Source organism: Gopherus evgoodei, chromosome 8, assembly GCF_007399415.2.
Source record: "Gopherus evgoodei ecotype Sinaloan lineage chromosome 8, rGopEvg1_v1.p, whole genome shotgun sequence".
In the NCBI taxonomy this organism is placed as follows: Eukaryota; Metazoa; Chordata; order Testudines; family Testudinidae; genus Gopherus; species Gopherus evgoodei.
The window spans coordinates 2,071,305-2,142,716 of NC_044329.1; the positions used below are offsets into that span (position 1 = coordinate 2,071,305).

Here is a 71,412-nt window from a genome sequence, read left to right on the forward strand (position 1 = left end):
ATAAGTCCCCAACTTGAAACAGAAATTCTTACCGTTAGATCCTAAGTGTATGATCTTCCACTTTGTACTATTGAATTCCATCCCATTTCTGTTACTCCAGCCTTCAAGGTCATCCAGATCTTCCTGTGTAATGTTCTGATACCTCTGTTTTGACGATGCCTGCCAACTTTGTTTCATCAGCCAGTTTCATTAGCACACACCTACTGTGTGTGCCAAGATCATTAATAAAAATATTGAATAAGATTGGTCCCAAACTGATCCTTGAGGAACTCCACTAGTAACCTCCCTCCAGTCTGATAATTCACCTTTCAGCACAACCCATTGTCTTCCCCTCTTTAGCCAGTTCCTTATCCACTTTATATTGCTTGTACTAATCTCCATTTTCCTTAACTGAACTAATAATTTCCCATGTTGTACCATGTAAAATGGTTTACTGAAGTCCAAGTACATTAGAAATGCTGTGCTTCCCTTATCTAAAAAAACCAGTTACGTTCTCCAAGAAAGAAATCAGGTCAGTCTGGCATGATCTTTGGTAAACCCATGTTGTATTACATCCCTTTTACCATCTGCCTCTACACACTTCATTATTCTTTCCTCTCCAACTGGCTCTTTAACTTTGCATATGACTGGGGTCAGACTAACTGTTCTGTAATTGCCTGGATCATTTTTTCCTCTTTCTTAAATATAGGAACAATGTTAGTGAGTCTCCCATCATATGGGCTTAGCCCTGAATAGGTAGATTTATTACTGGACTAGCAATCTCACATGCCAGTTCTTTCAACATTCTGGGACGGACGGTATCTGGTTCTTCTGATGTGAGCGCATTAAGCTCTTTGTTTTCCTTCTACCTCAGGGTACGTCTACACTACAAGATTATTCTGATTTTACATAAATCGGTTTTGTAAAACAGATTGTATAAAGTTGAGTGCATGCGGCCACACAAAGCACAATAATTCGGTGGTGTGCGTCCATGTACCGAGGCTAGCGTCGATTTCTGGAGCGTTGCACTGTGGGTAGCTATCCCATAGCTATCCCATAGTTCCCGCAGTTGCCCCCGCCCATTGGAATTCTGGATTGAGATCCCAATGCATGATGGTGCAAAAACAATGTTGCGGGTGATTCTGGGTAAATGTCGTCACTCATTCCTTCCTCCGTGAAAGCAACGGCAGACAATCATTTAGCGCACTTTTCCCCTGGATTGCCCTGGCAGATGCCATAGCACGGCAACCATGGAGCCCGTTTTGCCTTTTGTCACAGTCACCGTATGTGTACTGGATGCTGCTGACAGGCGCGGTACTGCAGTGCTACACAGCAGCATTCATTTGCCTTTGCAAGGTTGCAGAGACAGTTACCATCCCTATTGTACCGTCTGCTGTGCCATTGTAAATTGGCGATGAGATGACGGTTATCAGTCGTTCTGTACCATCTGCTGCCGTCATGGGTGCTCCTGGCTGACCTTTGCTGAAGTCGACTAGGGGCGCAAAGACAAAAATGGGAATGACCCCCTGGGTCATTCCCTCCTTTATGTTGTATCTAAAACTAGAGTCAGTCCTGCCTAGAATATGGGGCAAGTGTACTAGAGAACCAGTGTACTAGAGAACCAGAAAGCACAGCCGCTCTGTGTCAGATCCCGCAGAAATGATAAGCCACATGCCATTCTATGGGGGGGCCCCTGCAACAACCCCACTCCTTGCTTCCCTGCTCCCCCAACCTCCTGGGCTACCATTGCAGTGTTCCCCCATTTGTGTGATGAAGTAGTAAAGAATGCAGGAATAAGAAACAGTGACTTGTTAGTGAGATAAAATGAGGGGGAGGCAGCCTCCAGCTGCTATGATAGCCCAGGCAGGACACTAAACGGTGGGGGTGGAAAGGAGCCCAGCATCCCGCTGCTATGATAGTCCAGGCAGTACAGAATCTTCTTTTACACATGAAAGGCAGGGGGCTGATGGAGCTCAGCCCCCAGTTGCTATGATGAAGACGGTTACCAGCCATTCTGTACCATCTACTGGGAATGACCGGGAGTCATTCCCATTTTTACCCAGGTGCCCCCCGCCAACCTCACCTGAGGCCAGCCAGGAGCACTCATGAGCTGACGAAAAGGATGGTTACCAGTCCTACTGCACTGTACCGTCTGCCACTAGGGAGGGAAGGGGAGAGGATGCTGCTGTTCATTGCCGCAGCACCGTGTCTACCAGCAGCATGCAGTAGACATACGCTGACATTGAAAAAAGTCAAGAAACAATTTTTTTCCCTTTTCTTTCACAGGGAGGTGAGGGGGAGTAAGTTGACAAGATATACCCTGAACCACCCCGGACAATGTGTTTGACCCTACAGGCATTGGGAGCTCTGCCAAGAATGCAAATGCTTTTCAGAGACTGCGGAGACTGTGGGATAGCTGGAGTCCTCAGTACCCTCTCCCTCCCTCCCTCCCTCCATGAGCGTCCGTTTGATTCTTTGGCTTTCCGTTACGCTTGTCACACAGCACTGTGCTGTGGCCTCTGTCTATCATAGCCTGGAGATTTTTTCAAATGCTTTGTCATTTCGTCTTCTGTAACGGAGCTGTGATAGAACAGATTTGTCTCCCCATACAGCGGTCAGATCCAGTATCTCCCATACGGTCCATGCTGGAGCTCTTTTTGGATTTGGGACTGCATCGCCACCCGTGCTGATCAGAGCTCCACGCTGAGCAAACAGGAAATGAAATTCAAAATTTCGCAGGGCTTTTCCTGTCTACCTGGTCACTGCATCCGAGTTCAGATTGCTGTCCAGAGTGGTCACAATGATGCACTGTGGGATACCGCCCAGAAGCCAATACCGTCGATTTGCAGCCACACTAACCCTAATCCAATATGGCAATACCAATTTCAGCGCTATTCCTCTCGTCGAGGAGGAGTACAGAAACCGGTTTAAAGAGCCCTTTATATCAATATAAAGGGCCTCGTTGTGTGGACGGGTACAGCGTTAAATCGGTTTAACGCTGCTAAAATCTGTATAAATGCGTAGTGTAGACCAGGCCTCAGATGTGGTTATTTCCATTTCCAGACACTCATTTCCATCAGCTGTCCTGCCTCCATGCACAGGTTCCAGATTATCATCCTCACTGAAAACCAAGGCAAAATATTCGTTTAGTTTTGGGGCCAGACCCAGATTATCTTCAATCTCCTTCCCAGCCATGCTGCAGAGCAGCCCAACCTCATCCTTCCTTATTCACTTTTTATTTATATAACCAAAAAAACCCTAATTATTTATTGTCACTTCCCTGGCAAGAGCTAATCCAGCATGACTTTTAGCACTTCTGCCTTTACTCCTAAATTTGCTAACCTCCAGGATGTCACTTTCTTGGCTGATCAGCCCCTTTTTCCATTCCCTATACGCTCTCTGCTTACTCCTAATAACCTTTTTGAGGCAGTGATTCATCCCACTGGGTCTGGAGCCTTTCCCTGCATGTTTTTTCCCCCTTGTCTGGGTTGTAAATTTCAAATCACCTTTCGATTGTTGATCTGCTAGAAGAAAGGGGCTCTTGAAAACTTTATTGCTGAGGTCTGTAGAAACCAACTAGAAACACTGTGCTCTAATGAAAGTCAGCCAAAGGCTACAGAAATGTCCCGTGCTCCGTATCAGTCAGGTGAGATTATTTACAGACCAAGGCAGAGTTAAAATATAGCAAGTCAGCACATTCTGCCAAGATAGCTTGAGAGTAAATTGCAATGAAGTTGTATAAACAAAGAGAATATTTGCATTAAGAGGCAGCTATACGGGAAAGTCCAGCAGGCACCTGGCAAGTACAGATAACTCAGACCATGGCTCACCAGCCATAGACTTGAGCTATCAAGGTCTTATTCCTTGATCCCTACCATGCCTAGAGGCCTGGCCCATGTAACACACCCCATGCCAAAGGAGCCTGAGAAATTAGAACAGTAACCATGCTAAACTACCTCGAGTGACTTGGGTCACTCTCTGGTAAACCTCACTGTGGAGGGCAGAAGGGAAGGGAATAGCTGTGGTCTCGGAGAAATCCCTTCATCCCTAAACAGGTCAGTTGCACCCTAGAGCTTGTTGAGAAGAGGTAGCGCTTCTCTTCCAGTGGATTGATGGATGGGCTCCCTCCTCCATCCTCCCCGCAGGCCATACCCCCACACAACGGTTACTACCGTGCCGAGAGCTTCAGGGTGTCACAGCGTGGCTGGCTCTTTAAGGGGAGCTGGGCTTAGCGACCTCACAGCTGAGACTGAGCAGTGAGGGATCAGGGGTGATAAAATCCAGCAAGTGGCCCAGATGGGGTGGGGAGAGCTACAGGAAGCAGGCTGGCTCCTATGGCAGGCGAACTCCCAGGCAAGTGTCTGGAGCAGGTCTGGGAGAAGAGCTGCCAGGAAGGCTCTGGGTCAGCAGGTGTGTGGGGATCAGTAATCCCTCAGTGCTTAAGGTGCCTGCAAGGGCTGCACTTCACTCTGTGTCCACTTCCTGCTGATGGTGATAACACCACTGTGACCCACAGAGCCCTGCCCAGATGCTGTGCCGGGGAAGCTCAGCCATTAAAGGCACAGCCCCATATACCACCACAGGCAAAGAGCTGACTTTTAGGCAAGTGGCCTGTACAGAGGAAACCTTCAGGGAAAGGTTGGCCCCTGCAGAAGACCCTGGCTTATGGGGAAGGGACGATTGTTGTGCTGAATTTGTATTATTTGGAGGAAATAAAGCTGAAGCCCTGAGAAACAGGGCCTGTACCAGACTCTGGGCATGGTACCAATCCCTCGTGGGCTGGGAGACAGGCCAGCAGCCAATAGGAGATTGGTGGAATGTGATGCAGTAACTCCAGTATCATTATAGGTGAAAACAGGGCCAGTGCTACCATTAAGGTGAACTAGGCGGTTGCCTAGGGCGCCAAGATTTGGGGATGCCAAAAAGTGGTGCCCCTAATATTTTTTTTTTACAGTGGTTCCTCCCCGAGTGCGCGGTCACTGCTTCACTTCTCCCACCTCCTAGGCTTGCAGTGCCAATCAGCTGTTTGGCGCCGCAAGCCTAGGAGGAGAATTAGAGCGGGGGCGGCGTGCTCGGGGAGGACGTGGAGCAGAGGTGAGCTGGGATGGGGAGAAGCTGCAGGGCTCCCCGGGGGGGGGCGCCTCAGGGCGGGGGGGGCAGGGAGCTGCTGCAGAGCTGAGGAGGAGGCACAAGGTGGAATTTTTGCCTAGGGTGTGAAACTTCCTTGCACCGGCCCTGGGTGGAAGGGAAGGACTCAGCAGAACTGTGATATTGTAAGGTTACAGTCCAGCTTCTCATACTTCTTTCTCTCATCTGTGGTTCCTGCATGTCCCCAGTCCCTGTGGGATCTGAGCATCTCCCAGATGCATGAAGTATGCACCTAGCAATATGTGTTCATCTCTCTTTCTCTCCAGAGAGCAGGGCCTGGGGGAGGGTTGATGGAAGTAGAAGTGGGTTATTCCCTTTGCTCTAAAGGCCAAAGGGCTTGAGGGTCAGCATTTTTTATTGGGCACAATCAACACTGTACTGATTTCAGAAGAAAATGGAATCCCTGCCTGAAGGAACTTGCAGCCTAGAGTAAGGAAGAAGGTTTGCCAGAGATACTGCAATTGGCGTTAATCATTCAGTATTTCTTGGGCTGTTATCGCTGCTGTGTGGGTGTTTTGTTTGCTCAAGTATCTTCTATGGAAAATATATGGTACAATAAGTTACAAAAATAATGCAACTCATTCACCTTGCATAGACTAAGGTCATTTCACCTTTCAAGTGGCTGCATATGATGTTTGCATGTCTCTCTACCTGCAATCCCCTGGGAACCGCATGGAAGTAAGACACAGAATCCCTTGAATTTATTTAATCAAGCAGAATTATAACTACAACCATCCCGTGCATGGCACTGGTATTACACGCTCTGTTGTCTGGAACCAAGGTGCCATCATTCTTCTCAATGAACTGCAAAGAGCCCAGATTCTTCTCTCTTCCTTGGAGTTATAATCCAAGACAAGGCATTCTGCTGAATTTACTGTATTGTCAAAGCAAAGAGTCACCGAAGCAATGAAGGGCCTTTGGAGCACAAGAAGAGAGGAGAATGTGTACCAACATGAGGATCTACACAGGAAATTGCTAGTGGAAAATGAGTGCAAAGACTTGTTTTCCACACTCACTATGATAATGAGCAATTTCCTCTTGTATTGGCTCAAATACATAAATAAATCTGCTCCAGCCATACCTGCCTCTTTTTGTGTATGCATCCCAGGCGAAAGAGTGAAGTAGGACAGACACAGAATCCTTCTGCTGCCCCTCTGAGCTGAGTGGCTTTCACCCTGCATGACCATCGGGGGCAAGCAAGATAGTGAATTTTTAAGTCAGAAGTGGGAGACTTTGCTCCCTTCACAGGTAGCAGGATGCAGTGCTAGCAATTACTGTGCCAGGCCCAATGGCCCAACCCAGACTCCACTGGCATTTAGTGCAGATGTGCTAGAAGAAAGGGGCTCCTGAAATTTGATAGCTAAGGTCTGTAAAGAGCAAAGGAGCAGCCTAAAGGAATTGAGGTCAGACAGAATTGTGAAATTCAGTCAAGGTCTACAGCAACGTCACGTGAACCTTATCAGAGGGGAGAGGTTATTCACCAAGGCACGGTCAAACAGTGTCCAGCGGTGCTCTGCCAGGTGTTCTGGAGATGAATTGCAATGACGTTCTACAAACAAAGGGGGATATTAGCTTTAGGACACTGCTATCAGGGAAAGCACAGTGGGTGCGCGCTCCCTACAAACTGTCCAGAGGGGCACACAGGGTGGAGTTCCCAAAGTGACTGCCAGTGGGCCTGGGGCCTTTAAGACACACCAAGTTAAACTAGCGCAGGAGACTGAGTCACACTCTGACACACTGTCATATCCTAACACGATCAGGAAGGGCTTCACTGCGGTGCCAGCTGCCCTGTCCTAGAGAGCCATGATCCTAGAATCAGAATTACCTAGGTAGGAATACGGCAGGAAACAGACTAAGACAGAACATCTCCTGAGGGCAGACCTTAGCCTCTAGTGTGTGTAGGGTGTTACATTTTCAAACAAGTTCCTTGGTTCTCGTACTTGGGAGGAGCTCCCGGTAACTATCTGCGAAGCAACCTCACTATCCACCTTCAAATTCCTTATGACAATCTTGGCATCGGGCAGGCTGCTAGTACACAGCAACCACTGCCAATGATGCTGACCAGGCTGATTCATTGTTTTCTTGTGCTTCCCTATCAAGTCTCTAGCCCCCTGGTGTTCCAGACATTACAGGAACTGGTGTTTTGTTCTCTGTTTGCACAGGGTCCTGCTCCATGAATGGGGCTCACGGGTGCTACTGCAATACACCTAATTCTAATAACATGGCTCTGTTTTCAAAGAATTCACTCGGAGACCAGGGTCTAATCCTACATCCTCAGTGATGTCTCTGCAACCTCACTGAAGGCTGAAATTTCTAAGGGCAGACAGTCTCCAGCGTTTGCAGATAAACAGATTGTGTTTCCCTCCGACAGCATCACTTTCACTGTGGCTTAGCTAAGGCTATATCAATTCACTACATGATTTTACAAAGATCAGAGAGGAGGAAAACACCCCTGGTGTCAGACCTTATTTCACATCCCTGACCAGTGCAGGATTTATCCCCATGGTGCATGAGCCTGCACTTTGTCCAGTTCAAGCTTCATTGACTCAAGCAGTGGGTCTGTGACGTCCTCCCGTTACTCCATGCCCAACAGACAGCCTGAGTGTCCACTGGCCAGGTGTTGGAGAACTTCTATTAATTTGCATTAAACAGATGGAATGAATTATAGCCACCTCATCTTTAACTATGGAAGGTGCAGCCTACTGAGACTACATGTCCCAGCATGAAGAGATCCAGACGGAGCTGAGTGGCTTGACGGCTTGGATCAAGATATAATATTGCATGCTGGGACTTGTAGTCTCTGTGGGCTGCGTCTCCATGTTAAAGGTGAGGGGCAGCCAGAAAATGAACCGTTGAATTCTGTAAGCAGCACTTATTTTTCAGAGGTTATTCCCTCAGTCACAGAGCTATGTCCTGGGTTGAAGCTTGGGTATGTGCCGTGCACTACTTTCCATCCCTGCTCATGCTGTGTACGCTATTGGTGGACCGTGTTTGCAGCGTTGGTCTAACCATGCTGGTCGCAGGGTATGAGAGGGACAAGGTAGGGTATAAAAGAAATTACCTCCCCTACCAAATCTCTTACACCATAGAGGTCATTGCTTTGACTATTGAACATGTTTAGAGAACCACTTTGGGCATGTTGGGGCTACAGGAGGAATCCCTATGGCTGGGTTATGTTAGATCCCTGCATACCGTTGAAATGGGAGCTTGGCTCGTAGCTCCTCTGTGGCTCATAGCCCATAGACGCAAGCCACAGAGGGAGCCCCCGAAATGCCCTGCTGCACTGAACTGGGACGTTTGCTTTCACAATGACAAGAGCTTGTGCGGCAGAAGACGCACAAAAGGCCGTCTCTCGAATGAGGAGAGTGCAGACCCACACCCTGGCATTGTGCTGTGACTCCTCCTCTTGGACTTTGCTGTGACAGCCGGATCGTGCCGTTTGAGGCTCCATGCCCCAGGAACAAGTTTGCATCAAGTTTTAATAGCACTGAGGGCCTGATCCTGCTAGGGACTGAGCATTCCCTGTGCAGTACAGAGCACCCTTTGGCTTGGCAAGGAATTATGATTATTTCTTCTACCATAGTCCCTAGCAGCCCATGACATATGCCAGGACCCCGTTGTGCTAGGCACATTTCACCCTACTCAGCTGACGCCCCTGGAAAACCATCCCTTCAAAGGCACGCCTGCTCTTTTATCCTACTTTTCTCTCAAACATCCACTTTATAATCAGAGCCATATGCATGAAAGCAGGACCAGCAAGAAAACGTCCTGTCACTCTGCAACCCAACAGCCCAGGAAAATGCAGCTCGCCAGACAATCACAGTAAGACACAGCTTTCCCGATACTCGCTGGCATGGTCTGTGTGCTCTCATGGGAGCACTGACGGCCTCCTGCCCCATGTGCTTCACAGCAAGGTGCAGGCTAGAGCATGAAGAAGGGACAAACTATGGCCTGGTCAGGTGGGGGAGGAGAGGGAAAGAGTGTGAAAGAGAACAAAGAGGAGAGACTGAGAGAAAAAGGAACAGGATGGAGAAAGGAAAGCAGGAGAGGGTAAAATGATAGAGAACCTCCCTTCTGAAGGAGAGGAATTGTGTGCATTTATGGGTGTTGCCAAAGATAAGAGAGTAAGGGCTGAGCTCTACTCGAGTTGATTGAGAAACGCCAATTCTTTAAAAAAATATTTCCTGCATTTTTCTCAGTTTTTCAATGTAAAACCAAAGCTGAAACCCACTTCTGGTCAAATATTTTAATTTTTAGTAAAAATGTTCAGTTCCAGATTTTTGGTCTTTGCTGAAAAACTGGAAAGTTACAATGAAACTGATGTCTTTGAAAATGTTTCATTTTGCTCAAAAAGCCATTTGTCATGGGACCAAAAAAAAAAAAAATTCCAGCCAACCTAATCCCTATTTTCTGGTCCCTTCCCTGGTCTTTATTCTGCAAATTTCCCCTTCCTCCCAGCTTTGCTTTCTGTCTTTTTCTGCTTTGAGGGGCTGGAGGAGCTGGGACCCTTCACTCCCAAACCGATGCATGTTGGACTTTTCCAGAAGCCCTTTCATTGCAAAGAAAGTGGGGGGAATTATGCAGTGGAAAAATGTCTTTAAATAATCTGAGCATTTCAGTACATTCCTACCTGACCTAGAATTAACCTTAATTAACCTACACAGGGGCAGCCTGAGACCTCCTGCTGCCCGCCCATGCAGGGCCAGCCCGAGCCACCCCGCCACCCGCCTACACAGGGCCAGCCCAAGCTGCCCGCCTGCGTGGGGCCAACCTAAGCCCCTCCGCTGCCACCCACCACTGCTATTTCTCCCTTCTCCCTTCATCATTGCCTGGCCTTTGCAGGGCCTCGGGCACTGGGGCACCTCAGTCCCTCCTGTTCTCTGCAGCAGTCGAGTCTCCTGTTGGCCGTAACGCTTTGGGTTCATGTCGGCTGTTGGGTTTAGTGTGCGGGGGCTGGGTGGCCTGTGCTGTATAGGAGTCAGACAAGCGAGCTGGTGGTTCCTTACAGCCTAAACTCTGTGATTCTACCTGCACTCCATGCCATTAGCGTCTCAGTTTGTACATTGGCTCTCCAAAGCCAACTGCTGATCAGCTGAGTACAAAGTGGGGCAGGTAATATCTTACTGGACCCAGGGCCGGTGCTTACATTTAGGTGCCTAGGCAATTGCCTAGGGCTCCAGGATTATTGGTGGGTGGCGTTCTGCCAAAGGGGGTGGCAGGTGGCTCCAGTGGAGCTGCCGCAGTCATGGCTGCTGACGGTCGGCTGCTCGCGCTGCTCCGGTGGACCTCCTGCAGGCATGACTGCGGCAGCTCTACCAGAGCCACGCGAGCAGCCGACCGTCTGCAGCCACGACTGTGGCAGCTCCATCGGAGCCGCAGGGCCAGCGCGCGGGGCGGCAAAATTGCCGTGCGCCTAGGACGCTCAAACCCCTAGCGCCAGTCCTGACTGGACCCACTTGTGCTGATGAGAGAGACATGCTTTTGAGCTCTTCTTCAGATCTGGACTTTGATGATGTCTAACATGCAGAGCTGGGGTCTTATCTCAGAAAAGATGTGAAAACAAATTGAGGCAACCTCTCCTCCTCCCCCATGCTTTACCTCCAAACCGCCAGCCCATTGGGTCAGTTTGCACCACAAACAGAGACTTCATTCTTCTCTGTGGAATAATTGCAGCTTTCCTTTCATGTTCAAGGCTACTCACTGACACCTCTTACATTCTATTTTCTTTCTCTAGGATTTTTTTTTCTGATACAGGAAAACCTGTCTCAAGCGACTAACCAAAGGACCAGCCAAAATCAATCAGCTAGTAAAAGTGAATCATTAGCTGGAAGTCAAGACCTCAGTAAATACTGGCAGGCCTGCTGTACTAGAGAGAGAACGGGAGGATTGTTTCGTGATCAGGTTGGATAGGCTGGTCTCCTGCACGGGTGCATACATATGTAGATATAAACATACACATGGTACATGATCACCATCCGTGGGGAGCGCTGAGAGATCATCGCCTCAGCTGAGCACCAATAGATTCGACACAGATTAAACCATCACCTCCCCTCCACCAGGAAGATGATGGGTGTTTTTGTGATCCTTACTCTTGCAACATGGTGCTGTTCAGGTGAGTAATTCTTTGCTGTACTGCAACAAGCCCTATGTCACAGTCAGAGTCCTGGCCAGCTTCAAAAATATTAAGGTGTCTTCAAAGTGGAACACAGTCTCATTCTTAGAAGAGCTGTTTTCTCTTCAAAAGGTGGAACTGAAAAGACTTGCCCTCCAGGGTCTAATGTCAGTACAGCCTTCAATGGGCTCACTATTTCTGCAACCTCAGCGTTGTGGGTAGAAGTAACTGCAGGTTCAGTTTCACACCTGTAATTAGTTGTGGGCACCGTGAAGGCCATTAAGGACATAAGGGCCTGATACGAGGGCCCAATCAGCTGTTAAGACATCTACTATTTATACTGAAGTACGTTTGCTGTGATATCCTGTAGCTCTCCATTTGGATCACGAAACACAGCATGCAAAAAAGAAAAGAAAATCCCAACAAAACACAGTGTTACATTAAAAACAAGACTCCTTATCCTCAGTTACCAGCATGGCACCCAAATTTCACACGGTTTGTTTAATTTAAGAATCTGTTCACAGATAGTCACCTGGTTAGAAACTGCATGGAATTATTCCACGAAAGAGATTCGCACCCTTAGAATCTGTTCCTGTCAATGGTTTGGCTTTGTTTCATGTTTCTATCTGTGATTTTCTTTCAGCTGTTGCCCTGGGCAGTGAGGTGAGTGGCAGATCTTTCTATTTATTCTCTGTCACTGTCTCCTGATCTCTGACCCAAGATAAATGGTTGGTGACCCCACTGTGGCTGAGTGAATGAAAAACACTGCAACCTGCAGCTGTTTGTACAATGGTCACCAAAGACATTGCTAGAGGATTATTGCCTTTTTATCAGATAATTTCAACAAATATTTTGTCATCCCCAGACAATTCTAGAACTGAACGATATGTTACATAAACAATGTGATGAATCTAAGCAATAGACACATAAGTTAGTGAAAGAAGTGTTCTAGGTACTTGACCAGCTCTGTAACAGTGAGAATAATTGGGTGGTTCATTGAGCTGCATAGTTACCCCAGTGCTTTATATCTGAAGGAGGAAAGCCTTGAAATTCAGATATTCTGTTTCCAAACAGTCAGACTGATGGAATTTTATTCTTATTTTTATTATTTTACCTGCTACAACCTCTGCTTAGACCTTGTGAGGTACTTAGAACAACACGTAGCCGCAACATTGGAGAAACGATGAAAAAAACACAATGAGGGACCAGATCTTCGGTAAATTGATGTCTATTGATGTTGTCAGGGACGGCTCTAGGTTTTTTGCTGCCCCAAGCAAAAAATGTTTTGGCTGCCTCCCTACCTGAGCCCTGGGCTCTCACTCCGCCACGCACCAGTTTCTTCCCCCACCTGCATGCCCTGCTGCCCCAGTCCTGGGCTCCCCCCACCAGTGCTGACTCTGCCCGCTTCCCCCTCGCCTCCAGCCGGTCCGGCACTGGCAGGATTGGGGTAAGCAGCAGGGCTCCCGGGCCACACCTCAGCCCAGGGTTCCTCCAGCCGGGGCTCCCGCCTCCAAGACTGGCCGGGACCCAGGACAGCAGAGCTGGGGGACCGCCCCAGCAGGGGGCTCAGGAGCTGGGGCAGGGTAGCCCCAGAGGGAGCGGAGCCCTGGAGAGCGGAATGTGGGCCCCACTCAGCAGCGCCCCACCCTCTATGGCCCCACTGCTGCTGCTGCTGCTTCTGGCCACCCTGCCACAGTCCCTGGGCAGCTCAGGCCACTTCACCCAGCCCCGACTGTGGCGCTGGGGGGTGGCCACCCTGCAGCACCTGCAGGCAGCTCCTTGTGCCCCACGGGACGGCTCCCAGCCCCAGTGTCCCCCCCTCGGAGCCTGCCTGGCCCAGCCGCTGGTGCGGGCGCTGCTCCTCCACAGCGTGAATCACAGCGGCCCCAGAGCACCCCTGCACATGATGCCCTGCTACTGCCAGGGCTGCCTCTAGGCTTTTGCTGCCTGAAGCAAAATAGAAAAAAAAGGTGTACGGAATTCCGCCCCTGAAAATGTGCCATCCCAAGCACGTGCTTGGTTTCTGGGTGCCTAGAGCCGGCCCTGGCTGTTGTTACAGCTACATTGATTTACACAAGCAGGGAATCTGGACTAAGGGTTGTTTTTTTTATATTGCACACATTGGAACAATAAGATTTGGTAGCATCTCTCTCTGCACACGTTGCACATGCTGAAACATTTCTAGCCTCATTGAACCCTCTGGAGAGCATATTTCAAAAATTCATTAGATTTTGAAGCTTCAGGTTAAGGCTCCATTTGTAATAACTCCTTAGTTTCAATAGGGCATGGCTGCTTCCCACAGAATGCAGGTCTGAGTGAATGATTCTTTGTCCAGCTGTGCATTCCTTCCGCCAGCATGAGAGAAATCTACCGCAGAACAGACTCATCCCATTTTTAATGGAAGAATAAGGTTAAAATATAACCCTACTTTGCCTTACAGCAGAAGCTAAAAAGGCTGGAGGCACAGAGCAGGGAGATTACTCATGGGCACTATTTCAAACTGAAACGGCTGTACCAATTCTATTGCTGGGCATTGTTGTTACAGGCGGATTGTAGTAAGTACCCCCGGGGTACTGCGGAGGATGGCAAAGTACTGACAGCCTGCCCACTCATCCTAGCTGAAGTCTGTGGCACAGATGGTATCACTTACCCCAGTGAATGTGGACTGTGTGCGCACAATTTGTAAGTAATGCGCAGAGAACCTTCCTTTTGAGTAATTAACAATGGACAGAGGGTCTGATGGCAGCCTTTAGCAATCCCATTATTTCTTCAGGCCTGTTCCTGTAAGTCTCTTACGCTCTGGCCCTATCTTTTTGTCCTGCTAGACTACCCTGAGTTTCCTCTCCTTCCCCCTATATGTGCTCAGCTGGGTGCTCATGGAAGAGCCAGACAACAGCATCCTCAGGGAGCTGTGTGGTGACAGAGCAGAGGAAAGAATGGGCCATGGTGTTATGCTAAATGATATACTATAAGAAGATGTCACATGTCCAGTAACTAAAAAAATGATACGGTGTGGTGGTGTTGTAACCGTGTCGGACCCAGGACATTAGAGAGACAAGGTGGGTGAGGTCGTGTTGTCTATTGGACCAATTTCTCTGGTGAGAGAGACAAGCTTTTGAGTTTAAGCAAAGAGCTGCTTCTTCTGCAGACCTGAAGAGCAGCTTGGTGCAGTGCGCAAGCTTGTCTCTCTCACCAACAGAAGTTGTTCCAATAAAAGACATTGCCACACCCACCTTGTCTCTAGAACTAGCCAGTGATGCTAATACTGCCCCACAGAAGGTAATAAATTAACTCAAATAGACACCTCCTGTATCCCATGCAGTGCATGTGAATTTGGTTTGTTTTACCAGCACCTTGACTGTAACGTGGAGAGTTACTTACTGAGCTCTTAACCCCAATCTCCCTCTTCCAGTGAGCATGGGACCAACGTTAGCAAAAAGCATGATGGAAAATGTCAACAGAAAATTGTGCCGGTAAGTGTAACCTGATGTACAGTAGAGGCCAGATCCTACTTCCAGTAATGTCAACAGAAAGACTCCTTTTGCCCTCAGTCAGTGCGAGATGGTTTGGGCACTAAATAGATGGACCTAAGTGGTACCTAGACTATGGTCTGTCCTTTTTCAGAGGGGTGATCTTCAACTTAAATGTACAAAATGGCCATTTTCCATCTATTACACTCTAACGTCATAAGAAAGGGCGAGAGAAGAGGAACAGGGCACGAGACAAGAAGCAGAAATATCCCAGTGCTGCAGAATTGTGCACACAATTCCTGTTCCCATAGCTGTCTCTTCTCACAGTATCAGTAAAAGCACAAAGCCACCTGACTTAGGGCTATAGGAAGAGGAGATACATGACTCCTGTATATATCAGCAGCAAAGAGTCCTGTGGCACCTTATAGACTAACAGACGTTTTGGAGCATGAGCTTTCGTGGGTGAATACCCACTTCCTCAGATGCATCCGACGAAGTGGGTATTCACCCACGAAAGCTCATGCTCCAAAATGTCTGTTAGTCTATAAGGCGCCACAGGATTCTTTGCTGCTTTTACAGATCCAGACTAACACGGCTACCCCTTTGATACTGCATATAACAGTGCATTGACTTCTTTGGATTCTGGAATTTTCCAAGATCATATATTGGGAAGGCTGGAAAATACCCCATTTTCTGATCACAGGCAAGGTGTTCAAAATACCCTTACTTCTCTCCCCGAACTCAGAAATAATTTCATAAAAATGAGTCATAAGCAGACATGTTATTTGGTTAATTTATTTGTTTGCATATTTGACTAGCTCTAAACCAATGGGAATAGTCTGGACCATCAAGAAGTAAAACTACCCAGGGCCATATATTGGAGAAGGTAAAACCCTGGGATTCAGATGCTTCATTTCTATCCAGTCAGTCTGATAAAATTCAATCTTCAGTTCACCTGTTACAATCTGTGCTTAGCCTGCGTGAGATATAGAAGGCACAACCCTGGAGAAACTATGCAAAAATAACTGAGGGGGCTTATCATCAGCTAGTGTAAATTGACCTCCATCGATATCGTAGAAGCACAAGTAATTACAGCAGCTGAGACTAGAGGGTCAGGTTTTTCATATTTTACACACAGATGGTCCCAGACTGCGCGGCTTTGCCACATGGCTCAAGGAGTTACAGTGCTGCCCAGGTTTGGCCCGGCTGCCCCTCTATCATGCTGGAGGGATGACTGGGCCAGACCAAAGCAGGACTGAGAGCCACTGAGCCAGGCCCAGAGCCACAGGACCAGAGCCACTCCTGTGGAGTGAGCGTGGGTGGGCTCGCACTCAATGCCCTTCCCCCCGTGGTCATTTTTTGGAAGGGTGGGGGGCCTCAGTTTCACATTTTGCCCCAGGCCTACAAAAACCTCTGCGCGGCCCTGCAAGTCTGAGGACCTGATTCTTTCTCCCATCCGTGCCTTCCTTCCCCTCCAGAATGAGAGAACACGAGGAAACTCCTGCAGAACGATTCCCCCATCACCGAGGGAAGAATATGTTTAAAATAGAGGCCTTGTGCGTATGATGGCTGAAGGGACAGAGGGTGAAGGCCCTGGGTGGGGGAGTCACTCTTAAGCACTATTTCACGCAACAGCGGCTGCACCTGCGCTTTTTCTGTGTTGTTTTTACAGCTCGATTGCAGTCTGTACCCCAGTATTGAAACTGAGGATGGCCAAGTCCTGACAGGCTGCCCAAGGATCCTGGCTGAGGTCTGTGGCACAGATGGCGTCACTTACCCCAATGATTGTATGCTGTGTGCCCATAACTCATAAGTACTGTACATCACCCATTCTTTCTGAGTAATTAACAATGGGCAGAGCTGCTGATCGCAGCCTTTATAAATATCCTCATTTCTCCATAGTCGTAGTTCTATAATTCCCTTATACAAGGACCCGCTCTCTGCCCATCCGCTGTACTCTGAGTTTCCTCCCCTTCAGGGCTGGTGCAAGGAAGTTTCACGCCCTAGGCGAAATCTCCACCTTGCGCCATACCCGACCCAGCTAACCCAGCCCCCCAGCTGGGAAGCCCACCACTCCCCCCGCCCAGGGAGACCCCCCTCCCGCGTGGCAGCTAACCCCGCCCGGGGAGACCTCCCCAGCTCCCCTCGGCTGCGCCTCCTCCACTGAGCACGCCGGCGCTGCTCTAATTCTCCTGCCCGCCCAGGCTTGTGGCGCTGATTGGAGGAGACTTAGAACGGGGGGCTGTGTGCTCAGCGGAGGAGGCAGAGTGGAGGTGAGCTGGGGCAGGGAGTGGTTCCCCTGTGCGCCTCCCCCCCCCGCACCAGCTCACCTCCACTCCACCTCCTCACCTGAGCTGCTTTTTAGGCGCCCCCAACCACTGGGCACCCTACGTGGCCACCTAGTTTGCCTAAATGGTTGCACCGGCCCTGCTCCCCTTGTCCCTGTCTGTGCTCAGTGGGGCTATCATGGAAGGGCAAGACCACAACCCCCAGAATTCAGTAGCGGGCTGACTGGGGCTTGGCCATTCAGGAAAGAATGGGCCAGAATATTATTCCAAACGATATACCAATAGGAGGCATCATGTGTCTGCTAACCAATAGCGTTACACCAGTCAGAGATGCAGGTACTGCCCTGTAGCCAGTGATAATCTAACGATGGCAAAGTGCTGGTAGTCTGCCACAGGATCCTGCACACAGCATGTGGCACAGATGGTGTCACTTATGCCAGTGAATGTGAGATGTGTGCCCATAGCTTGTAAGTACTGTACAGAGAGCATTTCTGCTGAGTGATTAACAAAGGGCTGAGAGCCTGAAAACAGCCTTTATAAATATCTTTCATAGCCTGTTTCTGGAGGTCTTGTAGCCCTTGGCCCTACTTCTTTGCCCATTTAGTCTTCTCCCCTGACCCTGCATTGGTTCACTGGGAAAACATGGAACAGCCAAATTACAGTGCCCAGAATGCAGCAGGGGGCTAAGTGATGATTGAACAAAGGAAAGAACGGGCCAGACTGTTCCTCCAAATGATACGATATAAAGAGACGTCACATGTCCGGTAAGGAACAGGATTATACTGGACTCGGTGTTGCTGGTTCTGCCTTGTAGAAGGAGATAAACTAATTCAATCAGATGCCTCCTGTACCCCCCACAATCTATGGGCGATGAATTCGTTCTACCACTGCCTGAGTGTAGCAGGGAGAGTTACCCACTGAGCTCCCTAATTCCAGTCTCTTTCTCTTCCAGAGAACATGGGACCAATGTCAGCAAAAAGCACGATGGAAGATGCAAACGGGAAGTTCTGCTGGTAAGCGTAACCTGATGCAAGACAAGGGACAAACCCAACTCCCAGTAATGTCAGTGGAAATACACCTCCTAACCTCATGTGAGATGGTTCAGACACAATATGCATGGGTTCAAGTGGTGCCTAGAGCTTGTAGGGATCTTCTGCAAGGGGGTGAATTCACCCTAACTATCTGAACTGGCCATTATTTATATACATCAACACACTGCCAGAAGAAAGAAAGAGGACTACAAGAGGAATGGGCTTTGAGACAAGTAGCAGAAATGACCCTCTCCTCTGGAAATATGAACAGATATCCCATTCCTATAGCAGTCTCTTCTCACAGTACCAGGTGAAGCACCAAGTGGCCAGTTTTAGGACTACAGGAAGGGGAGACACAAGTCCCCGGTATAGATCAGTGCATTCCTCTTTGGATACTGGGATTTCTAAGAAAATAAACTGGACAGGCAAAAAAGCCCCTGTGTTCTGATCAGTGTCATGGCATCCTACATGCAGGGGAATGAACAAATACAGAAATCATTTTATGAACTTGACCACTAATAATAAAAAATGATTGGACTGATTTATTTTGTGTGTCTGACCAGCTGTAAACATGGCAACAGTTTGGCCATCAGGAACCAAAACACCCCCAGTGCTATATATTTGATGGAGTAAAACCCTGGGATTCAGATACTCCATTTCTATACAGTCAGACCGATGGAATTTTTTTTTCCTGGTACAGTCAGTGCCTAGATGGTGTGAGATACACAGAGCAACAGGCAGATACCTTGTTGGAGAAACTATGAAAATATAACAACAAAACACTCCATCAATTTACACTAGCTGAGGCTCTGGCCTGAGGGTTTTTTATATTTTACAGAATGAAACAAGATTGGGTAGCATATTTCTCTCTCCCTGTTTTACATGGGCAGAAGCAATTTCTTAGCCTCATTTAACCCTCTGGAGAATGGATCATCAATGAAAACTCATTAGATTTTTGAGGCTTTGGTTTAAAGTTGCACTTCTGATTCTTGTTTAAGTTCAACAGGGCCTGGGTGTAGGGTGACCAGACAGTAAAGGTGAAAAATCGGGATGGGGATGGGGGGTTATAGGATCCTATATAAGAAAAAAACCCAAAAATCAGGACTGTCCCTGTAAAATCAGGACATCTGGTCACCCTGCCTGGGTGTGAGACTGAGTGATCCTTTCTCCCAGCTGGGCATTCCTTACTCTCCAGCATGAGAGAAAGGGATAGAACTACTCACACCATGTCCAATGGAAGAAGAAGGTTAAAGCATAGCCCTAGTTTGCCGTTCAGTAGAAGCTATAAAACCTGGAGGCTCAGAGGGGGAAGGTGACTCAAGGGCACCACTGTGATTGCTTGACATTGCTGTTCCAGGTGGATTGTAGTAAGTACCGCCGGATAATGACTGAGGATGGCAAAGTTCTGACAGCCTGCCCATTACTCCTGAAGGAGGTCTGCGGCACAGATGGCATTACTTACCCCAATGAATGTGGGCTGTGTGCCCATAACTTGTAAGTACTATGCAGAGAATATTCCTTCTGAGTAACTCACAGTGAGTGGAGCTCTGGCTAGCAGCCTTAATAAAAACCAGAATTTCTTCATAGACCTGTTTCTGCAGATCTCTTAGCCCCTGGTCCTCTTCTTTGCCTCTCCAGTCTATTCTGAGTTTTCTTCCCCACCCCCTTGCATGCATTCAGTTGGGCTATCATGGAGGACAGAGATTACCACCCCCACAGTTCGGAGGGGGGGGGGGGGCTGAGTGGTGATTGAGCAGAGGAAAGAATGGGCCAGTGTGGTATTCAAATGATATACTGTAAGGAGACGTCACATGTCTAGTATCAGAGGGGTAGCTGTGTTAGTCTGGATCTGTAAAAGCAGCAAAGAATCCTGTGGCACCTTATAGACTAACAGACATTTTGTAGCATGAGCTTTTGTGGGTGAATACCCACTTCATCAGATGCATGTAGTGGAAATTTCCAGGGGCAGGTATATATATGCAGGCAAGCTAGAGATAATGAGGTTAGTTCAATCAGGGAGGATGAGGCCCTGTTCTAGCAGTTGAGGTGTGAAAACCAAGGGAGGAGAAACTGGTTTTGTAGTTGGCAAGCCCACGAAAGCTCATGCTCCAAAATGTCTGTTAGTCTATAAGATGCCACTGGATTCTTTGCTGCTGTCAAATGTCTAGTAACAGATAGGAATATACTGGTAAGAGATGCTTATCCTGCCTTGTCACAGGTGATAAACTATCTCAGTCAGATGCCTTCTGAATTCCAGACAGTCTATGTGAGTTTGTGTCATTTTATCAGCAGCAACTGTGTAACAGGATGAGCCTAATCTCCTAACTTCAGTCTCTCCCTCTTCCAGCAAACATGGAACCAATGTTACCAAGAAACACAATGGGAAATGCAAACAGGAAACTGAAGCAGTAAGTGAAACCAGATGCAAAAGAAGGGCAAGATCCTACTTCCATGGATGGTCCCCTTAAGTTCAGTGAGAGATGGTTCAGGCACTATCCGTGTTGACCTTGTGTAGAGAAAGTAGATAAGTAGATGCCTCTGAGATGCTCATACTATATGATGCAGGTTCGGAAGCATCTCTTAGACCAGTCTGTACCCCTACGATCACCCCTTTTCCAAGACTATGATACATTTTGTACAAAGTATGAAAACTCATAATGTGCTGAACATTGTTGTCCTGCTAAATATGTTAGGCAACATTGTAAGTAAAGTTATAAGATTCTACTGTATAAGATGTGTCTCCAGTCTGGGGAAACAACCCTAAACCAGTGACAAAAGACAAACTGATGCCTCAGCCAGGTCTCAACATAATCAAACAGACCATCTCATGGTTACGTGGCCTTTCTTTGGCAGGAAAAAATTGTGAGTGAGAAATTTATTTGTTGGCAAAGGAACAGCTGGTGGTTCCCGTCCCCACAAACTTTCTGTTGCATCAACCCCAGCTGGAGATGATGCTCAAAGAAGAGGGGAAAATATAAGAATGGGGAACAAATGGCCCAAGTTACTCCTCCCTTTCTCTCTGCCCACGACATCACCAACACCTGAAGGACAAGGAAAGTAACATGGGACTGGGGGAGGAGTCCTGGTGGAAAGGACAGCCAGTAAGATTGCTGAAGCATTTTGTGAGAGAGACCTTTCACTTTGAATTCACTTAGCTTGATAAGTCAGGCATTAGTGATATTCTGCTTTTATTTTCTCATAGCCAATTCTGACTTTGATGCCTTGTTACTTGTAATCACTTAAAATCCATCTTTCTTTAGTTAAGAAACTTGTTTTATCTAAATCAGTGTGTTTGGATTGAAGTGTTTGGAAAACTCCATTTGCAACAATAGGATTTGTGCATTTCATTTTCTATTAATAAGATGACAGACTTTATATGAGCTTGTATTGTCCAGGAGGGTTGTGGGCAGTACAAGACACACATTTCTGGGGGAAAGTTTGGGACTGGAAGTTTGCTGGTGTTTCCCTGCAGTGTAATTCAAGAGTGGCTGGCCAAAGCACTCATACCATACAGCTCAGGGTAATTTACATGCTGGAAGCTGTGTGTGAGCAGGAACAGGAGTGGTTGCTTTCATAGCAAAGCAGTGTAAAAGGCATCCCAGGTTGGAGAACTGAGGAGACACAGCTCTTCATCAATCCAGATTGTACCCTGGGTAATGTCAGATTAGCATCTGATGCCTGTGGAGATGCCCCTTCACTCACAGAGGATGTGCCGTGGGTTCAGAAACGTCTCTTACACCAGGGAGAAGGACTCAGCTCCTCCTGGCAGCGAGAGGGGAACTGGGAAGTCGGTTAATCAGAACGTCAGTAGAGACAAGGGACAGGATTAGGTACTGCGAGCTCCCAGGCTCCTCTGTGTTCAGAGAATGCCCAGCCCCATGGACGAGTGGGGGTGTCGGGGCACTACTGAAATGCAGACAATAACTCTAACAGCAATACTAATGTTCTTCGTAGGGTTTTTGCAGTGAGTACGAGGAGCCTCCAGAAATATGCATCATGGAATACGACCCTGTTTGTGGCACTGATGGGAAAACATACAGCAACAAATGTGAATTTTGCAAAGCAGTCTAGTAAGTAACAGAATAAATGACCCATAAACAAAAACTAAAATACAATTGTGAGTTAATTAAAGGCCTTGCCTGTGCTCATGTCTTTACCTCCTAGAGTAGTGGTTCCCAAACTGGGGTTCATGGACCTCTGGGGGTTCATGAAATGTTACAGGGGTTTCTCAGGAAAAAAATCCCTAATGGCAGACAGAGCTGTCCCTAGGGACGCCAGGCAGCACGGTGCCAGCAGCCCGGAGCCCCCGGACTTCCAAGAGCTAAGCAGATCAAAGCATGCATCTCTATCACCCTGAGGAGATATAAATTTCAAGACTTCCTTGAAATGGAAAGGGAGGTGGATATTTTTTTCTGTTTTTTAAATTAAATAGGCAGCTAGTATTATTTTGAAAATTATTATGAAGAACAAGTTTAAACTTTGTTGTAACGTGTGTTGTTTGCCTGGACTCCTCAAGACCTGAATGCTTGTGGAGGAGGAACTCTTTGAGCTGGCTTCTTAAATCCCTTCATGCTGTTTCACATCTGATACTTCTTGGTGAAACACAGGAGCCTTGTCTTCTAACAGGTTTATTCAAAGTGATATAAGCTATGAAAGTGAGATCTTAGAAGAGCGTTGCCGTTTTCATAATGTAATAAAAATACTGTAATGATAAATAATAATTAATAATAATGTGTAATAAGCATGTCATAAAAACAAATTTTATATTTCCCAAATCACTGCTTTTATAATGTATACTCAGGTCAAGGAGAAAATCCCTGGAATTATTCATTTTTAGGAGGGGGTTCACGAGACTTGACATTTTATTGAAAGGGGTTCACAGGTCGTTAAAGTTAGGGAACCACTGTCCTAGAGGCTGGGTCAACTACCTCAGTGTAATTTTTCCTGTCAGTGGATAAGCTCTGGTTAATGTGACATACTGGGGCCTTGACAGATGCTTTGCTCTCATTAGCCATAAGGCTGCAGCACTCAGTTCTGTGTCTCTCTCTTTCCCTCTAGTAAATACCTTGGAAGTCTTTGCTTTGAGCATGATGGAGAATGCAATTCGCATGATGAGGCCAAGCAAAAACAATTAGCATTTAGTTCCCACTAGCAAATCCCTTCATGGAGCCACCTTCTCGTCTCATCTGCCAGTTTCAGGCCTCTAGGAGCATTGCTGACTCCCCACCTGTCTGTGCAATAAAGCAAAGTCAGCAGAATTCATTATCTTGGTGAATTTTTTCCCCTTTCCACGGGGGAACTCTGCTCTCCCATGTCTCACACGGACTCTCCCCAGCTTACAGGCCGGAGTTAAGGAGAACACAAAGTGCAGTAGCCAGTCACATGCATTAAGGGAGCCACAGACTGGCAATTATTCTATCACCTCCTGCCATGGCTTTTCCTACAGGATAAATCAATACACAAACCCCAGACACGTGCCGTGTAGCTGACTCCCTTCCAGACCTGTGTGTTCTCCATGGAGCAGATCATAAGACCATGAGCAAAGCCCCAGTAAAAAGCCTTTGCCTGGGAGAACACCAAGGGGTGGGGGGGGATGGGCTCCCCAACCCAGACATAGAGGCCAGGGCTACTAGCTGGGATGGGAGATATAAAGGGCTTGTGGGCATGTGGATCCATGCTGTGCGCCACACCCTACACACCAGCAAACCCTTGATCCTCCCAATACACCCCCCTGCCCCAGAGACTTACAAGTGCACTGTCCATCCATCCCTCCAGGGCACACAGGGGACTTCTGACTCCCTCTGACTGGAGTCTGAGCTACACTGATGCCCTGTGCAGCAAACCAATAACCTGCCACATTTGGCTCTTCACTTACATGGAAGCTGCCTCACTTCTGGGCTGCATTGGGGGAGCCTGACAGATCTCTGACCATGCTGGTGCTGGCTGTAAAGCAGCGCCCTGTCCCAGTGACTCGGGAGCATATGGGAATGGGGAGATGCCAGAGACAAAGAACAGGGAGGTTGGTACAAAGCGGCAGCCTGAAAGGACTTGAGCTAGCAAACAGAAGCGGCTAACAGGGGAGATTTGTGAGGGAGTTACAGGGGGAGTGGGAGAGTGGGGGGCTAGATACACGTTACATTCCTTAAACTTAAACTTAAACTTAAACTTCTTTAAACTTAAGCCCAAAACACCCCCTGATAAAAACAAAACCTCAAGAAAGGAATGAGCTGCAGGAGTAAAAAGAGAGTGCAGGCAGAAGTCCAGCAACAGAGTGGGGGCTACCCAGTTTATTGCACCCAATGCAGCATGTACGATTACCTGCCCTGTGGGCTGGTGGCTTATGTGTGCATCAAGTGAAAGGAGCCCCTGGCCCTCAGAGACTGTGCATGGGCTTTGGAGACCAGAGTGGCTGAACTGGAGGAGCAAAGGGAGACAGAGAGGTACACAGCTGAGACTTTCAAGGACATAGTAGAATGGACCCGTCCCCGGTCTGACAGTCTGTGCGCTGTTGAGAAGTTGCCTCTGAGGGAGGGAACTTCAGTTATTAAGAAGAGACAGGTAATAGTAATGGGCAATTTGATCATTAGAAACATAGCTAGCTTGGTTTGTGATGATCGGGAGAACCACATGGTGACATGCCTGCCTGGTGCGAAGGTTGTGGATCTCTCAAGACATCTAGATAGACTTATGCGTAGTGCTGGGGAGGAGCCAGTGGTCGTGGTACGGGTAGGTACCAATGACATACGGAAGGGCAGGAGAGAAATCCTAGAGGCCAAATTTAGGCTGCTAGGTAAGAGATTAAAGTCCAGGACCTCCATGGTAGCATTCTCTGAGATGCTCCCAGTTCCACACGCAGGGCCTGTTAGACAGGCAGAGCTGCAGGGTCTCAATGCGTGGATGAGACAATGGTGTAGGGAGGAGGGGTTTAGATTTATTAGGAACTGGGGAAAATTTGGGGACAGGGGGAAACTATACAGGAAGGATGGGCTCCACCTAAAGCAAAATGGAACCAGATTGCTGCCACTTAAAATTAGAAAGATCGTAGAGCAGTTTTTAAACTAAGGGCTGGGGGAAAGTGGACAGGTGAGGAGGAGCACTTGGTTTGGACAGAGACATCCCTTACGGGAAGATCTACTAATGGAGATTGTTTATGTCGTAGTAAGGAGGAGAGCACGGAAGATGATAAAATACAGGTAGGATCTGATGAGGAACAGTCTAATGAAAAAAGTCTCATTTAATTACATCATGTAAAGGGAGACAGCTAAAAAATGACAAGTTTTTAAAGTGCTTATAAACCAATGCTAGAAGTCTAAATAATAAGATGGGTGAACTAGACTGCCTCGTATTAAATGAGGATATGGATATAATAGACATCACAGAAACTTGGTGAAATGAGGATAATCAATGAATGGGACACAGTAATACCAAGGAACAAAATATATTGAAAGGACAGAACAGGTCGTGCTGGTCGGGGAGTGACACTACATGTAAAAGAAAGTGTAGAATCAAATGAAGTAAAAATCTTAAATGAACCAAACTGTATCATGGAATTCCTATGGATAGGAATTCCATGCTCGAATAATAATATAACAGTAGGAATATATAACCGACCACCTGACCAGGATGGTGATGGTGACTGTGAAATGCTCAGGGAGATTAGAGAGGCTATGAAAATAAAAAACTCAATAATAATGGGGGATTTCAACTCTTCCCCATATTGACTGGGCACATGTCACTTTAGGATGGGATGCAAAGGTAAAGTTTCTTGATGCCTTACATGACTGCTTCTTGGAGCAGCTAGTCCTGGAACCCACAAGACGAGAAGCAATTCTTGATTTAGTCCTAAGTGGAGCACAGGATCAGGTCCAAGAGGTGAATATAACTGGACCGCTTGGTAACAGTGACCATAATATAATTAAATTTGACATCCCTGTGGTGGGGAAAACACCACAGCATCCCAACACTGTAGCATTTAATTTCAGAAAAGGGAACTACACAAAAATGAGGGGGTTAGTTAAACAGAAATTAAAAGGAACAGCACCAAAAGTCAAATCCCTGCAAGCTGCATGGAAACTTTCTAAAGACACCATAATAGAGGCTCAACATAAATCTATATCTCAAATTAAAAAACATAGTTAGAAAACCAAAAAAGAGCCACCGTGGCTAAACAACAAAGTAAGAGAAGCAGTGACAGGCAAAAAGGCAACCTTCAAAAAGTGGAAGTTAAATCCTAGTGAGGAAAATAGAAAGGAGCATAAACTCTGGCAAATAAAGTGTAAAAATACAATTAGGAAGGCCAAAAAGACAGCTAGCCAAAGACTTAAAAAGTAATAGCAAACATTTTTCTAAGTACATCAGAAGTAGGAAGCCTGCTAAACAATCAGTGAGGCTACTGGATGATCGAGATGCTAAAGGAGCACTCAAGGACAATGAGGCCATTGCGGAGAAACTAAGTGAATTCTTTGCATCTGTCTTCACGGTTGAGGATGTGAGGGAGATTCCCAAACCTGAGCCATTCTTTTTAGGTGACAAATCTGAGGAACTGTCTCAGATTGAGGTGTCATTAGAGGAGGTTTTGGAACAAATTGATAAACTAAACAGTAATAAGTCACCAGGACCAGACGGTATCACCCAAGAGTTCTGAAGGAACTCAGATGTGAAATTGCAGGACTACTAACTATGGTCTGTAACTTATTATTTAAATCAGCTTCTGTACCAAATGACTGGAAGATAGCTAATGTGGTGCCAATTTTTTAAAAGGGCTCGAGAGGTGATCCTGGCAATGACAGGACTGTAAGCCTGACTTCAGTACCAGGCAAACTGGTTGAATCTATAGTAAAGAACAAAACTGTCAGAAACGTAGATGAACATAAGTCGCTGGGGAAGAGTCAACATGGTTTTTGTAAAGGGGTCACCAACTATGTGGGCAAGGGGGATCCAGTGGATATAGTGAATTTAGATTTTTAGAAAACCTTTGACAAGGTTCCTCACCAAAGGCTCTTATGCAAAGTAAGCTGTCATGGGATAGGAGGGAAGGTCCTCTCATGGATTGGTAACTGGCTAAAAGAGAGGAAACAAAGGGTAGGAATAAATGGTCAGTTTTCAAAATAGAGACAGGTAAATAGTGGTGTCCTCCAGGGGACTGTACTGGGCCCAGTCCTATTCAACATGTTCATAAATGATCTGGAAAAAGGGATAAATAGTGAGGTGGCAACATTTGCATATGATACAAAACTACTCAAGATAGTTAAGTCCCAGGCAGACTGCGAAGAGCTACAAAAGGGATCTCACAAAACTAAGTGATCGAGCAACAAAATGGCAGATGAAATTCAATGTTGATAAATGCACATTGGAAAACATAATCCCAACTATACATATAAAATGATGGTGTTTAAATTAGCTGTTACCACTCAAGAAAGAGATCTTGGGGTCATTGTGAATGGTTCTCTGAAAACATCCACTCAGTGTGCAGCGGTAGTCAAAAAAGCAAACAGAATGTTAGGAATCATTAGGAAAGGGATAGATAATAGGACAGAAAATATCATATTGCCTCTATGTAAATCCATGGTACGCCCACACCTTGAATACTGTGTGCAGATGTGGTCACCTCATCTCAAAAAAGTTACAATGGAATTGGAAAAGGTTCAGAAAAGGGCAACAAAAATGAAGAGAGATTTATAATACTTGGACTTTACAGTCTGGAAAAGAGACGGCTATGGGGAGATATGATTGAGGTCTATAAAATCATGACTGGTGTAGAGAAAGTAGATAAGGAAGTGTTGTTTACTACTTCTCATAACACAAGAACTAGGGGTCACCAAATGAAATTAATAGGCAGCAGGTTTAAACAAATAAAAGGAAGTATATCTTTACTCAACACAGAGTCAACCTGTGGAGTTCCTTGCAAGAGGATGTTGTGAAGGCCAAGACCATAACAGGGTTCAAAAAAGAACTAGATAAATTCCTGGAGGATAGGTCCATCAATGGCTGTTAGCCAGGATGGTCAGGGATGGTGTCCCTAGTCTCCATTTGCCAGAAGCTGGGAATGGGCGACAGGGGATGGATCACTTGATGATTCCCTGTTCTGTTCATTCCCTCTGGGGAACCTGGCACTGGCCACTGTCAGAAGACAGGAGACTGGGCTAGATGCACCTTTGGTCTGACCCAGTCTGGCCGCTCTTATGTTCTTAATTTTAGCACAGACTTAAATGAGTTATTAGTTTTGCACTCTCAGTTTTGTGGGTACAAAGAACTGCAGGTGCAGTTCCACACCTGTAATTAGTTGTTGGCACAATCATAGAGTCATAGGACTATAAGGGACCTCAAGAGGTCATCTAGTCCATTCCCTTGCACTCCTGGCAGGACTAAGTAGACCATCCCTGACAGGTGATTGTTTAACTTTCTCTTAAAAATTTCCAGTGATGGAGATTCCACAACCTCTTTGGGCAATTTATTCCAGTACTTAACCACCCTGACAGGAACTGGGTATCTGGGTGCTGGAGACAGGAGAACTTCTGAAGCTGTTTTCAGTTTAGTCTGCAGCTTTGGAGGACAGGGTTCGGACCTGGGTCTGTGTTTGCAGCAGGCTAGCTTGTCTGGCTTAACAAGGCAGGATTCTGAAGTCCCAAGCTGGCAGGGAAAATGGGCTCAGAAGTAGTCTCAGCACATCAGGTGGCAGTCTCAAGGGGTCTCTGTGACTGAACCCATCGCAGCCTCATTTAACTGTCTGGAGAGTGAAGAATAATGGAAAACTCATTAGATCTTGAGTTGTGATTTCAATCTAGCAAGTTTCAATAGCGTCTGGGTATCTCAGACAGAATACCAGTCTGAGGGAATGGTCCTTCCTCCCAGCGCAGCATTCCTTGCTCTCCCACAGGAGAAAAGGAGAGAGTATGCTGTGTGTCCATAACTTGTAAATTCTGTTTATAGAATATCCTAAATCTACTGATGCCCAGTCCTGTGCTTTCACTGCAAGACCCTCCTTCCTCATTAGGGCCCAGAGAAATATTCATTCTATCCCTCCTCTCTGCCAGGCAATGAACCCTCAGTTCCCCTTTCTTCAGATCCCCAGGGAGCAATTTGCACACCTAGCCCATTGTCCTTAGCAGATAGCAGTTGGAGCCTGGAGTAGTTTGCAGATAAACATTTCCTTGTCCGTCACTGAGCAGGAAGCATTCCTTAGCACTTGGGGGCAGCCCCACCACCAGCCACTGCTGCTCCCCAGCTCCAAAAACGACTGCAGAGGATGTTTTCACAATCACAGTGGCTGGTATATATGTGTGGGTGTGAGCTCGGTTGGTGTGCATTGTTAAGGTACACGCAACTCTAACAGACTGAACACTGGGCCGGCCAGCCACCTCCACATGAAAATCGCAGGTGTCTTTGTCCTCCTCACTCTGGCACTTCCGTGCTGCTTCTCAGGTGAGTTGCTTTCACTGTAGCTGGTAGAAAGTCCTGTGCGACGCTCTGAACACTGGAAATCACCACTGATAAAGGCAAAGGCTCAGTGTCACCAGGGTATTCAATTATATTATTCATTAACCATCACTGACATCCTGGCAGCCTTTGCAAGGCACAGGCCGGAAACCAAGTAGTTACCAGTCTTAATGGGCCCTGGTCCCTTGATAAGGATTGGGAAGTTAGTAGAACTGGAGAAGCGGCTCAGTCTAATGGGATCCAATTTCTTCTTAAGAGCTATTACTGCCAACCCCGGACAGATGACTCCCTGCACTGTAATGTCCCTGAGTTGTGCCCATTGACCTAGTGGTGGGGAAACTCTGGTACTTGCACTTTGAAAGGAAATTCCAGCAGCATAAGCAGCTTTCCATGATTGGAGGGGACGGAGGAAGTGGGGATGGTGCTGGCTCTGTAGGCTCCCAGGGGCATTGTGGGGTAGCACTGGGTCTGGCTGCTCCGACAGTCACTGTCCCCGATGGGGTAGGCAGAGTAAAGGAATGCCATCCCAGTTAGCGCACACTGCTCAGGAGGCCTCTCCGTGATCCAGACCTCCCTGGCAGGCTGTTTCAGGGCGAGGAAGATGAGCAAGCTGGGGAGGAGGACACTTGAAGCCAGGCTGTCAGGGGAGTTGAAGGGCCTGGGAAGCAGGACAAAGGTGCAAATATCCAAAGATCAGCAAACACCTCAAACTCCCCATGTCATTTCCACTGAGCAGGGCAAAGCATGGGGCAATTCCAATGAAAGTCTGTGGGGGGAAACTCCTGGGGCCGGATTTTGCTCTTCAGTCCCACGGTCTGTGCAGTTACCCAGCTGTCAATGAGAGCAGAGCCTGGCTCTCTGGAGGTTTCTCCCACAGGAGGGGTGACCTGCTCCTCAGATTTCTGACATGCCAATACTTTTTTGAAATGTCTTGTTTGAAATGCATTTTGTTTGCTGATCAATAAGACCTATGATATCTGCTACACTAAATCATCAAAAGTTCTTTTGCTATTCACTAATCTAGCTCCCTCCAGAGCCACTAGCACAGGAAACGTTCTGTCTGTCTGGGCATTTTATGCCACAGTCATCACAATGCTAGCTTGTCTGTCATTCCCTAATATTTCCCAAGTTAGAAAACTCAATTCAGTTATTCTGCGAACCAGTTAGCACATGATATGTAATTATCTCAGTCATTCTGCATCCTTTTATATTTCTGCTTCTGCTTTGGTTCCAGTATTGCTAGCCAAAATAGGAATCAGGTTAGTCCAGTTCTTTCTGCTCATTTCTTGTCACTTTATTCCAGGGGTTCGCAACCTTTCAGAAGTGCTGTGCCGAGTCTTCATTTTCACTCTAATTTAAGGTTTGGCACGCCAGTAATCCATGAACGTTTTTAGGAGGTCTCTTTCTACAAGTCTATAATATATAACTAAACTATTGTTGTATGTAAAGTAAATAAGGTTTTAAAAATGTTTAAGAAGCTTCATTTAAAATTAAATGAAAAAGCAGAGCCCCCCAAACTGGTGGCCAGGATCCGGGCAGTGGGAGTGCCCCTGAAAATCAGCTCGTGTGCCTCCTTCGGCACACGTGCCATTGGTTGCCTACCCCTGCTTTATTTTGATGTTTTATTATGGATAAATGGTTCCTAACAACATTGTTCCCAAGATTTAGGTGTTGGAAAAATCAATGGCAAAAGGAAAATTGCTTCAAGCCCTTATGGTTAAGAGTCAGGCATAGCAAAAACCAGAGCCACTTCAGTAATACAGCACATAGAGAGTAAACCCCTGAGATTCAGACTGTCATGCTGATTTTACTGGCTGAGGATCTGGCCCCTGGTTTCCAGACAGCCAGACTAAACAACTCCAGACATCCTTGCATGATGTGGCATAGTCTGTGGTTAGATTGTGTGAGATACAGACAGCAACATGGCAGCTAAACGGTGCTGAACAAATATTGTGCAAAGGTGTGCTTGTGCAGCATTAAAAGAGCTTTGACTTGCCCTATGTTCTTAGTGAAGTTTCCCAAGACAAGGGTAGCTTTGCCCCCTAGTGCATATGTCCAGAGCACATTTCATCACATGATTTTGCAAACCTGCGCAATATGACATATTGTGCAGCAAATGCTACAGGGTAAGGTACTGGAAAGGAAATGCATTTTGTAAAATACACACAGTTTACAAAGTAGACTGGAGTGCAGCACTTTGTAAGTCACTTGCTGACTGTGCTGTGTTATGTTATCATATTGTCTAGAAGCACTGTCAGAAATATTGGCATTGGAATATTATAGGCTGGCGATGTACGGCCATGCAATCATCGCTATTATTTCAAACCTGCTTTTATTTCCAGACATCTCAAAAGCATATGTCTTCTCTGAGGGGTGTGAGTCTCTTGCAACTTTGAAATTTTAAAATGAGGAGGGTTGAGTTTTCCAAGAGCAAATAAAGTGTTTGAAAAATTTCTTATTGGGTGAAAAATGCTTATTTTTACCTTCTGAGAACTTAAATGAGCTGTACAGGTTTCTATGAAACTTTCAAAAACTAAACAATTCCTTTCTGCTGTGAGATCGGCCATGAAAAAGTCAGTTGCCAAAGGTATTTTATTTAGAAACGTATTACACACCTGAAAATAAGGGGTTGGAGTGAAAATGATACCAAAAATGTAGACATCGTAGAATTCAGAAATGGAGGGTACTTTCACAGCCACAATTAGCTGGGATGGCTCTCCCAGTATCTACCTCACATCTTCACTTAACCCTCCAGAAGTTGCCACATAATGGTGTTGAGCTCCTAGCGCTCCAGGATGCAGATCTAATACTCAGTAATGCTCAGTATGGAATATCTCTGTCCCGACGACTGCTGTGTCCCAGATTACTTGGTGCTACTTATGGAGTGAATAGATTTAGGGTGAAAAATGTTGAAATTTTTCAATGTAATGACCCATCTGTGCAAGTCACGGGCTTCTCCTCCCCATGGCACGTATGGGCAGTGCTAACCCGTATCAACACCCGACATGGAAAATGCCCATATTCACTCCATAGATGGAAAGTGAGGGAGCAACAAACTGCGACTATGACGTAGTGCTAACTGCTGGACACAACACAGATGAATGCCCACTCCATGCTCATCCTGGAGATGTCACAGCCATTCACATGCTATGGACTAGACAAGAGACCTTAAGAGGCAACTGTAGTCACACTGTTGCTTTTCCTGTTCCAGTATTGCCATACAAAAGAAGAATGCTAAAAAAGGACGTATTTTGCAAAAGTGCTTCCCATTTTCCACCAGCTCTAATAGCAAGACACATAACTGTGGAACTTAACAGCCACATCTGGCTGTGTGAGAATTCACACAGCGCTGACACAGCTCCCAGCATGCACTGGACTCAGTGAAACACCTGGGATGGCTTCTCACAGCACGCACTCTCCTTCAGGCGACCTGAATTGCTGGTCAGGAATCTGGAGGGGACATCTTGAAGACATGATGCTGACCACAGCAAGGAATGGTTGTAAGGGAGTCTCCCATGCCTGACGATTGCTGCATTGTCCTTTCCTATCAACCCCGAAGAACGGGAGAAGACTCCTGCTGACCACCTCCCCATTCAGACTGCAGCAAACTATTGTAGATGTAGGCCCCAAGTGACTTATCCTCTATGATAGAGAGAAGAGTCCAGATGAGGAATGTAGGGGCAGGACGATTACTCCCTACAATAAAGGCCATACTCATTTTATTTGATTGCTTCTGCAGCTTGACTGCATCCAGTACAACCAAGAACCGTTTGTGTATGATGGCGAGTTACTATGCCCAGAAGTGGTTATCTTTGTCTGCGACACGGATGGTGTCACCTACTGGCATGAATGCGAGATCTGTAGGCTAATCTACACCTCCCTCCTCAGGGCCGAGCTGCAAACAGATTTTGCAGGAAGCATTTTTCTCAAAGAAGGAGAATAATGGGCTAGTTTTCCTTAGAATCACAGCCTCTCACTATCCCCTGAGATCCTCCCACATCCCTCAACACCCTTGCAGAGCCCCTCACAACACTTCACCGGGGTGCACTCTCCAAAAAGAGCCAGACTACACATCCCAGCATGTCCAGTTCAGACAGATGAGGCAGCTTTATCGGGGGGAATGAGCACCACTTAGCCAATACTAATTGCTCAGGGATGCTGGTACCAGCGGGTAGTTGGCAGCAAATATTCCCTACCAGATAGATCCCTTCCCTATTGGATGTACAGGGATTTTTGATTAAACATGTTGGTAGTTTCTGAACAATGTACTGAAGTGAACTGATCTCCTATAGCAATCAGTGGTTTTCACTAACAGCTCTCTCTTTTTCTAGAAAAGGAGTTGATGTTAACAAAGAACATGAGGGTACGTGTGGGGTAAATCCAGTTTTTATTAATTAGATAGATTTTAAGGCCAGAAGGGACCATCATGATCAACTAGTCAGACCCCTGCACATCGCAGGCCACCGAACCTGGCCCACCCACTCCTGCAATAGACCCCTAACCTCCGGCTGAGTTACTGACATCCTCAAATCTTGATTTAAAGACTTCAAGTTACTGATAATCTGCCATTTACACCAGTTTAAACCTGCAAGTGACCTGTGTCCCAAGCTGCAGAGGAAACTGAACCCTCCCCATACCCTTCCACCACCAGGGTTTCTGCCAATCTGACCTTAGGGAAAATTCCTTCCCAACCCCCAAGATGGCTCTCAGATAGATCCTAAGCATGTGGGCAAGACCCACCAGCCCAGATACCTTTGTTTCTTTCAATTTTGGCACAGAAAAGACAGAAGGATGTTCCAATCCTAGGCTTCCTTGCCATCATAATTCATCACACATAGTCCAACCTGAACTCAAATACTAGCAGCAAATTGACAACCATTCTCCCCGTAAAAGAAGCCAGTCTTCAAACGAACAATTTCCCCATCTCAGTCCCTAAAAAAACCTAATCCCCTAAATAAAAATCAAAAGTGTTCTGAGGATGGCTCTGTCTTATGCTCAGTGCTCAGGAGTGAGTGTGGGCTACCTAACGGCTATATATGTTTTTTCTTCTCAGATGTCCACGTTGGTGCCTTTCTCTCCAACTGAGGTTATAGACCCAGAAACATAGACTGGAATGGTTCTTTCAGCTCTGTGTCCATGGAAACATTGATATCACTCATTCTGGCAGAGTAGACCAGGAAATCTGTACCTCACTTTCCTCAAGATGGGAGAAAGATGATACCTGGCTGACCTGCTGACATACACAGCGTATTCACCTCCCTGCACATTTCTTCAGCTTTGAGGTCTTTCCAGTTGGTTCTAAAATTAGAGGAAATCCTTCCCAAGAAATCCCAGGGTCATCGCCTTACCATCATCCAAACTGTATCCCAAAGTGAACCTCAGTCACTGTAAAACTACTCACTCATGGTCCCATAGAGTGAGGGCTGGAGATCATTGTAATGATAGTCATTGCAAATGTTTTCACTTTTACCTCCACTAATTATCTGGGAATCATTTTCTCTGGGGTGTGATTGAAGGGTGATGAACAGCCCTATAGGAGAATTAGGTATTATTATCATTACGCATTGATTTTAAGACAGAAGGGGCCACTGTCCATGTCTGCTCTGACCTCTTCTTAGCACAAGCCATAAAAAGTCACCCAGGAAATCCTGTAGTGGAGGGAATTTCTCCTGCCTGGATTTAGTCCCCAAACGGTGGTCAGCTCACCCTGTTGGGTTGTTGTATCAGGACGCTATGCTACCCTACACCCTGCAGGCTCCGCCCACTGGCACAGGCTGCCTGGCTCTCTCAGAGACTTGCATAATGCCTGTCCCTCAGCTGCTGAATGGTTTAGACACTCAGACTAGCGCACTTGGCTTGCCTGTCTGGGTAGATGCAATCACAAGACGATATACTCCCTACCCTGAAACACTGGTGTCTTACTGGGCCGGAGTCAGCCTTGGATGAAGTGTCTTAGCCTCAAAAATAAAAATCATAAAACCCTTTGTGATTATTTTTTGGCTTCCTGTTTCATGAATGCAAGTCCTTTCCAGCGAGCTCAGGAGAGATAATGCCAGAGACTGATATTTCCAACAAAACTACAGATAAAAGGACCAAACCCAGAACAGGTTCCTCACTCTGACTCAGGCAAAACTCTCGCTGGAGCCAGTGAGTCAAAGGCTGAAGTCTTTACCCAGCAGCTAGACTCATTCTGCCCTTTCAGGGTACGTCTGCACTGCCGAGTGAGGTGCATTTGCAGTTCGGGTTGACACTCCCCTGCTGGCATGGCCAGGGGCGGTTCCAGGCACCAGCACGCCCAGTGCATGCCTGGGGCGGCAAGCCACAGGGGGTGCTCTGCCGGTCACCGCGAGGGCAGCAAGCAGGTTGCCTTCGGCAGCATGCCTGCAGAGGGTCCGCTGGTCCCGTGGCTTTGGCAGACCTCCTGCAGGCTGCCGCCGAATCCGCGGGACCGGGGACCTCCCACAGGCAAGCCACAGAAGACAGCCTGCCTGCTGTGTTTGGGGCAGCAAAATACCTACAGCAGCCCCTGGGCATGGCTAAAAGTAGCAGGATAGAATGCGGCACAGTCTTTAGCAGGGGCTGTCCCTGCCCCCCAGGACCCTAGGTACGTACCCGCATTGCTAGTAGGTGTTGAAGCCTGTCCTGCCCCACCTACACTGTCATTATTAGCAACGGGATAGACTCCTGTGGGTATGCTACCCACGCCGCAGTCACCCCTCTGATTGCCATGGGACACCCGCAGTGACCAGCAATGATAACCTGCCCACCTAGGTCAAGCGTCAGCAGCATCTCCCAGGATAATAAGAAAGATGTTTCCGATTTTCTGTTTAAAACCTCAGGGTCCCTTTAATTCACTCTCTACCCATTTGCAGGTGGGATGTAGTCTCTAAAGACGAAATAGGCTGTATTGTCTCTCGTTTGCCTACATGACCTCCTTAGTACAAAGGATCTCTTGTATGCTGTTTCTATATTTGCTTTTCAGTCTTCATGGCAGTACATGTGACATTTAATTATGGCTTATTCTGTTGCAAGAGCCCTACCCTCATCATTAGCACTTTAAGGAAGCTTATACTTGACTCATAGACTTCAAGGCTGGATGAGACCATCATAATCATCTAGTCTGAGCTCCCACACATCGCAGGCCACAGAATCTCACCCACCCACGCCTGCAGTGGGTCCACAACCTCTGGCTGATTTATTGACATCCTCAAATCGTCATTTAAGGACCTGATGTTACAGAAAATCTAGCTCAAACCAGTAAGTAACTTGTGCCCCACAGTGCAAAGGAAGGCAAAACCTCCCAGGTTCCCTGCCAATCTGATGTGGGGAAAAATGCCTTCCCAACCCCAGATATGGTGATCAGTTCAACCCTGAGCATGTGGGGGAGACCCATTAGCCAGACACCTGAGAAAGAATTCTCTGTAGTAGCCCATCTAGTGTCCCAACTCCAGCTGTTGGAAATACAGCAGAACCCCATTTATCCAATCTAATGAGACTCATGGCTAGACAGGATAATCAAAAAATTGCATAATCCAGAGAATGGGACAGCGCTAGGCTGCATCGCCATCTAGTGGCCACAAGAGAGATTGGCCACTTCTGGACCCGGAATCCTGATTGTTCAGTTAATACAGAGAGCCAGAAAATGGAGGGTTGGATAAATGGAGTTCTACTGTATTTCCTAATAGAAGTTGTGTCCTATGCCATTGTAGGCAACCTCGGTAAGCATCCCCTCCATAAACTTCTCAAATTCAGTCTTGAAACAAGACCGTTCCCCTTGGAAGGCTGTTTCAGAATTTCACTCCTCTGATTATTAGAAAATTGCATATTCTTTGGCACAGAATTCACCCCACCAAACATATGTTAAACTGTACGCATTGTTTTCAAACCCAGACTTCCAGCTGAGGTCCTATCTGACCATCTGTCAGTGAGAAACTAGCACTGCACGAAAACCCTGGAGAGGATGCGGAAGGACAGTATGGCAAGTCCCCAAACCTCCCTAAGTGTCTGTAGAATGCGTGGGTAATCTGCAGAGGTCCAGCTTCAGGCCTCTTTAAAGTCCCATGTAAACCCTATATTTGTCACCCCAAACAACTGATTCAAAAGCTGCTGCACCCTGGAATATCTTACAACATACATAATGCAGTATGCAATCTGAATACCAGTGAATGTAACAACTTAACGGCTAGGCCCATCCACATTACCAGGTTCCTCCCTGCAATTTCATAGCTTCCACTGCACACACAATGTGCTCATTGTCCAGAAAAAGCAAAGGGCTGACTGTACAGCAAGCACCTTTGTTAACAAGCTGGGTGCCACCTGTATGCTTATTGCATTCTCCTGGGCATCTCGCTGATAAGAAAATATTCTTTACAGCTCAGTACAAGCCTCAATACAAATCCGCCAGCTTCCAGAGCAAACAATGACTTTAGGGTGATGATGTCAGAGTCAAGGTTGGGGACACCCGCACATTATATATACAGTGAGCGCTGGCAGTGGAGTCTGAGAAACATCATCTTCTCGGCAGAGCACCTACAGACTTGACTCTCACGCAACCATCACCTCCACCATGAAGATAAGAGGTGTCTTTGGGCTGCTCGGTCTGGCGCTTTTCAGCTATTTTTCCGGTGAGTTAATTTTGTTGTAGGCTATGTAACGCCCTTGGGCAGATATCTCTAGCCCTCTTGAAGCCAAGCCTATGTATGGATGAAGTCAGTGATATATGCACATCCTTGAAGAGGTATCCCTGAGCTAGTGGTTTGTGCTGGGAAAAGTTCCAAGACAGTGGGGTTGGCATGGGATTTCTCCTTCGATGAAATTCATTCCTGTGCAGAGAGCTCCTACAAGATCTCTATACCACCTCAGTCCTACTTGAACCTATAGGATGTTACCAGGACTCCTGAGTCACAGCGGCGAAGTTCACATTGAATTTCATCATTAAGAAGCAACTAAAAACTCTGTTTTTATTTAAAAAACTCAAAAAATTCCAGCCATGAACATTATCTGATGTTTGCTCAGAGAAGATGTAATATTATCTGTGGCCATCAATACAGCAAAGAACAGTTGGTTTCCAGGGTTAAGATAGTGTATTTGGTTGTTTAGGATTAATGTTTCCTAATGGATGTTTATCAAAGATGCTGCTTTGTTTTTATCTTTTTTGTCTCTGCTTTTTGTTTCAGGTGTTGCCACTGAGGCAGGTCAGGTGAGTTTCAGATCTTCTTTGTCATTTTCCCCTGATCCCTAGGTCAATCACAGATAGGTACATATGGAAAAACACTAAAGAGCAATGAAAGAATAGAGGTGCCTCAAAAAGTGAAATGACACCCTTGCCGTAGAATTGAGACAATGAATCTCTGGGAGTTGGAGCCATTGTTTCCACATGGGTGCAACTGATAAACATACACAATAACTACTAATAATATAGGGTGAAATTTACCCTAGCATGGAGGGCCAATGCAAGGCCAATGTACCCCTTAAAGCCCACTTAAGCCCTAGTGCAGAGGGGTCAATTTCATCCATAAGGCATTTGTCAAGGTGCCTTGTTAATATAATATACTCCATGTGCTTTTCAGTTCAAATACAATTCCATAATAGTGGCACATGTGATCAAGTATTCCTTACATTTTGTTTTAAAAGCTACACAAAATTTCAGCCATCTGAATGTAATTAAAGGAGTTCAGTGAATAAAAGTGACTGATTCCAAGAAAATCTCTTCATTTTCTAGTTTCTAATTTTCCACCGCAGAATACATTTTACCTGAATGTTTTGGCTATGTGAGAATATTTGCTGCATGAGGGTGATAGCCATCATAGACACCTACACAAATCTATAGGTGGTGATTTTCAAAAGAGCCTAAGGAGGTTTTCTCCCAAAACCTGCAGGAGGCATAGGCAGTTCCTTAGTCACCCCCAGCTTTAACTTAGGGCTCTGGTAGGGTTTAGTCCTTCAAAACCCATGACTGGGTTTTCCCCATGGTTATGCATTCATCTATATGAGATCCAGAACCATCACCCAGACTGGGCAGATCAGCCCTTTTTTTATACAGCTCAGGTCTTTGATCCTCGCTGTCTGTAACAGGTAATCAGCAGACAATGACCCTCTCCTTGGGGCATAATTTCAGAAGGCTGTATTTTTGCATAACCAGAGTTGGGGAATTTGCATTAATGTCTCCCTGTGGCTTCCCCAGGAAATCCATTTCACTCTTATCATCCCCAAAGTCCATCCTTGTCTGACACATTTTCCATACAGTCTTTAGAACTCCCAGGTCTTACATCTGGCACATCTGCCCCCAGAGACGTTACATACAATCCTGGCCCACAACAACACAGAAACTTAATACAATAATGTCTTTGAAGGATATGGCAGGAAACTGAGATCTGAAATCCTGGCCTATATTTTGGCTCAATCTTTACTGTCTGCCGGAAGGCGACCAGTGTCAGCATAAAGACAACACAGAGAACATGCTACATGCTGAACTTGCAGCTTGGCAAAATTTTTCAACTGAAACATTTTTTGCTAAAAAATGCAGATTCAGGACACAAACATTCAATGACCTTGTGTCTGCTTTGTTGAATTTTTTATTTAAAAAAAATCAGAAAAAAATCAGAACATTTCATTCCAACATTTTTTGAGCAAAATATTTTCAGCTTGAAATGGCTTTTTGCTTCAAATATCCCTCTAATTGTATTTTTTTAAACGTCAAATATGTTTTAAAATGCTTAAAATCAAAACAAAATATTTAGTTCCCTTTTCCATTTTCTAAAAATGTTGAAGATTTGGGAGTTTGAGCCAAACTGAAGCTATATACAGGTATAAGAGCTCTGTGAAGCTTGAAAGCTGTTCCTTGCAACTCATCTCCCCTTTTCACTAATATATAACTTTTTGAAATGACCAACGAACCAGAAAAAAAATCATTATTCACCCTGCTGTAGTGAGATCTCCTTCCCCTCCAGAGCAGGAGAGATTGAGAAATCTAGAACAATTGTCAGAGCATTATGATTGGAAAACAATATCATAACCTGAAGTCCAGTTTCAGAGTGGTAGCCGTGTTAGTCTTTATCAGCAAAAAGAATGAGGAGTCCTTGGGGCATCTTAGAGACTAACAAATTTATTTGGGCATAAGCCTCATTCTTTTTGCTGAACCAGTCTGGTGTTCTGTTTCCTTTACTGGCAAAATTACAATGCGGGATCCCTCCCAGGGAGAGGAAGTGAAAAGAGGGGATGGGCTGAGAGGAACAAGCTTTCAAGCTTCACAGAGCCCTTCTTCAGGTCTGGACATTGTTCTGATAGGGCAGCTGGATCACAATGAAGATAGCTTGGAAAGGGCTGTGAGAATCCCCCTCTCCCCACCACTCCCATGGTATCCACTGCCCTCTCCTTCCCCTCCATAGCAGGAGATCTAGAGGAACCTAGGACAATTATTACCCCTTCCCATCCCGTTCAGGATGGGGGGAAACATTCTCGTATGTCCTATAAGTCTCTGTTAAAGGAACTACAAGGGGGAGGCCCATGCAAAGAGATGGGGGAGGACCACAATGCAAAATGGATACATAGAAAAGCACAGAGCTATCAGGTGTAATGTTGTAGTAAAAGGACACACCCAAATGACATTGTTGCTTTTGCAGCCTCTTTGCAGTCTCTACAAAGTGCTTCCCAAAAGACTAGTTCCTTGTCCCAGGATGTGGCAGTGATGGCGTCACATACTCCAATGAGTGTTTGTTCTGCAGAGAAATCTTGTAAGTTCTTAAGTAACTTCTTCTGATTAACAAAAGCAGCAAAGCTGCACAGAAAAGCCCATAGGATATTAGGAAACACTATTTCACTAGGACGGTGGTGAAGCACTGGAATGGGTTCCCTAGGAAGGTGGTGGAATCTCCATCCCTAGAGGTTTTTAAGGCCCGATTTGACAAAGCCCTGGCTGGGATGATTTAGTTGGGGTTGGTCCTGCTCTGAGCAGGGGGTTGGACTAGATGACCTCCTGAGGTCCCTTCCAACCCTGATGGCTATGATTCTATAAGCACCACTGGGATGGGGATGGACGAGATGGCTTGATGTGATTCTGTGACTCACTGATCGGGGGTTCCAACCAGAGATCACTTGGGAGCTATCTGATTTAAAGGAGTTTGGTTAATTGTGTCAGCATCGTAGAACTGAAGAGTGAGTGTAATGAGTCAGATTTCTGTAAAGTGCTCACAAACTAACCTCTCTCACACACACTCTTTTCTCTTTCTCTCTCAAGTCGTGGCAACAACATTGTCAAAAAGCATGATGGAAGATGTGTTCAGGTATAGCCAAATATCTGCTCTGTTCGTTGTTATAATCTACTTCCTGATACATTAGCAATGGCTTGTCCTCATGATAGAGTCAGTATGAATGTGTAACCCACACACCTCCTGGGTGTGGTGTACTGTCCCCTCTAGTGGCAACAAGACCCACTTAGAGGTTAATGAGTCTGCTACAGCCTTAGTTAAGGGGCATGTGGCTTTTATTTCATGCAGTAGAGGCTCATGCATTTAGCTCCAAAGGTCCCAGGTTAAATTAATAGGCAGCAGGTTTAAAACAAACAAAAGGAAGTATTTCTTCACACAATGCACAGTCAACCTGTGGAACTCCTTGCCAGAGGATGTTGTGAAGGCCAAGACCATAACAAGGTTCAAAAAAGAACTAGATAAATTCCTGGAGGATAGGTCCATCAATGGCTATTAGCCAGGAATAGTGTCCCTAGCCTCTGTTTGCCAGAAGCTGGGAATGGATTGCTTGATGATTCCCTGTTCTGTTCATTCCCTCTGGGACACCTGACATTGGCCACTGTCAGAAGACAGGATACTGGGCTAGATGAACCTTTGGTCTGACCCAGTAGGGCCATTCTTATGTTCTTATAGAATCATAGACTATTAGGGTTAGAAGGGACCTCAGGAGGTCATCTAGTCCAACCCCCTGCTCCAAGCAGGACCATCCCCAGATTTTTACCCCAGTTCCCTTAATGGCCCCCTCAGGGATTGAACTCACAACCCTGGGTTTAGTAGGCCAATGCTCAAACCCCTGAGCTATCCCTCCCCCCCCAGGTTCGATGGCTGGGGTCTGTCGGTGTTACAAATGCACTAGCAACAGAACTGGGAGCAACAAGAATTTCCATTTTGCAGGAAATTCTGTAGTTTTGAAATGTGTTTTTGTTCCAAACTGGAATGAAAACAAAGAATTTAGAAATTTCCCATAAAATAAAATTTTCCAAGAACTCCCACAACATTGTTTCAGGTCAATTAAAACATTTTGTTTCAATTTTGAGGTTTGATTTTCTATTTTATTCTAGTATATAATAGAATATAAACTTTGAAACAAAATGTCATTCTAAACAAAAAATCCCAACCTGAAGTTTCAGTAATTTTTGCCTTGAATGGTACACTCTGCTCACACCAGAACTGTACACCTTATTACTGGGGATTGTATCTTGCATGTGATATTAAGACTACTGACTTCAGCTTTGCCTTTCACACAGTCTTTTCTGCTTCCTCCAATTGGCCTTGTTCTCCTTTACTTGTACCTCCTCCCGCAGACAGGGGAGAGAGACAGCAAGTCAGTTACAATCTGATCCCTAGAAGGAGAGGGAGGGTATAGGTCAGTGGTTCTCAAACGTTTGTACTTGTGACCCCTTTCACATAGCAAGACAGAGTGTGACCCCCCCCTTAAATATATAAAAAAGTATTTTTAATTTATAACACTATTATATATGCTGGAGGCAAAGCGGGGTTTGGGGTGGAGGGTGACAGCTCGTGACCCCCCAGGTAATAACCTCGCAACCCCCTGAGTTTGAGAACCCCTGGTATAGGTTGAAAATGTTGCCTTGTGACTGTTGCAGGTTGACTGCACTGGCTACGTGAAAACACCCACAGGTCAGGAAGCTGCCTGCACCCTGGAGTACAGCCCGATCTGTGGCACTAACGGCGTTACCTATGGCAACAAGTGTGCTTTTTGCTCTGCTGTCGCGTAAGTGCCACAAGAGCTTCTGGGCCATTAAAGTGATGTGTGGACATTTAGATAATCATGCTGGTTCCCAGAGTGTGCCGAGGTGATCGAATTCCTGACAGGCAGCCCAGTGTTCAGCCACTCTAACCTTGCTCTCTTTCTGAAGGAATGGAGCAGACATTGACCAGAACAATGATGAAGAATGTCCCCAGGTAAAGGCCAGACATCAGCCTTATTCACTGTTTATAGATGGCATAAATTAAATTCGTGCATCAGCCTGGCCACCTGAAGGAAAATAGCTGTGATGTGTTGATATTGCTTCCATCACAGCTGGGCTACAAGGCTGGGAATATGATAGGAGACACACGTTAAGAGTAGCCCAGAGCTGTAGAATGTTACGGGGTAACCCCTGGGACTCTAACACACCCTTCCGTGTGCAGACAAAAACTCCAAACCCACAAACACTGGGATTGGCTGGTATCGGCTGATCCTCCAACTGGGAAAATGGGCTTTGCCGCAGATGTTGTCTCACCCCCTCCTGCACAAAGAAAGCTGGCGAGTCAGTTATTATCAGAGGCATTGATTAGCAATGAGCAATAATTCCTTGGTCCTCCCCAGTCTGATTTGCAAGGTCTCTTCCTCCTTTCTCAAAACCTTCTTCTGCTGCATACCAACCCCAACCATGAACTGGCCCAGGGACGATGGTCAGGCTTAGGGGCAGCTGGGGAAAGTAGCTATTTATGTAAGGAGTCAGTTTGTTTCTCTTCTCCACTTTCCCCATCTTTGCTTGACAAAGCCCTGGCTGGGATGATTTAGTTGGGGATTGGTCCTGCTTTGAGCAAGGGGTTGAGCTAGATGACCTCCTGAGGTCCCTTCCAACCCTGATATTCTATGATTCTATGACCTGTCCTCCATGAAATTATCTAGTTCCTTTCTGAACCCCGTTATTGTCTTAACCTTCACAATATCCTCTGGCAAGGAGTTCCACAGGTTGACTGCGTGTTGTGTGAAGAAAGACTTCCTTTTGTTTGTTTGGGCATTACAGCATGCTGATGTTTGTCCTGCATCCCCCCAACTCTGCTTGCATTCCAGAGCACCCCAATCATCCCTCACAAATCTAGCATCCTCTTGAAACCTGGTTCTCTCTCTTCAGGTCCACCTGCATTCTACATAACCCCCTAGCTGAGACAAACACTGCAGCTGCTTAGCCCAGATGAGTCTCATTTCTCTTCTGCTTCCATTAGAATTCAGTCCAGGTCCCCAGTTACTGACGCACGGTCCTCCTGGGCCCCTCACCTGTTGAGGTTTAAACTGGGTTTGTAGAAGAAGCATTGACAAGTTATCAGTCCCTTTCCAAACCCCTCACACTGGCTGGCATGAAATGACTGTCACAAGCAGCAAGGAAAAGGGACCAAGCATCAGAGAAGTGCTCTGTATTTTAGCTGGTTAGCAGAGTAATGGGGAGGCTATTCCTCCATGGCTACTCCTTGCTAATCAATCTCTCTCTCGTCTCTCCAGAATAAGTAACAGAAAACGTCACCTCAAGCAGTATGGAGAATGCCGAATCCCCAGTGGTGCCGAGCTGAGAGTGGCCCTTTTGCTTGCACTTTCTGCTAGCAGAGCCCTGCAATGAAATACGTTCTCCCTTCACCCCAGGCTCTGGCAGCTCACAGGGCTTCTTGGTCTCTCTGTTGGCTGGATCAATAAAGTAAACTCAGCAGCATTCTTTGCCTCAGTTTGTTCTTTGGGCCAGGTGTTATGGCCTCCAGGGTCCTGGCCCTTAGGTACCGTATGACTGTAATAAACATGATTAGTAAAACTAACACCTGGGGGTGGGGAGGAAGGGGAATGGGATGCAAGGGAGGATGCCAGTAACTCAGCCGGAGGTTAGGGGCTATGACAGGAGTGGGTGGGTGAGGTTCTGTGGCCTGAGATGTGCAGGAGATCAGACTAGATGAGACGCTGGTCTCTTCGGGGCTTGGAATCCCAGTCTGTCTGCATGAGAACAGAAAGTGTAACGGCAGGAACATGCACTAGGTGGCCTCTTACCAGAGTTCATACAGCAACTCGCCTTCCGCTTTGATGTAAACCAGGGGTTCTCAAACTGGGGGTCCCGAGCTGTCAGCCTCCACCCCCAAACCCCACGTCGCCTCCAGCATTTGTTCTAGTGTTCAATATATTAAAAAGTGTTTTTAATGTCTAAGCGGGGGACGGGAGGGAGTCGCACTCAGAGGCTCGCTGTGTGAAAGGGGTCACCAGTACAAATGTTTGAGAACCACTGATATAAATCATAGGCACAGACAGTGTTGGTGCTCCGGGGCTGGAGCACCCACAGGGGGGAAAATGGTGGATGCTACACCTTCCCAGTGCCTCCCACCTGTTGCAATCAGCTGTTTCAAGTTGTGCAGGAGGCTCTTGGGGGGAATGGGGAGAAGCAAGGATGCAGCATGCTCGGGGGAAGGGGTGGAATTGGATGGGAAGAGGGGGGTGGGGATGGGGCCTTGGAAGAGGGGGTGGAGTGGGGCCAGGGCCTCGAGCAGAGCCAGGGATCAAGCACCCCCCGGCACATTGTAAAGTTGGCACCTGTGATATAAACTGTTTCTAAAACTGTAGTTTCTCCTCCCCGCCCCTGGCTTGTGGGGGTTAACTGTAGCCCGTAGATGTCGGGCTTTTTGCTGAACCGATGCCTGTGTCTTACAGTGGCACTCCAGGATGCGGCTGTGAGTCGTGTGTACCTTGTACCATTTTGCCCAACTGGGAGTGTGAAAACAATGAAAACATCTGTCGGTGAGCGTGTGTGACAGAGGCAGTGGCATGAATTTTGACCTGCATGAGTGAGAGTGACACGTATCAACCTGCCATCTCTGTGCGCTCAAGTCGGCTAAAGAGCATGCAAAGCAAAGAACCCCCTCCCCCATCCCCCAGGAGGTAACAAATGTGACATTCTATATGATTTTATGAAAATATGCTAACGTAACTGGAATACGCTTCATGCAAAAGATCTCTTGTAGGGTATTATTACAAAGCTTATAATCTACTGAGTGTGGTCATCCTATTTGTATAAATGTATCACTTGTATCTGAAACGAGAAATATGAAATGTAACTCTGAGGGCCTATTGTAATTATGCAAAGGGTGGGCCATTAATGGTGGTTTGGAATCTTAATGATTCCCATCAACCAAGACAATTGTCTGCAGATGGCTGTGTTTACCTGTAAGTCTTCCTGTATACGTGTGTGCTGGCAAGTGGGTAATGAAGTCTTACAGTGACATATGATCATGTCACCTGAACTGGAATCCATCTTTAACCTGGTGTCTTTCCATTGAGAAGGAGGGGTGGAACCCAGAGAGGGACAAAGAATTCCCGCGTTATGCAAAAGATATACAAGTAGGTGGAACAGAACAAAGGGGGCAGCCATCATGAGGCATCCCCTAGCTACCACCTGAGCTGCAACAAGGGCTGTACCAGGGGAAAGGATTGTGCCCAGATTAGGAAGGCATCCAGTCTGTGAAAGAGACTTATTGAAACATCTTTCAGGGTGAGATTTTATCTGTACTCAGTTTTGTTACTGTATTAGGCTTAGATTTGCATGTTTTATTTTATTTTGCTTGGTAACTCACTTTATTCTGTCTGTTACTACTTGGAACCACTTAAATCCTACTTTCTGTATTTTATAAAATCACTTTTTATGTATTAATTAACTTAGAGTATGTATTAATACCTGGGGGAGCAAACAGCTGTGTATAGCTCTCTATCACTGTTATAGAAGGCAAACAATTTATGAGTTTACCCTGTATAAGCTTTATACAGGGTAAACCAGATTTATTTGGGTTTAGACCCCATTGGGAGTTGGACATCTGAGTGTTAAAGACAGGAACGCTTCTGTAAACTGCTTTCAGTTAAGCCTGCAGCGTTGGGGCACGTGGTTCAGACCCTGGGTCTGTGCTGGAGCAGAAGGGAGTGTCTGGCTCAGCACGACAGGGTGCTGGGGTCCCGAACTGGCTGGGAAAGCAGGGGCAGAAGTAATCTTGGCCCAGCATTTGGCAGTTCCCGAGGGGGTTTATGTGATTCAACCCATCACAACAACATCCTGCCTGGTCTGATGCCTTCTCACCTCTCTTTCCTTTCTCCACCTTCCGCTCACTTGCTGTGCAGCGGATGCATGCCCTGGAGAGGCCAATCTGGGACTTCCAATCCCCCTTCCTGGCCTTGCTTACTCCATTCCTTGGCATAGCAACAGTCCAACCTCCTCTCTCCGTGGGCTAGGCTGCTGTCTCCCTCCTTCCAGAATTAAAACCACGCAATTTTCAGTAGAAGGCCTAGTAACTCGGCATTCCCCATATTTCCAGTTTATCAATAATTCAATGCAATATAAAATGTGGTTTTGGGAGCAGTCATACCCTTCCTTTACCCCGGGTGATGGGAACAGATAGAGCTGTCATGTCAGAATGGACAGAAGGAGCCATTGCCAGTGGGGGAAATGAGGAATCGGTGTCTGCTCAGGGCTCTGCTGCCAGCATCCCGCAGGCTGCTTGGGAAAGCACTATACCGTGCTCTGCCTCGTGTGCTTGGCAGCACCATCACCAAGTCTACAGGGGAGAGGTGGGCTGTGGGTTACCATGGCTCCTGATCGGCTAACAGGGGTGTAGCTTCCTTGGGGAAGAGTGGAGACAGGAGCATGGCAGGGACCTCTCTCCAACTGTGAATCATGTTGGATCTGTGAATCTGAATCGCAAACCTGCCACTCTGGGGGTGCCCCCACTGACTCTGCTGTGTCACAGGTTTTGAGGGAGGCAGGCATCCAGTTCAATGTTTGCCCGTGGCCCCATGCAGCCTGCGAGAGGCTCAGGGAAGAGCAGTGCGTGAGTCAGCAGAGCGGTGGTGCACGGGCTCCCAGCTAGTCTGTGCAGGTTACACGGCTGTGCCACCACAAGGCAGTTCAGAGACCTGTGCTACCATCGTCCATGTGACTGGCTGACTCTGTAGGGACTTGCCTACAGCGTGGTAAGAACTCAGGGCCAGACATACTTCAGTGGGGCTACACCCATTTCCCCCGCTGAGAGTCTGGCCCTCAATCGTCAAACCTTCCCTCTCAGGTCAGAAGCTCCCAAACAAGTTAGGGAGTTTGGAATATTTACCCCAGAGCAAAGCAGCCAGTGGCCAGTTCCAGATGCTGCTGGGAAAGGTGAAAAAAAACATCATTCAGCTGGCAAGACTTGGTTGGTCCTTAGTCTAGTCCTCCACTCAGCCCATGCAGGATTGTTCCCTAGGGCACATTTCTTAATGTTCTGCTCAATCCAGGCATGCTCCATTATAGGATAAACGCTGACCCGGGTATGTTGTAAGGAACTGAGCTGCTCAGATGCCATGGTGATGGGTGACCTAGAAGGACAGAACACATGGCTGCTGTAGTTTTCCTCAAGTATGCGAGTGTCTTAATGCAAATATTCCCCTTGTTTACCTCCTATTGTCCTCATGTAATGTCTTGTTTCATAGACATTATCACAACACACTCAACAAACATCACGTGTGATTGACACTAGGGTAATTTACCAGTCCTAGCCAGCTCCACTTTGATGACATTTTTATAGGCTTTGGTAAAGCTTCCTCTGCCACTGTCCAGCGTCTCTCCAAATGTTTAAGAGGCATCTGCACTGGCAGAGGAGTAATAATTACATTTCAAAAGACTTAACCAACCCAGTTTTTTTTAATCTGCACCGAAACCAGATGCATTTCAAACCTGTCTTGGATTTTTTTAGGGAATGTTTGTGTTATGAGGCACTCTTCACTCCAGCTTCTACCCCCAAATCCCATTGGGCGGGATCATGGACTGACCTATGTTTGAGCAGCTCTCTGCTTTATTGTAAGAAGACCTGACTGGTGCTAAGGAAACAAAAAAAACCTTTTATCCTCACGCAGATAGTTATACTAACGACTTAGCGCCAATATTATTTGTCAGTGTACAACACCATTACCTGGTAGTTCAAAGGTGGCTTAGCAGTTTACATGTGACATATTTAACTGTGACTTACTCTATGGTAAATACTCTGCCCTTATTTTAGGAGTGCTGGCATCTGAGGTTTGGATCCAGCCCACCTCTGATTTCAGTGGCAGGTTTATACACTGTGAAATCCTTTCCCCGTCATTGTAATTCTTGGAGGGCTTTCAGAGCTGTTAGCAATGGTGGCACTGCATGAACCACTTCCCATTCTTGGTTGAAGTGACCTGACAATAGCTCTTCCTTGCTAATGTGATTCTTCTAACCGCTTGTATCCAAAGGCACCATGTGACAATACAGGTGCCAGGAACCAAGACTAGATCTCACTCTGCTATGTCCTTACGCAAGAAGCCCCATTGTCTTCAATAAAACTGTCTGTCTGAGACGGGCAAATGAAATCGATACATAACATTTCTTGTCTCAAAAGACTTTTTATCCCCTTTGGACAGATGGGCAAACTGAATGTCTGTGCTGGGTCCCAGGTTACACGGAGAGTAAGTGCCCAGCTCATCTGATTCTCCAGCAGGTGCCTTCATGCTGACACTTAAGGTAGGACTGGGCCAGGATGTGCTCTCATGTTTTAGAACAACTGAAAAACAAAGTATAGCTCTAGTTTAAATAGCTGAAGGAGGAGCATCATGTCACTTTACGCTGCCTCTCTCCACCCCAGCTGAACAAATGTAGTCTTGACTTCCAAAATAGAAAGGGTGCACCAAATAACTGGTTTCACACCCACTCCATTCTCCTGGTGTGAGTCACTTCCTACATGTCCCTGAAGAGCCAGCATGCTGCTCTGCAAAACCCCACTGCGGGTACTCAGGAAGGGCCCCCATAGCAGGACAATTACCAGCCTCCCTTCTGAGTCACTGCTTTGAAAGTTCTCCCTTGTGAGAATCCTGTGATTATTGGAGAAAGGGAGATTACCATTGGTGGAGCCATTTACAAGCCGTAGCCTGTGACTTGCATACTTAACCCTGTTCTCAGGGTTTGATGTGGATAGGGCAACATTCCTAACGCCTGGAATGGAGCCTCATAAATGGCAGCTGGTTCCTAGGGCCAATGATTACTTGAGAAACCTTGAGAAACGAGAGGGAGAAAGTTTTCATAATGCAAGTGAGGAATGTGAAAGTGCCCGTGTATATATAAAGAGATGGAGAGGCAGGTACATAAGCACTCTCTGTGGGTTTATTGCTGAGAGAGCATTTACTGAGCAGCCTGCTGGCCTTGCATTAAACAGCCATGAAGACAACAGGTTTCTTTGTGCTACTTGGCCTGTCTCTTTTCTTCTTCTTCTCTGGTGAGTAACTCTTCCTGCCGCTTGTACATAGCCCTGGCTAACATTTCTAGCCCTAGGGAGCCTTGATTACTGGATATCAGGGGTGAGATAAAATTGAAACTGAGCAAATAATGCAACACGAATTTCTGCTAATATAGGCTGTGCATGGACAAAGAGAGGGGAAAGGCATGGAATAAGGGATTGATCATGGCTTATTCACCCAGCTCAAAGTGAAACTTAATCAGGGCAGAGATCTACTAGATCCAGAGGAGGAGGACACCAGAAGGCCCTGTGCTCTTATACAAGCCAAACAGGCATCTAAGGGCACCACTGATGAGTCTCGTCACTCTCCACCTGTGACATTTTATGCAAAGTATTTCTTGAGCTAATTTCCAAAAGATTTGCACAGAGACATAAACTGCAGTTTATGGTCAACCCAGCCTGTGGTGTTCAGTGATCAGCTGGGACTTACGCTGCTCTCCAGAGCTCTGCTTTATTCTGTGTCCAGCTGGCCCAACATGACAACAAGGCTGTCACCATGCCCTGCCCAGTCTCTGTCTCTGGGAAGCTCAGCCCTTAAAGCACAGGCCCCAGTACCACACAGCCTGCCCAAAGCAGCAGTGATAAAACATAGATAGGCATAAAAATTGCTAGCGCAGGTTGGATTGGGTGGATGGGTAACTGAGATTTCTGAGGGGAGTGGGCTAGGATTTCTAGGGAGTGCTGAGTGGGTGGTGGAGAAGCAGGGATGGATATTTAGGGGGCAGTTGGGTGGGGAGGGGAGGTAGTATGGCTGCCTGGCTGGTACCTGCAGAACAGGGGCACCAGTGGCTCCTGGAAGCCAGGAGTGACTGGCTGGATGTCTGAGGCTCCAGCCAAGCTGCCTGTGCCAAGCATGGGTGTCATGAGATGCTGAGTCCTTGGCAGCCAGGGGAGGAGGGGTGTTAGGGCAGTGCCGTGTCATGCCAGCACAATAGTGTTCTGGTACTTCTGATTGCCAAGCCGCTGTCTCTCCGTCTGTAGTGGAGAGCTGGGTCTAGGGGTTGGGGGGGTCTTCCTGGGGACAGGAGAACCCCCCAGAGTCCAGATCTGGGCTCAGTGCCATCCCTCCTTCCGGAGCAGAGAGCAGCCGTATCTCCTGCTCACACCGGGCACCTTCCAGCCAGGCTGAGCCCCTTCCACGGGGACCTGCTCCTCTGGGTACAGAAACCCCGAGGGGGCGGGGTGAGCCTACACTGCATCGTCCGCCCCAAAGAAGCATCCCGCAGCTGAGTTCTCCGGGGCCGGCAGCCGGGAGCAGCCTGGGGCTACCTTCCCTCCAGAGGGAATGGGGACCCTCCAGATGCCCCTTACAGAGCCCACCTGCCCTCTCTCCAGGCACCCTCCATTCCCCCTCCTCTAACTGACCATGAGTCCCTCTCCCCACCAATCACAGACCCACCTGCCCCCCCAACAACCAAAATGCCCTCTGCCCTCTCCCTACCCAACACCCCCTTGCTCTCTCCTGTGCCCTCCTCACCTACTCCAGCCCCTCTTGGCATCGTCCCTGCTCCCCCAGGCACCCCTCCCTGCCCCCCCAGCTCTCACCTCCTCAGCCCTGCCTTCCCCAGTGTTGCTGACATAACGATTCTGTCACAAGATCCAGCCAAAGTCGCCCAATTTCATTACAAGCAGCAGTTTCATGACGTGTCGCAGCAAAGCTGGAAGACGCTCAAGCAGGCCCAAAAGTCACCAGAGCTAACAACAAAATCGCTAACCTGGCAACAGTGGGGAAGCAGCAGTGAGAGGCGATGGTGGCCCTGTCTCGTGGGAGGCAAAACTGGAGCCTCCCTGAGTCCAAGCCCTTCTTTTATGCAGGTTCAAGCACCAAGTACGTGACCTGGGCCCCCAAGATCCTACATTAACCTACCCCCCAGCTGGGAGGTTCCTCCTTAAACCCATTGCAATGTCCCCCAGCTGAAAATAAGGATTCAGGTCTAGAGTTTGACTGCAGGCTGTCTGGGGCTGAGGAAACAGAAAGGGGATTGATTGTTTGTTGAGGCTGATGGAAACAGACAGCTGCTATGGTTCCTCCTGGCTGGCTCAGGGAGAATCTAAGCACAGCGAGTCCTGCTCAGTATCCCTGCACAGGGTTTCCCTGTGTCCTGACCCGGATGAAGCAGCCATGGGATGAACTGCTGGCTACAGGACTGACCAGGAGTCTAAAGCTGACCACCTGGACTGGCTAATTTTCCATCCCCCTACAAGGAACCTTGTCTCCGCTCCAGGCACTCAGAAGCCACAGACAGCACCAGCCATCTTCAGTCATTCAGACTTACTGCCACCTAAAATGCTCACAGAGCTTCAAATATATTTTTTAATTTCCCTTTTAACCTTTGCCTGCTGAGTGCTGCTGCAATCATTGTCTTGCCACAGGGGTTAGCTAGCACCCCAAGGAGTTTGCTGAATGTACCCATGATGCAATGCAACAGCTGAGTGGTTATAATAAGTCACTTAATATTTTTGGTCAATTAACAAAATACTGTACAACAATTCCAATCACTGACTGACTAACTCTCCCCTCCCCCCACACGCAGTCTGTACTGCAGGAGATCATATTAAGAAAAATACTGTAATTTCAAGATTTTTGTAAATTAACTCAGCTTCTCTCAGATACTTGGTGGCTTTGTAAAATCTTGTCTCTCTGTGTTTTTGTTTCAGATGTGGCCAGTAAAGACAGGAGCCAGGTTAGTGCAACTGTTTCTGCTTCTGACTTTGCACTTTCTCCCAGTTCCGGAGACATGGCTTTGTAAGGAAAAGCTCAGCCCTTGGAAAACCTAAAAAAAAGAGGGAACCGATGGGTGCTTCCAGGATCCCCCAGCGCTCATGGCAATGTAGCCTTGTGTATGGGATGCAATTATATAGCTGGGCTGGGGGACACAGGCAGGCCCGCAAGATGGCCTGTCCATGTGATGAGACCTGAGCAGGCTCAGCACACCACAGTGTCAGCAGAATGTACTCCTGAGCAGTCACGCTGCTCCTTTTCACTCTAGCCCCACTGCCCAGTCTTCTCCCAGGAGAGCGACACTGCTGAGAGGTACTACAACAGCTATTTATGGCCCAAGAGCAGAGTCAAATACCGGAACGTGACCAAAGCCAGACCAGCTGTACAATGTGATTAGAATCCAATTGACTCACTGTCATGTTGGAGACATTCACAAACTCTAATTCGCTTGTCCATCCGGTGGGAAGGTACCGAGAGTTATGTTATACCGATTTCGGTCTTAACCTTTCCTAATAAATGGAAGCTGCATGACTTGAGCTTGTTCACCCAGTTTCTGAATGCCTCGGAAAGGTCGGCGCACTCACCTGGGCCAGTCTGGCTCTGATTCGCAGGGAGCTAGCCACACTGGAGGCTGATTGGTTTTAAGAGTGTTGATATCTATTTGCTTCCGACTTGATGGGGCCAACCTGTTTGGGAAACCAGAATTTCTTCTGCATAAGTAGGTGGTTACAGCCCTGCAGAGATGCTCCTTCTGATGCCACATCTTTTGGTCGTGGAAGGATCTCTCTTTCCAGGGAGCGGACAGCGCCCTTGCTGCTGTTTTAACTCCTCTCAGTAGAAAGACTAGAGTAAGTGAGTCAATTGATTATCAGAGCCACGGAAGAAAACGAAGGGGGAGGGAGTTTTAATGGGTTTTATCATTACTTTTGCAGGTTGACTGCAAGGAGTTCATGGATGACAGCGTGTACTGCACAAGGGAGTCCAACCCCCACTGTGGCACTGATGGCATGACATACGGCAACAAATGTTCCTTCTGCAAGGCCGTCAAGTAAGTGGAAGCAACAGTCACTAAAATGAGTAGAGCTGCTCTGACTTCCTGATTTTCTTCCCATGAGGGAGGCCCTCTCTCCATTTTGCTTCTGCTTGTATGGACCAGTCTATAATTCTGGCCCAGTGAGAGGTTTTCTCAGTGAAGTGCTTCACCCAGAGCAGACTTGGAGGAATCAAAATTCACTGGAAGCAGTTTCTGCTCCCTGAATGAAATCCAGGCATGCAGGGATTTGGCACACAGCCTGTGCCCCCCGTTCAGTCCCTTCTGAGCCTTCTTTTGTGAACTGCCTTGGTGCCCAGCATCTTCTGCCACACCTCCGCAAGGGGTGAACGGCATCTCTGAGAACATCAGGAGAGGGGTCTACAGGGTTTCCAGGGCTGTTGGAGCCACCTGTCCCACAGCAAAAATGTTAATTCAAAGTTTGAATGGGTTCAGACTGACTGTCTTTGTGAAACAAGGTCTAAAACCCTATAGGAAAAGCCAGAGCCCCCTCCTCTCCAGACCGCTCTGCCTCGGGCAAGAAGTTAAAAGGGGGCTTGAACCTTCCTCTGACACATCAGGAATTGGCTAGTGTCTGAGACAGACAAGCTGGGCTGTTCCCAGGTGCCAGGTCCTAGCCTGTGTCTGTGGCACTGAGTTAAACATCTCTTATCTCCAGCAGCGCCTGAGTCTGTTTTGCTCCTTTTATAGGAAAAGTCTGGGAAGTATTCGTTTGGAGCGTCTTGGAAAGTGTTGAAAGCTGCCCTTCTGTTTTCACTCTCCACCAACTGCTGCAGATCCCTGCTCCCAGCCACGGTCTCCACACGCCCTTCCCCAGGAGCTGCCGGTGACGAGAATGTCTCCAATTTGCTTGTCCAATAAAGTAAACTCAGCAGAATTTTTGACTGTTTCCTTTTTCCGTCACAAACACAGAAGAGCTGAAGTGAGACAGTGCCTGAGACTAGAGTGTGTAATACTAGCAATGTGCACCAGGGGGCCCAATTTATGGGAGAGTACTGTACTACAGCATCATATTTCCTTTTCCAGAGAAGAAATGACAAGTCCATCAAAAACAGAGCAGGAACCACACCCAGGGCTGTAGCACCAGTTGATTAAGTCCTACATCAGTGTCTAGGACCCGGCTGGACAGGTGTTAATAATTCTCAACGTTGCCACACATTCTCTGTGTGACCTTGGCCAAGTCACTTTGTGGCTCGGTTCCCCATCTGTACCAGGGGTGTCTTGTCTTACCACTGAAGATTGTTAGCAGATACAATGGTAACGAGAGAGAGAGATACCCTGGCTCAATTGCCTCCACTCCTTGATGAGCAAAAGGGATTTGAACCAGGGTTCCCCACTTCTCAGGCCAGGGCAGGTGCCAACTACAGGGTCAGTCTCTCTCATTCTGGTCCAATTCATAGTTAACGCAAAGTGGAGCAACTTAAACAGGCGAGACTGAGACATCCTCACATAAGACCAGACCATAGTCCAGAGACTAAGGGCCTATCTCAAAAGTGGGAACCCCCTGTTCAAACCCCTGTACTCATCTGGCAATTCAGCTTGGTTCCCCCACATTCCAGGTGAGACCCTCACACCTGGGCTAGGGGTTACGAGGGAGGTCCCCTTCACCCCAGCTGTTTTGTGTGGAGTTAGGCATGCTGAGCCATGCCCCACAAGGGAGACAGGCCTCCCCGCAGCTCGGGGATCACACCAGGGGCTAGGCAGGACATAGGGGCACAGGCACCTGTCTGAGGCTGCAGGATGTGCCCAGGCACAGAAACATAGGTGCCTAGGGAAATTGAGGTGCCCAATGAGTTTAGGCACCTGCAAAAGTAGGCGACAGCTGAGTGGGGGGTTGTGGATCACAGTGGGGCCAAAATCTGGGCATTAATTGCCCACGTGCTCAGGGTTTAGCTGATCACCATATCTGGGGCTGGGAAGGAATTTTCCTCCAGGGCAGATTGGCAGAAGCCCTGGGGTTTTTTGACTTCCTCTGCAGTGTGGGGCACGTGTCACTTGCTGAAAGATTCTCTGCACTTTGAAGTCTTTAAACCATGATTTGAGGACTTCAATGGTTCAGACACAGGTCTGATACAGGAGTGGGTGGGTGAGATTCTGTGTCCTGCGTTGTGCAGGAGGTCAGACTAGATGATCTTAAAGTCTATAGGCAAGAGCCTCGTGGGAATTTTGGTGGGAGTTAGGGGCCTTTATGCTTTTGAAAATCTGGGACCAAAAGCCTTGTAGGGAGAGAGGGCAAAGCTCCCCCCCCCCCAGTGCAGGCAGGTGCTTGGGGCTGTTACACTCAGCTGTGTAGAATCAAGCAGCTGAGGTGCTAACTGTGGGGGGAAGGTAACTCAGAAAGAGGTTCTAAGCTTATTAAAGGAGGAAGCTGCTGAGCCCCTTTTCTCTCCCAGGAAGAACAACTCAGCTAGGGCATAGCCCAAGATGAGGGCTGTGAAACCCTGAATCTAACAGGGGAGCTAGTTAATCAGAATAAACTAGTCCCTGAAAGAGGGGAACTATTGTTCTTAAAGACTCTGGGTGTAGGTGGATTATTTTTGGAACTGTGGGAAACTGAGGCAGGGTGCCTGCAGGACTGTCCCATGCCATGAGGGGCTGCTCTGGGACAGCACCCATTTACAGCTGCAATAAGGGGTTGGCGCAGCTTTGGGTTGTATATGCAACTCATTAGGCCAGGGACAGGGAGCGGACAACCTCTGTACCTTGGGCAAGATTAGGAACCTCTTTACTACAAAGAGGTAAACAAGCTGGGGAGAGGGAGGGATATGTGTGCTGCTGTTCCTTTAAATCTGTAGTGGGAAGGCAGGCAGGTGCCAGGGCTGGTTCTGGGCAGAAGCTTGCCAGGGAAGCAGAAGGAGACAGGGTAATCTCTTTACTCACCGTGCCTTGTTCAGTGATAGAAGAAAGAGACGCTGGCAGCAATCGTTTTCCACTATCATGCCACTGTTTGAGCCCCTAATTCAGATAAGCATCCAAACCTTTGGGACATTTAGCGGGATGCAATCTGACTGACTTGCTGTCCATAACTTGCTGGCTGCTTGTCCATAACACTCACTCTGACAATATTCCTTCTGTTGGGGCATCGCTGTTACAATTCAGAACAAAGATGATTTTTTTGGCAATACACTCAGCACATCGAATGGCAGCTTGTTTTATGGCAAGTCCCATCTGCTCTGAGATTTGTATAGACTTTGCCATTTCACGCAATCTTAGGAAGCATCCAGCCTGTGACTGCAGTGATCCTGATATGTCAAGCAAAGCCAGCAAACCCAAATGTAAGCAGATCGGCGGTATTTTGTCCCAGAAACTGTGTTTAAACTTGCCAGACTTTTCCAACTCACTGTACTGGGTTCTTCCCACATCTGCCAACTCCTCTCAAATAAGCCTCACCCTTTATATGCCTCCAGATAGCCAGCCAGCCAGCCAGCCAGCCAAGGTGCACTTAGGGGGATCCTAAATTCACATGCTGTATGCTCTATTGTACCACTGACATTAACATCTCCTAATGAGATCCCTTCCCAGAAATATCCGTGCATTCTCTCCTCCCCCACGAGCATATCTTTCAGGCTGGAATATCCGGTTGCACCACACAGAGAACCTTGTTCTAGTACGCTTTGGAATTTGATAATTATTCTGTATTTGGCTCTTGTAAGTGCACTTTTCAAAAGCCAAAACGAATCTCAGTGCAGCAACAAATGTAAATGAACATCATGCATGCCACGTTTGTTAGAGCAGAAGGAAGAAATTATGGGATGGACTTTCCCTAGAAGTATAGTTAGTGAGGTAAAGCAGGAAAACACATTTTAGCCCAGGATTTTTGTTGACATTCATCATGAGGGTCTCCAAAATGGTTGCCCACTATAACTAGGGCTTACTTAACACAGGATCATTCAGATAGCTTTCACTTGTGTGCTACTGATGTGCTCAAACTTTTACTTTGCTGTAAGCAAGTTTGAGAACATGAGAAAAATGAATAAAAGCAAATAAGCACTAACTTTCCAGTCCTAGCTCAATGTTCAGCAACTTGACTGAACACTCTCCATGTTTGGATGGACTCCCTGCCCCTGAAGCTTTTTGGCAGCTTTGCAGAGTGATTGCAATGCAGTTTGCACAGCTGGGGAAGCCTGCCTCTGGCCAGATCCATGTAAGGCATCCAGTGGGCATTAACAGGCAATCTTGCAGGGTCTGGGATTGCACCAGAGTCCCACAGGTGACAGGAGGTGATTGTAAGTGTGGGTTACCCTAAGTGGTTGATCTTATCACTTAACACCATCCCTCATTTAGTTAAGCAGGGTTTAGACTCATTATGGGCCAGACTGATTCCTGGTGTGAGTGCAGCATTGAAGACACGCCTGCTTACCCCAGGGCTCAATTAACCTCAAGTGGGTGGGATGGATGGTGAAAATCTACAGCACTAAGAGAAGCTGAGGGAACTGGGGTGTGGTGGTTTGTGATTGCGTGAAGCTCTGTTCTACACACAGATCCACTCTCCTCCCTGCTTGCAGGAATATGGCAGGTTCCTTATTGTGTGTTAACTCTGACACATCCCAGAAAGTGGGGAACATGTCCCATTGTGATATCTATCAGCTGGCTGGTACCAGTCCATCTCTTCTAACTGGTCACCAGCAGTTGGTGTTTTCCAATCCCCGGCTGCAGAGATCACAGAAGGTGAATTTTGTTGAGTGCCTCTCTGAGTTTTCTCACTGTAATGTGCCACCAGACAACCTACCAGAACAGATATTGCTCACTTCCCATTGCTCTGCAGGTATTAGATTTGGGCATGGGTTGAATTATACCTGGGGTAAATGCAGCATATACATGGGATGAATTTGACCCCATGACCCTGATATTGATTAGCATTTTTCTACATTCCAAGCACTAGCTAAAGCACTCTCAAAGCATCCATGTTAGATCGGTGGTTTACTGTTGTCCCTGTTACACAAATGGGGAAACTGAGACAGAAAGAAGTGACTCATCCAAGGGCACAGGGTGCATGAGTGGAAGAGCCTGATTTGAACTCAGGAGCTCTGTGTGCTTGCCGCTAGACCATGCTGCGTTTCAAGACTCTGTCTCACTTTATACGTCTGGTGGTTTCAAAAGGACACTACACGTAGACTTGCATGTTCTTTTCTTAGAGAGTGAGCAAGTTTTTAGTCTTTGAAGAACTACAGTTACATTGTCACTTTTTTTTAGGAAGTGACCCTATGTGAGAAGCTCTGGCAGATAGCACAGAGTTTGATCTCTGCTTTATTTGTTCTATTTAGAGGCAATTCTCAGAAGAGGCATCAATCTCAAACATTTACACTTAGTTGAGGGCAGAGATGCTGGCCACGGTGATTCACTTTGGACCATAGGGTTCGGCAATTCACACATGCTGAGCGTGAGCCTCCACTGGTTTCAGTTAGAACGTGTCTAACTGGTGTGTTTAAGTAATTTCAAAACCTGTTAGTTTTTCAACATTTTTTTCAAGTTAGAGAATTCATCTACACTGACCCTTTCCCCTGAAAAATTTTGTTTTTGACAAATTGGCATTTTCCAATTAAAAAAATATTTAATTAAAAAATTCCCAACCAGTCCTAATCTCATCCCCATGAGCCTCTGGAGGTTTGCCTGACCTCACTCCTAATGGCAATATTCCATTTGCTCCTGCCATATTGTTATAAATGATTCCAAAGGCATCTTCCCACAGGCAATGGGGCTATATTCTGGGATAAATCTCCTCCTCAGCTTTGAGTATGTTTTTATAAATATTAGACATGCTTCCCTGTCATCATATAATCTCCCAGCAAAGATTTGAGCGGTAGCTCATCTCGTCTGAATAGGAATCATTATATTTCAAAGGAGACAGGCAACACCCAACTTTTGTCTGGCTTCCCAGGCTCAGTGAAATGTGCCGTGGTGAGTCACTGCTCCTTGTTCTCTGTTTACAAAACTTTCTCTCTCTCTCTTTCCCTTTCGAACATCCACACCTATTCGCCCTTCTGATGATATTGATCTAGAGCAGTGGTTTTCAACCTTTTTTCTTTTGCTGACCCCTAAAAATTTTCAAATTGGGGTGAGGACCCCTTTGCTAACCTTAGACATAGTCTGCCAATCCCCAGGGTTCACAGACCACAGATGGAAAAGCACTGATCCAGATTCTTCTCAGACTCATTCACCTTTCAAGAGATGCTGGATTTCTCCTGTCTCAGAATGAACTGCTTCCCTTATGATCCGAGTGGTTAACCAATATTTGGGGCCTTGGCAGGTTGTTTCTGTTTAGGTGGAGAAATTGATTACATTAGTCAGCTATTTCTTTGGTGCGATCCTGTTTATTTTTAATCTACAGAGTCCTTATTAGCTCAGTAGAAACAAACAGCAACAGGAAGATTCCTTGTTCACTTTCCAAGCCTGCCCCTCCATCCAGCCATGTGCCCTAAGGAGCTCTGTCGTCTGCTTCCATTCAGGACCATTCTCAATACTGCTTCCCTCGCTGGCTTCTGTTTTTCTGTCTCACACATACACAGAGCTACAACCAATCCAACCCCTCACCCCTGCATTTGCAACCAGTCGTAGGGAAACCCCTCAACCCACATGGCTTAGCACTGATCAGATCTTGCCATGTGGCCCAGTGCCTTGGGCAGCGGCCTCCTACTATTTCATGGCCTCAATGGGGCTTAATTGCTCCTTCCATGGAACCTGAAAGAAGGGTGGTTAGCACACCCACTGGTTTTAACCAGCTCTGTGATTGATGGCTGCTATTAACATCTTCCAGCATAACATCACCCCCATCTCCGCTCTGATCATCGTTCCAATGGAGTGTAATATACTGTTACACTGAATGAGTTATTTGAAAGAAAGAAATGACAAATGATACCAGGTTAGCTGTTTACATATATTCCATGTGTTTTTCTGTCTGGCCGTTTCACATCACCAACCCAAATCAGTGTTACTCCCATCCAAATCTCTTTGGAGCTTTTCTCCCCCGACCCCTGATTTCCACTCAGCTAAGTAAGCAGGGCCGCGTTCAATGGGCTCCTGAAATGTGTCCATTGTTTCTGTGAAGTCTGCTAGTTGGGACAGGCTTTGCCCATTCTGTTCTAATGAGGAATTCATCATGGTCGCAACTCTTCCAGCCTCTGCAGAAGCTACAGAAGGAGTCTTTTCCAGCGCCGTCTCCTTGGTTCTGTGGGAAGGGTTGAAGGAATCAGTCGGAGGATGAGGATGAGATGGGGACAGTGAGTGAGCCCGCTGGAGAACAGGTGAAGGAACTTCCAGCTGCATTGCACTTCAGACTGAGTTCTGGGGATCAGCAAAGATACATGGTATGACACTCAGCCATTGTCTCTGCCTGAGATAGCAGGATGTGGCTTCCCCTCTTCTGAAGGCGGGGAAAAGCAGAGAAGACCAGGAGCCTTAACCGCTTCTTTCTCCGCCTCAGTGCGTTCCTGCTCCTTTGCTTAGCATTTAGGCACAGTAGAAATGAAGTCACTGCTAGAAGGAGCATGAGTCAGTGCAGACCCCAGGACGCTATCATCAGAGGCAGAGGTGTGGATGTGGTTGCCAGAGGGATGACAGCGTGAGGAACAGCAAAGCACCACACCCCTGGAGTTTGGCTGGATTACCCAGTGTCACACATCTCTCCTCGCCTTTGATGGGAAACTCTGGCAGGGTTTTTAATTGAATCTGGTGCCTTTTAAAAGTTGGGGTTTGCTTGTCTTCCTTGAAATGTAATTATTGCTGCTAGTGGAGCCAAGAATGCTCTTAACCTTTGCTGAAATGGTCTCCCATGGTAGGGGAACTTTTCCCAAAGTTTATAAAAACTTCCCCAGAGCAGAACAGGCTAGGGGAGGAGGCGTCATGACAAAAACGTGCACTGCAGGAAAACATGCCCATTTTTCTACTGAGCATGACCAAAGCGCTCTAATCACAAGGAGCAAGCTTGTGCAGGGGTGCACGCAGTACGTTGGGAACTGAGGTCTCAGTCAGGCCTTGGTCCTCCCTCTGCACTTTGCTGTCTGTTTCCACAGGCATTTCCCACTTACCCAAGCACACGGCACCAGTGCAGGGGATAGTGCCATGAGCTGAGATATGGGAGCGGTGGGAGATGGAAGTGAAACCCCCAGGAAGCCCCTCTCATCCAGACCCCAGACAATTTGTCCGCGCCATGAAACCAAGAATTTATCTGGATGCCGGCTCTCTGACACAGGGTAAGGGCAGGTAGGGTTTTAGAAAGAAGACCTTATTCAACAGAACTTGAGTCTTTCTGTGTCCTTGTTAGCCAGCAGAGAAAGCGGTTAATGCTGGCTCCTTCCGTTCTCTGGGGCAGCATGTGAATGCCTTTTAGAGCTGTTAAGAAGAGGAATACAACAGTGTTTTGTCATACACCTCATCTGTAATGTTCTCTTGAGTTCATCTGAACCCAAGGCACAGCAAGGGGCACAGGGAATGGATTTTGCTAGCCGGGGAATGTTTGTGTTGTATCTCAGAAGATCTTTGAGCAGGGCAGAGCTGTGAAGAAGGGATGGTTGGGCTACATTCTCTGGGGCCCATGGTGTTGGTGCTCGCAGTGAGGCCTGTGTCGCTGGGTAGAGGAGTGGGGGGGGGCGTGTGTTGTTTGCTCTCACTTTCCATTTCCTCATTTAAAAAAGTGTGTGTGAGGCACATTGATGTCTCGTCCAGCCTTAATGGGCACCCGGTTCTGCTTTTATGGATTCATTGAAACAGCACAAATCTCTTCCGTGTTCTCTCCTAATTTCCAAATGTCCTCGGCAAGGGCAATTGAAGCTGAAGATCTCTGGCTCAGTAAATGCACCCAACTCTGCCCTGTTGGCACGGAGAGCGAAAACCAGGGCAGGACATATTTGGACAGGCTTGCTATGTCTGTCAAAATGTACCCCGAGAGAGTCAAGGCAGGGCATACTTTAATAGGTTTGTCATACATATCAAAACAGAGGCTGAAATCCAGAGGTCCTGCACATTTTGAGGAGCTGCCCGATACCGTCAAGCATGCAAGGCTCCATCACATGGCCAAAAGCTGAGATGGCACACAGCTCCATCTTGATGCCATGCACATTTTGACATGACAGTGTCTACAATGGCTTTACAATTTGGCCTCTGTGAAGGCAAGAATCTTGAGTACGGGAAGCATCTGATATGCTAGTACTTAATCACCAGCTGCCCTCCCTTGCTCCTCTTGGCTGGAAATAAGCAAGCAGGGCAGCTCACAAGAACATCCTTCAACTTGCTGTACTGATGGAGACACCATATCACCAAGAGACCATCATCTGTAGCCTCCGATGCAAAGCTGCAGGTTATATGGGGTGTCTAAGAGCCACCAGTTACTCACCATGATGAACTCTTCCTCTTTCCCCTTCTGTTCTGGACACCATCTTGATTTTTTTCCCGGAAAAATTGTCTCTCTATCTGTCCATCTGTCTATCAAACCTAGGCATTTGCTTCCTGCCCATCACCATGGTATTGGAGTCCACTGGGTCTTGAGCTTCTAATGGGAGACAAGCAGGAATTCCCTCCCCATTCTTCAAGATTTATGCCCCAAGAACTACTGGTAATTGTGCCATGTGCACAGACACACTGCTGGTACCTCAGCATCTCCTAGGAAGCCCTGCTTCAATTCCTGGAAGAGAGTGACGTTAAGATCTCTCTACAGTTCCCATACCACCTCTAGGATGGTGTGAACACAAACTTTGACACCCAAAATATGTCTCCTCCCAACTCTGAGGAAAGGAAGTTGTGCAGTCAAACTATAACATACAGAGAGGAGGAATTACATGCAAAAGACACTTTCATCTCCAAAGAATTGCTATCCATTGGGTTGCTGGACACTGAGGACTCAAGGGGCATCAACATGGAAAGATAGAACATTGGACTGGAAAATGCTGAAAAAAATCTCTGGTCATGTCCTTCCACTTGCACTGGGGGACTCAGATAGCCCCAACTGGTAAGTCCCAACCTTTAATGTAGCATTCATGCTGCCATGGTGAAGGTGAACAGGATCAGTTCAGGGAGATGTAGTCATTCATAGTAGTATGGTTGGTTTGGTCCTAAATAGCTCTCAGCTGCATGCAAGGTTGCCCAGCACCATTCAGGGCTGGGCCCTAAGTCAACACTGGGCTACACCTGTCCCACAAAGTGGCCCAGCAGACTGGAGCACAGGGCTGAATAGCTGGGTTGCTCAGGAGGTGCAGACCCAAAGGCAAGAGCATCTCCCGAAAGCCGGCTGGCTCGAGAGAAGATGCTAATGGGATTTTCTCACGTCTGGCTGAGCAGGGAGCTGGGCACAGAGTCAGAGCCTCCCCTGAGTTCTGGCAGTTTAAAGGCGCGGCACCATCGCAAAGCTGCCTTAACAATGGATTCACTGGGCACAGTAAAATCTCCTGTGTGCTCGGAGATCTCCAGCTGCCAAATCAACTCCTGGGTCCCCCCAGCACTGCAGCCGCCGCAGGGCGCACAGCTGGGGAAAGGGACAGAACCAAGATCCTGGAATCTCACAACTTTGGAAACGGCTGCTTGGGGTCACAGGCCAGTGGAATGAGTTAGCCCTGCCCTCTCGCTCCTCTAAGCTAAGCCAGGCACTGACTGCGGGCAGAACACTTGCAAGATCAGGACAGCATGGCAGTCGCTTACAGTCAGCTTTACCTCCTGTTGCTGGGACCTACTGCAGAGTCTGGCTGAAAGAGGCTGGTAACACGGTAAATATCAGGTGCTTCCTTGGGTCACTGCTGTTAACGTGCAGCATGACCAATATGTTCTGCACTCGCAGTCATGACAATCAGGAATATCCAGGTTTGGGTGCCCATGTGCCCCATGGTGAGCATTCAGGCCATATAACTGCTCAATCATTCACCAGATCAAGGGTGTGACTTGTAACCTCCGCCAACTTATCCTGAAATCTTATTGAGGAGGAAAAATTGTTCACAGCTTGGCATTCCCCTTGAGAGCTTTGCGACCAGTTGCTGGAATTGTGAATGACTATTTAGGATGATGTCACAATGAAGGTGGGTTCTCTGACACACTATATATAGTGGGGCTCTGTCTGTGGGTTTACTGAGGGAGCAGAGCACCAAGAGCCCAGTGCAGACAAGACACCTCCGCCATGAAGATGACAGGGGCCGTTCTGCTCTTCTCTCTGGCGCTTTGCTGCTTCTACTCGGGTGAGTCATTTTGGCTGTAGCCAGTGCTGAGCCCTGCCCTAATACCTCTGCCCCCCTGAAAGGTTGGGGCCAGCCTCACTCTGATCTATACAGGGATTCACACATCCCCACAGGGGCTGATTCCAGGAGCTCTAACCTCCCTGCACGGATCTCAGAGCTTGGAAGGGCTGTTCCCAGGGTTCTGTCTGGGATGGGATGTCACTGACTCTGCCAGAAACCGAGGCAGCTGAAAAGAGTCACAGCCCCTAGAAACCAAACATCCATGGACTCCCCATTCTTTTTTAATTTCTTCTCATCTATGGTTCTGGCTGAAAGAGAAGCTGTGAAAAGCTGTCCTCAGGAAAAGTTTCTTTTTAACTTCTGTTACTTAGGAGTTTTTATGCCCTGAATTAATTCAATTCAATGATACTTAATTAGCATGACAAGATGTACAGCATTGCCAAAGTAGAAAACACGAGGGTTTAGATCCTTTCCAAATACTTTTTTTTAATCCCTACTTTGTAATCTGAATGACCTTGTTATCCATATCTCATTAATTCAGATAATCTTCACCTGAGGGGTTGATATCTTAGTGAACTGGATACAGTTTCATTAAAAGACAAAGACAGATGTTCAGAATGAAACATCTCATTACACTGGAGAAATTGTTGATGCAATTCTTTGCTCTGACTTAATTTTGAAGACACACTCATATAAAGGAGAGAGATAGGAGATAGCTGCCTAGGGTTTTTGGCTGTTGATGAGGTCATGCATCCTGCAAAACAGCTGCTGAAACACATTTAGTTTTTTTGAAATTTTTCAGACAGTGTCAATGAATGAACCAGACAGCCTTGATGGGGTACATGGCGGAGTGTGCAGTGTTATGTTCACAGCATCCAAACAGATGTTTGATAAAAATATAAGTTTCTCTTTCTGGAAGCTTGCAATGTAATATGAATTTATATCTTAGAATCCAGAACCCAAATGTACAAGAACCCAAAAACCAGAGAGTGACAAAGCAGGCTGCTCCCACAGGCAATGAGGCACAGTGCAACCTATATTGTGCTAGGCTGCCTCTTTGCAGTGTGACTGCTGAAGACCCAGATCACATGTTTCCCAGTAGAGCCACTAATGAGCAGGGTCAGGAAGCAGGGCCAGGAAACCCCTCACATTTAAAGAGAGATCAGGGAACAACAAAGATACCTGAAGTGGAGTCCAATGTCAGAGCCCAGCGCCAGAGCAGCACTGGATAAATGAATGATAGAAAGGTGGCTGTGGTATGAAATACTGCTGAAATGCACTACTCCGTAGCAGGCTTTTTAAAGCAAAGCCATTAACCATTTTTGTTGTGAATAGTTTTGGGTCTAATCCTGCTTCCACTGATGTCAATGAACATTTTTTGGCCTCTGTTGGCTGGGTTTAGCTTTGAAAGAACATCAGGGTATTATTAGAGCAGGCATCTAAGAGTCCTTAGACTGAAGTGGCAGGGGCCTGCGTTTCAAAAGCTAAAGATGAGACCAACATGTGGTGTTGTTTTATGATGGTGGCTTAAGACAACTGAGGAATTACAGATCAGTCAGCTTAACATCAGTATCCAGAAAGATAATGAAGGAAATAATTAAGCAATCAATTTGCCAACACCTAGCAGATGATAAGGTGATAAATAACAGTCAGCATGGATTTGTCAAGAACAAATCATGTCAAACCAACCTGATAGGTTTCTGTGACAGGGTAACAAGCCTTGTGGATGGGGGCAAGCGGTAGACATGGTATATTTTGACTTTAGTAAGGCTTTAGATACTGTCTTGCATGACCTTCTCATAAACAAACTAGGGAAATACAACCTAGATGGAGCTACTATAATGTGGGTTCATAACTGGTTGGAAAATTGTTCTAAAAGAGTAGTTATCAGTGGTTCACAGTCATGCTGGAAGGGCAAATTGAGTGGGGTCCCGCAGGGATTGGTCCTGGGTCTGGTTCTGCTCAGTATCTTCAGCAATGATTTCAATAATGGCATAGAGGGAAGACTTATAAAGTTTGCGGATGATTCCAAGGTGGGAGGGGTTGCAAGTGCCTTGGAGGATAGGATGAAAATTCAAAATGATCTGGACAAACTGGAGAAATGGTCTGAAGTAAATAGCATGAAATTCAATAAGGACAAATGCAAAGTGTTCCACTTAGGAAGGAACAATCAGTTGCACACATACAAAATGGGCAATGACTGCCTAGGAAGGAGCACTGCGGAAAGGGATCTGGGGGTCATAGTGGATCACAAGCTAAATATGACTCAATGGTGTAACACTGTTGCAAAAAAAGAGAACATCATTCTGGGATGTATTGGCAGGACTGTGGTAAGCATGACACTTCTTGCTAATACTTCCTGCTGGTTAGGAAGCTGCATGCATTGTCCTACACAGGAATGAATGTTCTTAACTGACTCCAGCATTTCCCTTCATTGTGTCTTTTCTGTCTGGGTTTTGTTCCAGACGCTGCTGGCCAGGCTGGTAAGGTAAGTCAAACTCTCTCTGTTCATTAATAGTCACTTTCCCCAGTCTCTATTTTGCAGCATCACAGATACCACGATCTCTGGGTTAGAAACTTCTAGAACTCATGACTCAATGCAGGATCAGACTCTACCCTGTACCCTAGCCAGGGGAGAGTGTATCTCTGGGGCTGAGAACCTATGGGTACGTCTACAATGGAACAAAAGAGCCAGGGCCTGGGATGGCTGGACTGGATCAGCTGACTCGAGCTTGGGGCTTGGTCTGCAGGGCTAAAAATGGCTATGTAGGTGTTCGGGGTCTGGGACCCTCCCCCCTCGTGGGGTAGCAAAGCTCAGGCTCCAGCCCAAGCCCAAATGTCTACACAGCAATTGCACAGTCTGAGCCCAAGTCAGGTGATCTGAGCTAGCCAGGGGTGTTTCACTGCCGAGTAGACGTAAGCCATGTGGTCAGGGTGATGGATTCCATACGCTACTGTACGGGGCAGTCTGCGATGGGCCTGGGGGAGACACAGGGAGCAACTGAGACAGAACAGAGGGGGTGATGGTGTGACAAGAGCATGAGGAGTTTTATATTTGAGCATCAGCTGCCTGTGGAGATGCCCCTTCGCTCACACACCATATGCCGTGGGTTCAGAAACATCTCTTACACTGGGGAGACGTGCTCGGCTCCTCCTGGCAGTGAGAGAGGGATTGGAAAGTCAGTTAATCAGAACGTCAGTGGAGACAAGGGACAGGATTAGGTACTGTGAGCTCTCAGGGTCCTCTGTGTTCAGAGAATGCCCAGCCTGGCTCGGGGGAGTTGGCGTCAGGCCACTTGTGAAATGCAGACACTAACACTAATTGCAATTTTAATGTTCTTTTTAGGGTTTCTGCACTGAATATAAGAAGGCTCCAGAAATGTGCACCATGGAATACAAACCCGTCTGTGGCACTGATGGGAAAACATACAGCAACAAATGCTACTTTTGCGCAGCAGTCTAGTAAGTAAGAGAATAAATGGCCCATTAATAAACAAGAAAATACAACTGTGATGTCATTCGAGCCCCTGCCTGCACCCATCTATCTTTATCTTCTAGAGGCTGGGCTGACTTCCTCAGTTTAATTTTTAATGTCAGCAGCTCTGCTTATTTGACATAATGGGGCCTTGACAGAAACTTTGCCCTCGTTGTCCGTATGGATTGCAGCCCTCAGTTCTGTGAGTCTCTCTTTTTCCCCTAGTGAAAACCTTGGAAGTCTTTGCTTTGCGCAACATGGAGAATGCTGAATCCTCGGGGTGCTGAACCCTATTTGCTTCTGGTTCCCACCAGCAGATCCCCTCATGGAGCCACCGTTTCATCTCATCCTCCATTTCCAAGGCTCCTGACAGCGTCACTGACTATCACTCTGCCTATGCAATAAAGCAAACTCAGCAGAATTTGTTACCTCTGTGGTTTTTTCCCCTTTCCATGGGGGGGGCTCTGCTCTCCCATGTCTCACACAGGCTGTCCCCAGCTTACAGACCGGAGTTAAGGAGAACACAAAGTGCAGTAGCCAGTCACATGCATTAAGGGAGCCACAGACTGGCAATTATTCTATCACCTCCTGCCATGGCTTTTCCTACAAGAGAAATTAATACACAAATCCCAGACACATGCCGTGTAGCTGACTCCCTTCCAGACCTGCTTGTTCTCCATGGAGCAGAACATGAGACCATGAGCGAAGCCCCAGTAAAAGGCCTTTGTCTGGGAGAACATGAAGGGATGGGAGGATATAGAATCAACAACCCAAACGCAGGTCACAGGGCCACTTGTCAGGGTGTAAAGGGCTTGTCCTTCTCCTTGACCCGGTGTGTGTGGCGCCATGTCGATCCACACTGGAGTGTGCGCCCTTCTCCAACAACCACCCCACATTCCACCCAACCTTGCACCCCACCCTCCGAGACCCACAAGCTGCACAATCCATCCGTCTCCTCCATGATGTACAGGGGACTGCGGAGTCCCTCTGGCCAGGGTCCGGCTGCCCTCATCCCCCAGTGCAGCAGACCAACAACCTGCCAACCTTGTACCCTGGGTACAAGATCTTCAAAGTTACCACAAACCACTGCTAAACGCTACAGTTCCCAGCCCAGGTCCTCGAGGCCATCTGACACAGCAGGATGTGGGGGGTTCCTCAGCCCAGTGCCAGGAATATCCCCCTCCATAGCAGAGACCATCACACACGAGCCTGCAGGTCCCCCAGCTGGGGTCTGGCCTCACCCTTGCAGCCGCTCCCAGCCTGCTGACCTGCCGTGTCCCGTGATTCCCCTGATAAGTCTCGCCATGGTTGCTGCTCTGAAAGCCCCAGCTCCTGGACCCAGCTCGATATGGGGAGTCTTGGCTTTTCTTTAAAAATGCGAGTTTCTGCGGTTGTGATTTCAGAGACAATCTGGGAAATGTGACAACTAAGTGATCAAGCACCAGCAGGCAAATAAAAATCCCCCCTGCCCCGTTTATCATCCTTATCCCAATCCTGTGATTGTGGTGTCCGGAATCATGAAATTAAAGCCTGGGGTTGGTTACGCTGTGCTCCAGAGCAGAGAAGGGAACATCCCATCACTTCCCCCCAGCAGCACTGGGGCCATGTGGTGCCCCACTGTGCCATAACCCACAGCGACCCCACGTCCCTCCCAATCACCACGGCAGAGACCTGTACCCTGAACCCAGCCATGATCTTCCTGGTGCACAAGGGGCAGAGGGGTCCCTCTGAACGAGGTCTGTGCTGTCTTCCTCCCCATACAGCACAACCACCGCTCGTCCCGTGCCTCTGGATCCCAGCAGACTGTCGGCTGCCTTAGTTCGGGGCTGCCTGAGGGAGCTCTCCCTGTGCCCCTTTACGTATGGACAAGGGGCTACTGGCTGCACGCTGGTGCCACGTGGCCGCTTCCCCTCCCTCCTGGGTCAGATTGAATTTCCAAGCTGCTTTTACAAAGAGATTGGCAGGGGCTTGAGGGGCTGGGCGTGGGGACCCTGGAATATGCTGGTTTCTGGTGTAGAACAGCACAACTGAATGTGACTGGGATGCAAAGTGGCGGTTCTCAGCAACCAACAGAGCCCCGGACACACCTGGTAGAACGTAAATAACCTGCTTGCTTTCCTCTGAAGGTGAGACACGATTGACAAAGGCTTATGTTGAATTCACCCGGATATGTCAGGGCACTTTAACCTTCTCCACTAATATTTATTGCAGTCCCCAAAGGGTATTTGATACAACCATATTCTTGCCCTACTTACGAATATCCAGTAATGTG

General features: G+C 47.2%; 2 protein-coding genes across 2 annotated transcripts; both read left to right on the top strand.

The window, feature by feature from the left end:
• Positions 1-11,190: 11,190 nt before the first annotated feature.
• Positions 11,191-55,296, top strand: LOC115656112 (ovoinhibitor-like). Its single transcript, XM_030572416.1, has 17 exons — positions 11,191-11,239; positions 11,883-11,902; positions 13,785-13,921; positions 14,652-14,712; positions 16,382-16,513; positions 17,361-17,464; positions 17,950-18,010; positions 19,386-19,522; positions 20,376-20,436; positions 33,204-33,324; positions 38,641-38,663; positions 41,126-41,196; positions 41,700-41,745; positions 43,317-43,444; positions 43,590-43,635; positions 54,394-54,509; positions 55,203-55,296. Exons 1-17 carry the CDS (start codon positions 11,191-11,193, stop codon positions 55,246-55,248), a joined length of 1,359 nt encoding a protein of 452 aa, XP_030428276.1. The 3' UTR covers positions 55,249-55,296.
• Positions 55,297-65,607: 10,311 nt separating this feature from the next.
• On the top strand, positions 65,608-69,411 carry LOC115656217 (ovomucoid-like). Its single transcript, XM_030572640.1, has 4 exons — positions 65,608-65,665; positions 68,131-68,153; positions 69,012-69,127; positions 69,366-69,411. The coding sequence occupies exons 1-4, from the start codon at positions 65,608-65,610 to the stop codon at positions 69,409-69,411; spliced, it is 243 nt and encodes an 80-aa protein (XP_030428500.1).
• Positions 69,412-71,412: the final 2,001 nt, after the last annotated feature.

Coding starts and splice junctions, on each gene's coding strand:
- LOC115656217 (XM_030572640.1), top strand. CDS start 65,608: ATGAAGATGACAGGGGCCGTTCTGCTCTTCTCTCTGGCGCTTTGCTGC. Junction 65,666..68,130: donor GCTTTGCTGCTTCTACTCGG/GTGAGTCATTTT, acceptor GTTTTGTTCCAG/ACGCTGCTGGCCAGGCTGGT. Junction 69,128..69,365: donor TACTTTTGCGCAGCAGTCTA/GTAAGTAAGAGA, acceptor TTTTTCCCCTAG/TGAAAACCTTGGAAGTCTTT.
- LOC115656112 (XM_030572416.1), top strand. CDS start 11,191: ATGATGGGTGTTTTTGTGATCCTTACTCTTGCAACATGGTGCTGTTCA. Junction 16,514..17,360: donor ATTGTATGCTGTGTGCCCAT/AACTCATAAGTA, acceptor CAGTGATAATCT/AACGATGGCAAAGTGCTGGT. Junction 38,664..41,125: donor TTGCCACTGAGGCAGGTCAG/GTGAGTTTCAGA, acceptor CCAAAAGACTAG/TTCCTTGTCCCAGGATGTGG.